General features: G+C 40.6%; 1 pseudogene; it reads right to left on the minus strand.

Annotated features, from left to right (window-relative positions):
• Positions 1-36,311: 36,311 nt before the first annotated feature.
• Positions 36,312-37,756, minus strand: LOC136481667 (1-aminocyclopropane-1-carboxylate oxidase-like; annotated as a pseudogene).
• Between the last annotated feature and the right edge of the window lie 34,333 nt (positions 37,757-72,089).

Raw genomic sequence — 72,089 nt, forward strand, 5'->3', positions numbered from 1 at the left:
GTTCTATCAAGAAGATGGGCTACCAGACACGTTTGAGATAGTCTTACCCAAAGTGATCGAAATGGAAGTAGACAACGAAACGGAGGATGACGAGGTTGATGGAGATGTGGTGCAAAATGCCTAGGACATAGAAATGCTTGACCGATTAAGGCTAGGCAATGATGACGAAGATAACATAGAACCTTCAGATAGTGTTGCCCATTTGGACAATTTTGACAGTGATGATGACACCTATGATCCTAATCATGAAGATTATTCCTAATACATGTAATACTACGTTTGCTTTAGTTTGTGTTTTCTTTATTTATTTTGAATCTATTTCTAATATATATACTAATAAGTCTTGTTCATTCTTTGTGATTGCAGGTGATGGCGAGCAGCCGTCCACGACGTGAGATGGCCTCCCTTTACGGGAGACCACGCCCTCCCATTTCAGACGAGGGGTCAGGGTTAGGGGTAGCATCCATAGGAGGTCAGAGGAGGAGGACCAGGGTCAGCAGGAGGCAGCGGACTCCTTCCCCGCCACCTTCAGATGAGGTGATGGAGGAGGAGCACGTGACGGCCACGCCCGAGGACGAGGTCGAGGACGAGGACGTCCGATAGATCGAGGACGAGGCGGCCAAGGACGAGGCGGCCGAGGACGAGGCCGCCGAGGGCGACAGTTCCGCTACCCCGACTGTCTACCAGCGAGGTCCCACGAGCCTCCCTCAGCCTTCGCTTCCTCGCAACCGGGCACTGATTCGCCCTATGGCAAAGAGGTAAGTAACTATAGATGTTATCACAACTACTTCATATGATAATGTTGGAAATCAAAAGAGGAACTGATAAATTTTCTTAATCACTTGTGCAGGGCCTGGTTGGTTTTGTCGGGTACTTCTGCACGCTCCCCCGTGAGCATCCTTGGTGTTTTGTGCAGGAAATGGTACCCCGGCCTTGTGAACGTGTCTGAGGACGTGCGGGAGCCGGCCTACACGTGGGACAGGTACCAGTTGGCCCCTGACGACAGGTACCGCAACAAGCAGAAGCGGGTACTGGCGGAGTTTTGGGTAAGTCTCTCTCGCACAACATTTTCATTGGGCAAGTCTTTTATTGAAATAATGAATGGATACATCGGTTTTGTATGCAGAGGTATTTCAAGCTGGAAGAAGGAGTTGAGGCCCGGGCGGATCAGGCGGCTGTCGCCGCCTGTAGGAAGTACGTCACCGACATGCACCACGAGGCGCGCGTGCAGGACCACAGAGACTACTACGCCATGGTGTTGAAGCAGTCCATCAGCAAGCCTGATGCAAGACAGGTGGAGCTATCCCAGGCCCAGTACCTTGAGGTAGATGAAAAACATTAATAATGATTCGTTTTGAGATTAAGTCGGTTTAATTTTATCTTTTTCTATGTCAAATAATCGATGACTTGTAGGTGATTCCCTGGTGGTGCCGATCCCACTCCGTGTGCTGGGAGATGATCGTGGACAGGTGGTTGTCCAACGACTTTGCTGAGAACCACGCGAGGCAGCGGGACCAGCGTCTGCTGAGGCAAGGTGCTACTCACCATCAAGGCAGCCGCAACCTCCTCGCCTACAAACAAGCATATGTAAGTGATTTCTTTTATCTTATTTGATGCTGAGTTCTACCTTATTTCTCACCATCTTGCCGTCTTACTCGCAGGAGGCTACACACCCGGGCGTGGAGGTCTCGGAGTTCTCTGCGTGGGCTATGTCCCACATGGGCAGGGCGTCTTTCTCTGTCTCCTTCGACCCGTCTGCCCCGCGCGAGGTGTACTCCGACCCGACCGTGCACACTAAGGTCCAAGAGTACACCTCAAAGGTGAGGGAGGTCCATGGGGAAGATTACGATGTGCGCACTGAGCCCATTGATGCAGAGACCATCATGAGGCTAGGAGGAGGCAAGAAGCATGGGCGGCTGTGGATTGCAGACGGTGCCATCGACTCCACCACTGTTCCCTCTCTCGACGTGCTCCGAGCATGGAGCACGAGCTCCAGCCAACCCATACGCCCACGGCCTACTCCGCCACTGCAGCGGGTCGACACTCTCGAGGTACGTCCTATTTTACTCATCGTACATTCATCTTTGCACACCTAAGTTACATTTGCATTACGGAAACATTGAAGTTTGTATTGCAGGCCGAGCTGCAGGCCCAGAAGCTCATGGTCAAGGCTCAGAGCGTACAGCTGCAGGCCTAGAGGGAAGCGTTCGTGGCCCAGGAGAGGAGGATGCAAGAAATGGAGGCCTTCATGCTGAGTGTCCAGCAAGGGGGTGTACCTTTGCCGTTGGCAGCTCCTCCACCGCCTACTCCTACAGCCACTCCTATAAGTATGAAAGTTCACTCTTACTAGATGCTTCCTTGACATACAACCATGGTTGACATACAAACTTACTAGATGCTTGACATAGAAACTTACTAGATGCTTGACATAGAAACTTACTACATGCTTGCACTAGCTATGACATACAACCATGCTTGACATTCTCAATTTACTAGATGCTTGACATAGAAACTTACTAGATGCTTGCACTAGCTATGACATACACCAATGCTTCACATAGAAACTTACTAGATGAATCTCACACATGCAACCTCTTATCCTTTTTGCAGCTTCCGTCGGCGGGTTCGAATAACCCCGCTCATGCGTCACCGAATGATGGAGCCTTTGCTTCACCATCGTGTCATAGGCCGCTTTTTTGAGGAGTTGTGCTTCGTCATGTGCTTGGACTTGAGCTTCACTTGTGGTTGTGACTTGTGCTTGGACTTGATGGACTGTGGTTGTGAATTTGTGACTTGTGGTTGTGATATTTGACTTGTGGTTGCGATATGTTGTTATTTGAGTTGTGGTTGTGATATAATGTGTGAAAATGGTTTCGTTGTGATATATATGTGATTATTGTGATGTTTGTGATATATATGTGACATGTGTTATATATTTGAACTGTTTGTGTCAGTGGAATGCAAAAAAACAAAAAAAATTGCAATTTCGGTTGATTTGCCGAGTGCAATGGTCATGGCACTCGGCAAAGCTGGGAAACTTTGCCGAGTGCCAGGACATTGCACCCGGCAAAGATTTTTTTTAAAAAAAAGCAAAAAATCTTTGCCGAGTGCCAAGCTGGGGAGGCACTCGGCAAAGAGCTTTTTAAAAAAAATTAAAAAATGGCTTTGCCGAGTGCGCGCCGCCGTGGCACTCGGCAAAGAGTTTTTGAAAAAAAAATAAAAAATGTCTTTGCCGAGTGCCCTAACTGTCGGCACTCGGCAAAGGCGCCGTCAACGGAGCAGCGTCGTTGACGACTGCTTTTCTTTGCCGAGTGTCGCCGTTGGCACTCGGAAAAGGCGTTGCCGAGTGCCCGACAAATGACCCTCGGCAAAGAGCCTCTTTGCCGTTAAATTTTTTTCCGAGGGCTCTTTGCCGAGGGCTTTTGGGCCTTTGTCGAGTGCCCTGGGCCCTCGGCAAAGAGGGTGCCTCTAGTAGTGTATAGAACTATTTTAAATTTTTTGTTTTGTTCATTTGTTTTTTTTTTAATTTGTATGTATGTCTAATTTTGAATGCATATATATATGGAGATCTTTTCATCTGCAATTCATAGAAAATATCTGCTTAATTTGATAATCTTATTTTTGTTAATTTGATTTTGATCATACGGTAATCAAGTGTTTCTTGGATTATAAACACCCGAATTTGTTTTATGTTCACAATCGAGTATTTAGGTGGCATTGCAGCACTCGGCTGGGGAAGAAGATAAGAGAGAGGGGGAGATTGGTGTCAGATCTGAGGGGCAAAAAAATTCATGTTGGTAGGCTCCAAAACACTCAGGTGCTGTGTAGACAGATAAAAGAAACAATTGTTTCCACTACTATAACAATTCAAACATACTAGTCCATCAACCCGTGCACTGGCACGAGTCAGAATCTTAGGAGTAAATGTTTGTATCAATATTTACTCTTAAGTATCATGATGACCTATGTAATCATTAGTTTTAAGCCTACACCATGTCACTTAGTGATAGAGTTCAATGTGAGGTTTACGGTGGGGAAGACGTTGGCAACTATGGTATATACTAACCTCCTCCTTTTCTCAAAATGATTGATTTTTTATTAACAAAATTTTTATGTAGTAATGGTCAAATTATCAATATAGATATGTCAAACATTTTAGATAATATATATATATATAAATAATATAATATATATATCTTAAGTATGTGTGTGTGTGTGATTTGCATGTTGGCATAATATGTATAAAATGAGCAATGGAGAAACATATTTGTGCTTTATGGTTATTTTTTTGATAAGCTATTAAATAACAGTAAGATATAGATAATTTAGATACAAATCTAAATATGTTAGTTTATATTATCTTTCATAATGGTATATTATAACATCATCTTCTAGAACGTAGAGTGCTTAAAATTAAATTACAAATATTTATATATTATAATATTTTAGTCAAAATGTGTACACTTATCTTGAATAAAAATTTCCAAATTTTATTATCTTGGAGTATTAATATAACTTAATTACTATGTCATTTACTAAGGGAATACTTTTTCACGCATGATAAGTTGTTAAATAAATAGTTATTCTAATGTATACACGTTTAGTTGGTCTATATGGTGGGACATAACATTATGCTTATTTCAAGCTTAACCGTTACAGAAGTATATAATTTAGAAATATATATAGCTACTTTGTAAATATTTTTTTGTGATAGCTTATATTAATAGTTATTATACATTGCTTGGGGTCTTTATTTTATCTTTATTATATGTACTAGTCCATCAACCCGTACTCTGGCATGGGCAAGAATTTTAAAAGATGTACTATTAATATATTTTATTTGATTATAAAAAATACTTGTATTAAATTGTATGTTTTGCTTTATTTATTTTCTATAAAATTAACATAATAGATACTTTGTAGTCTAATCTAATGATCATAAACTTACTAATTGCTTTTTTTTGCAAGGGACTGACTTGTATATTTTTCGTGCATATTCATACTTTTGCTTTGCATGCCACCTTGTATATTTTAATATGCAGTTAGTTTGTTTCTTTGCCATTAAGTATGGTGACCCTTATTGCATCACATATATTAAGTCATGAATCTGATTTTTAACTTTATTTTATTGACTGCTAAAGATTTTTTCCTCAAGTTAAAACTCTTGTGCTTATTGTATCTTTTACTAACTCTCATTTTGGATTGTTTTAAAATAACCATTTTAGGTCGTATAGTATACCCCTAAGTACTAAAATAGCATATGCAATCATTTAAAACATGCACCATGTCACCTAAGATAAAGTGATAGAGCTTGAAATGAGATTTCTGATGGGCGTAGCCGTGCTAACCTCGAGAGAATTTTAAATCTTATTAAGCCTTATAATGATTAAATTACTCTAGAGTAGTGTTAAAGTGCCAAAAAATATAGCCATCAGTAGCCTCCCACAATTCTTAAGATGATTGAATTTTCCTATCAAGGAATTATGTATACAATTATGGTTATACTATTAATATAGATGTGTCAAATATTTACTAAAAATATATAAATATGGATAATGTAACAACCTATATAAATTATGTCATGGTTACTAATATGGTTTTGGAAAAATGGTTAGCACCATTAGTATATGAGTTGTTAAGGAAATATGTTGTTGACGAAACATAACATATATATTTATCACTCATGCATGCTGACACAATATGTATGCTTACATTAATTAAATCTTAATATATTAATATTGATAGAAGTGGGCAATGTACAAACATCTACATGCTTTATGGTTATTTAAATAATTTTTCATAGAAGATATTGATTATCTTTTAGATGAAGATTGAGAGCATATGTAATTTTCTTAGTAATGAGATGAGAATTAGGTTACATAAATTATTTATTGCAATAGGAGTACGTGGGTAATATGATGCAAATTTAGGTCTACATTAGATATGTTTCTTAATGGCATATGTGGGTATTTTAAATATAGAGTCATGAGTTATTTTTTGGTGTTTTTATGTAATAGCAATGGTGGGTAATTATTTAGAAAAGAGAATAGATCCAATAGTTATTATTATCAATGGTGATTAGGTTATATCAGATTGATGGTTAAATGTTTTATATTTTTGTGAGAAATCTCTAGGCTCTATCTTTTATTTTTCCTATTATGTCTCATGAGGATTAAAGTGGAGGCTCCATTAAGGACCTCTGGTTAGCATTTCTAGTATTTATTGTTTTTGCAGCATGACATGCATTTAGTTTAAACCTAACCATAAGATATATGAACTCTTATTGCTTCCATTTCATGAATTATAGTTTAGCTTTCAACTTTTAACCAAGTTGTACAATTTTTCCACATGTAAGTAGAAACTCTAGTGTTTTTAATTTTTTATTCAAAATTTATTTTTCATAAAAAGAGTTTAGGTCTTAGTAATATTGTTTTCTGCATGTTAATTAAGTTGAAACTTAGATTGGACCCTAGCACCGAACTTGTTGAATTGTTATATCACAGAATTATATGTGTGTAGTATTATTTTGTACATCATAGAGTTGTAAAAATTAAATTTTCAAAACTGATATGACATAGTAATGTTTTAGTTAAAATATGTAAAGTTATTTAAAAATAACTTATGAAATTCATGATTAGGGAGTATTAATATAATTCAAAGGGAATAGTCGATGTTATGTTATTGCTATATGGTTTGTTAACTAAACATTTTCCATGCTTATAAGCTATTAAAATAAATATTCATCCTAATGTATATATGTCTACTTAGTATACATGGTCAGACATAGCACTATGGTTATTTAATTTCACAGTTGTAGAAGTTTGTAATTTAGAAATATATGTCTTGTATTTACATGGTCAAACATAGCATTGTGATTACTTAATTTCATATTTCTAGAAGTTTGAAATTTAGAAATATATGTCTCATACTTTATGAATATAATTTTTTTTTGTAATAGCATATATTATTATTTATATATAGATTTGAGAGAGGTGGGTAATTTAGATGCAACGTGAGGGGGTTATTATGAATTATGTTTCATAATGACAAAATGGGTAATTTAGATACAAATTTAGGGGGGGTTATTTTGAATTATTTTTCATAACGATAAGTGTGGGTAATTTATATACAAATTTAGGGGGTTATTTTGAATTATCTTTAGTAATGACAGAGGTGGGTAATTTATATGCACAATTAGGGGGTTACTTTAAGTATTTTTCATAATAGCAAAGGTGGGTAATTTTTTATAAATTACAATAGATCCAATGGCTATTATCGGAGATGATGATTAGAGTCTACCAAATTAAAGGCCAGATATTTCTGATTATTATGAGAATTTCTAGGATTTATCTTTTTTCATAACGCGTCTGGTGAGAGTTAACTTGGTGTCTCCGTTGGGACCTCTAATTAGTAATAGTAAGATAAGATGCTTTATTAACTGAGGAATTATTATGTAGGCATAATAGTAGATTGTATGTTTGCACAGGAGTTGCTTGCCAAAACGGATCAAACTGACTGAATGGCATGGATGCATAAAGATACATGTGACAAATTGTAATGTAAATCAGATCAGAATAATGTATTAAAAAGGCAGTAAAATGGATTCATAAATCTGAATGTATATAGAAGGCCAATCTAATATTTTATTTTATATTAACCAACTATGAAACGAACGTTTGTAATGCGGGTCAAGAATTTTTTCTGTATGGCCAAAGTTTTTCTTTTTCATCAAAAGGTTATTTAGTATAATGGTAAAGATGGGTAATTTGGTACAAAATAAAATAGATCCAGTGGTTACAAATGGCTAGAGTATCTTGATTTAATGGCCAAATATTTTTTTATTAATGTGAGATTTTCTAATATTTATCTTTTTTTAACTTGTCTAGTGATGATTAAATATTAATGAACCGTGAACTGTATTAATATATTAATCAAGTGAACGCGATTTGTTGGCCAATCTAATATGTTTACACTTTTTCTTTACAACAGAATAAATTTATTAATACATCGTGATGGGTCCTGATATTTTTATATTAATATTAATATATTAATCAAGTCAACGTGATACATAGGGCAATCTAATATTTTATATTAATCAATATGAAGCGAACGTTTGGAATGGGGCCCAAGATTTTTCTTGTACGGCAGACTTTTTCTTTTTCTTTAGAAAATATATTTTATTTAGTATAATGCACTACTGGATTCAGGAGATTTGCCGAGTGCCACTCGGCAAAGCCCCCAAAACACTCGGCAAACCGTTTGCCGAGTGTTACACTCGGTAAACGACACTCGACAACTGGTTTATCAGCAAACGTTGTTTTGCCGAGTGTTTTTCATCAGGCACTCGGCGAAGACTTTGCCGAGTGCCCCAAAAACAGTCGGCAAACATTTTTTGAAAAAAATAAAAAAAGCATCAGCGCTGGCCACCCCGCTCGCACCAGCGCTGGCCCGCCACCGCCGCCACCGAATCCAGCCTCCCCACGCCATGCCACCACCGGAAGGTGAGAGAAGAGAGGGTGCCGTCGGAGGAAGAAAGGGCGCCGCCGGAACCGGCCTCCCCACGCCGCTCTGCCACCGGATCCTGCCTCCCCGCGCCATGCCGCCATCGGATCCACCCTCCCCGTGCCACGTCGCCGTCGGATCCGGCCTCCCCACGCTGCAGTGCCACCGGGTCCGGCCTCCCTGCGCCATGCCGCCACCAGAGGGAGGAGAGAGGGCGCCGCCGTGCCGCGCCCGCAACGCCGGGCCACCCCTCCACCACCGTCTGAGGTGCACCGCCAGGCCCCTCCCTGGATCTCACCGTTGGGGGAGGGAGGGAGTGAAACGATCTAACAATGCCTAGAGGGGGGGGTGAATAGGCGTATCTAAAAATTTACTGCAAATGGTAAGTTCAAATCTGTCAGTCAATGTCGGAAGTCCCGGCGTTTGGGTCAGAACTCCCGACGTTGTCAGAAGTTCTGGCGCAAACGTCAGCAGTTCCGACGCCTACGTGAACTACAAAAGCAGTGCCAAATTTAACTTTACGGATAAATAATCTTACAACCTCACTTCCTAGTGGTTTGGTGAAGATGTTGGGTCACTCCCTTGACGCCGTAATGCCTCCAAACCATAGATCGAGTCCAAACCCTAAAATGGAAATTTGGGAGACAAAGAGACAAACACATACAAGCAATCTCTAGCAACCACAACAACAAGCACACGGGACACAAGGATTTATCCTGAGATTCGACAACCCCACTAAGGAGCTCCTACGTCCTCGTTGTTGAGGTGGCCACCAAGGTCGGAGTCTTTTCCACCTCCTTGCCTCTCTCAAAGCGACCACAAAGGTCACTTGAGCTTTCCACTAAGAAATCAAAGGGTAATACAAACTTCCCAAGGCTCTTCCACAAGATGGAAGCTCTTGGGCAACGCCTAGCCGGCTAGGGGCAAAGCTCCAAGAGTAATAGACGCAAAATCAACCGGCTTGACGAAGAAATCAAGTGCTCAAGCTTGCCAAAGTGATGCTCTCACTTAATCCACTCTCCTTTCACTCAAAACCCTAAGGGAATCGAAGATTAGAGCAAAGGGGGAAGGAGAGGGGTGCTTTAGTTGCTTGGGAGCTATTGAGCACGAAGTGGGTCAGCTGTTAATGAGTCCGTAATGGTTAGAAGTGAAGAGATGGGTATATATACTCCAAGTGAAAATCTAACTGTTCAGATCTACGTCGGAAGTTCCAACGTAGATCTCGGGACTTCCGACGTTAACAGAAAACACTGTTCACGAAGGGTCAGAATTCCATGCGTGTAGGTCAGTGTCGGAACTTCTGACATACGTCGGGACTTCCGACGATCGGAACTTCCGACGTACATCGGGAGTTCCAATGTGCACAGACAGTCGGCCAACAGAACCACCGATGCCGGGACTCCCGGCTTGGGTCGGGACTTCTGACTGTCGGGAGTTCCGACTCATGTCGGGACTTCCGACGTCGACAATCACCGCGCAGGATAAGTGACTAGGAGCCAGAACTTCTGGCAAGAGTCGTGACTTCCGACTGTCTGAAGTTTCGGCTTACGTCGGGACTTTCGACACCGATAGTCACAGAAAATTATTCTTTGTGCTCGTGAAGTGCTAGAGTGTCTCTCTTTTGATTTTATTTTTATACTTGAGCACTCTATCTTCCTCAGACCAACTAAGTTTGCATCCCTCTTTATAGTGCGGCGGATCCTAAACTCAAAAACAAAATAAAACCTTTGGAGAGCGTTTTGAGTTTGTCCGCCTTTACAACTTCAAGAATTGAGGGATACCATTTCATCTTTATCAACTCTTTGAATCTTTTATGGGACTAATAGCTACGACATATCTCATTAAGATCACATTAGTCCCTAATTTGGATGTCATCAATACACCAAAACCCACATAGGGGGTAAATGCACTTTCAGGGAGGGAGGGGGCGGCACCGGCCGCCGGATCTCGCCGGTGGGGAGGCCACGCCGGGGAAGTAGGGTGGGGCAGGGAAGAAGGGAGGGCCTGGATCCGACGTGGAAGAAGGGAGGAGGGGAGGGGATGGGCTGGATCCAGCGGGGAAGAAGAAGGGGAGGGAGGGGAGGGGCCGGCCGCCGGTGGGGAAGAAGAAGGGGAAGGAGGGGCCGCGTCGTGGAAGAAGGTAGGGGAGGGGGGAGCTAGATGAGGGGGCCGGGAGCAGAGGCGGCCGGAGGGGAAGTGGGCGGTCGGGAGAGGAGGGGAGGGAGGCGGCGCCGTCGGGAGGAGAGAGGGGGCGCTAGGGGCGAGAGGAGAGAGAGGAGAGAGAAGGGGTGGGGACAGGAGGGCGGGTGGGGTGCTGGATGCGGGGTTAAGTAGATATTTTTGTTGTTTGCCGAGTGTCCCACATGGGGCACTCGGCAAAGTGTTTTTTAATTTTTTTCTTCTCCTACTTTTTTTTGCCGAGTGTTTTAGATCTGAGCACTCGGCAAAGTTTTTTTTTAAATTTTTTTCTTCTCTTTTTTTTAGAAAAAAGATTTTATTTTTATTTACCGAGTGTATTTTTTAACACTCGGCAAACAACCTCTTTGCCGAGTGTTTTTGTTTTGACACTCGGCAAAACGCCCTGTTTCTCAAGTTTTTTTTGCCGAGTGTTTTTAGCGCGGCACTCGGCAAAAAACTTGTTTGCCGAGTGCCCGAGGGAATACACTCGGCAAACATAAAAACACTCGGCAAATTTGAGGATTTCGGAAGTGATGACAGAGATGGGTAATTTTGGTTAAAATAAAATAGATTCAATGGTTATGGATGACTAAGTCTTTGGATTTGATGGCCGTATGTTTCTGATTAATGTTAAATTTTCTAGCATTTATCTTTTTTTCTAGCGCGTCTGGTGAGGATCAACGTGGAGGCTCCGTTGGTGTCTCTAATTAGTAATAGTAAGATAAGGGCCCTGTTCGCTTGTCTTATAATCCATACTTTTCAACTTATTTTTTGGAGCCGCAACAGTGTTTTTCTCTCACAACAAATCAACCGGAACAGTGTTTTGGCTTGTTTTTTCAGCGAAGCGAACGGGGCCAAGATGCTTTGGAACAATAAATTTTAAGTATTTGAACAATAATCTCTACGTAGTATCAAATGGATTGACAACACGTAATAAAACATTTTATTTGTAAGTTGTAGCATCAAGAAAATGTAGTATCAAGAAAACTACAATTTTAGAACCTATAGATGTACAAAACAAGAATGCTATACAACACATGGGGTTTTTTGCTTGGTTGGCACATGGATTTTCTGTCCGTCCGATCCGTCTCGCGCGTTGCTGGGCGTTTGATGTCGCGACCTGGATGTCGCGCCCGGATGATGTGTTTTGTTTCTCTGACCTATGGACCGCGCTATAGTTTTGATTTTTGGGAGTCGCGCCTGATTCAGTGGCGTCCGTCCCCCACCTCCCCCCCACCCCCACCCCATTTCCATTCAGACTCTTCGGCTTCTTCGAGGCGACTCCAGGCGACGTGCCGCTCTCCTTGGGCGGCCGACCGACGAGCTTTCCCTCCCACTCTCCTAGTGACCTAGTCCCAGATCTGCCGCATCTTCCTTGTGGTGCTCTCGTTTCCCGTCGGCGGCGACCTCGCGGTGCTCTCGTTCCCCATCGACGGCGACCTCGCAGTGCTCTCGTTCCCCGTCGGCGGCGACTGATGATTTCTAGGATTTGGCCAGGTTTGTTGGCTTCTGCTCCCTTGTTTGCTAGTAAATCATTGTTGTTAGGGTTCGTTCTCGCATTAGTGATGTGTTTGGATGAGGGGATCGAGTTTATTCCTTATGAATCTATTTTTTCTGGCGTTCGTTCGATGTCTTCTTCATTTCATTGCCGGGATTTTGGTGCAGTGCGGATGTGGGCTCTATGTTCGTCGCCATGTTTGGTTTGGGTTTTTTGGCATGAGAACGAATGATCCGTGGCTCCACTTCGTGTTTTTTTGCCGTGGGGATTAGATACACGGTGACGAGATTTATGGTGATTTCATCCTAACTCTTAGGTTTTAGCCTGTAGTTGTGCGTCAGATCTGCTTCGCAAAGTACGTCTGCGCTTGCCCCCTCTCTGCTCGCTGGTTGGATCCCCACGAGGCCACGACCGTGATTTGAGGTCACGACCATGATTAGCTAGTTTCTCTGACCTGTGTTTCTCTTTTGTTCATGTGTGGGTGAGGTTCGAATGCGTCTAGGGTTTGTTCTGTTAGTCCTTGTTAATTAGGGTTTGGTTTGATGGATTGTTCTAGTATTTGATGGGGTATTTGATGGGGTATTTGTTTTGTTCATGTCGGAATGGGGATGTGTTGGATTGTCAAATTTGTTCTTTATATGGCAGTTGTGAAGGGATTACACAAGTCTAGGACTAGGAGTGGCATTGATATAAGGTGATATATGTGAAGCTAGTGGGTTTGCACTGCCATTCTGATAAACTCTCTTGGCTTTCAAGAGCATCCGATCTATTACTTGATGGTAGTAAAATGATTATTCCTCTTAATTTGTCTGCTCGTGCTGGTTGTAACTTGTCTTGTGTGTCATGGGCTGAGCTAGTGATGATCAGCCATGGTTGTTGGCCTTTTGTTCTCTACTTGCTTCCCGTCTAGTGCCTGCATTGCACGCATGGCCCCTTGTGCATGTAGTTCATTTTAGTCTTTTGATTTTAAAGGAACCACAACAGACAGTTCAGTTTGCTGAAATAATATAATTCTTAACAGATTATTTTGTTCAGCAATAGTTTTACTTTGTTCTTTTCATTTTGTCCCTAGTCCAAAGTGGCATGTTGCCTCTCTCTATCTAGTTCATTGCCAGAAATTAGCCATGTTTTGCTGCCACAAGCAGAATTTTTGTTTAAGTTTTGTTCATAAGTACATTAGGATGACAGTGGTTCAGTGAGTTAGAGAAAATTCATAGTAGTAGCTGACTGAGGTGAGTGTGATTTTTCATTCCCTGTGCAATGTTTCATTCTTGGTACAACAATCTTCATTTATAATTCATTGCATGCTTGCCTGTTGTGCTTGTTTTTTTATGGTTGTTAGTTCCTTCTATTAGTTTCCTTTTTTAGCTTTAGCTTCATGGATGCTCGGCCCATTAGCGTATGGGTAGCTGTAGCTTAGTTGCAGATCCATGTCTCATTGGTTATTACCTGCGACTTTCAGTTGAGTTATTAGTTTACTCTAGTTCTATTTTAGTTTTTTTTCAGTCTTAGTTTAGGTTTCAGGGTACCTAGTGATGACATCCATTGTCAAAGGATTAGAAAGTTCAGTTCAATTCTAGTAGAATTTATTTTCAGTTTTACTTTAGTTTCTGAGCAAGTTTTTTTCTTCAGTTTCAGTTTTTGAGCAACTAGAAAAAAAACTGAGCAAGTTTCAGTTTCAGTTTCAGGGTACTGAGCAAGTTTCAGTTTCAGTTTCAGTTTCAGTATCACAAATGTCTGTGGTTCAGTTTTTTTTCTTGTCACATGTACAATACTATGTTTTCCACAAGATATGTCTATGTAAGATTATCATCTATGCAAGCCACACATTCTTGTCTATTACTTGTCTATGTAAGATTATCATCTATGTAAGCCACACATTGTATCTGTTGTAGCTCCTTGATATAGCACTTGGTATACCACTGAACTATGTGATCCTAATTTTCTACTACATAGTTGTTGAAGTGCTCTGCAAACAAATTAAACATTTAGTTACATAATTGCAATCAACAATAATGTAAATTGCAATTGTAGTTCTGATCATATGCAATTGTAGTTCTGAGCATATGCAATATGGTGGTGTTGAACCATTTTCCTCCTCGATTTGTCTTTTTTCTACTAGTTGATCTAAATGGCTGCTGCTAAGACTGGAATATTGAAACTGAGCAAGTTTGCAGATAGTCTAAACCTGTAGTGTTAGCACAAAGCAGTGTAGAGCTAGTTCAGTTGTAATCCGTACTTATTTTATTTCTTTATTTGTTCTGTAAGCTTCCAATATGTTGATTGTAGCTTTAATATTTTCATCTTTGATCGTTTGAGTTTAGATGGACAAGCGCATGCGGAGCTCTTCATGTCCCCCTGTTATTCAATCGTCAGCTTCTCGCGTTGAAAGGGAACCTATTTTAGTAGAGTTGAAAGACGACGATGTCTGTGCTATCTGCTTGGGTGTCTTAGATATCAGAAAAGAGGACGATGACGAAGCTGCTTTAGAGGCTGCCATGGAGACACTGAGGGTGCTGCCTTGTATGCATGTCTTCCACAAGATATGCATTTTTGAGTGGCTTGGTAACGATAAGTCGTGCCCTCTGTGCCGATATAGGTATCCTAGTGTAAACGATGGTGATGATGTTGAGTTGTAGTTTGGTTAGTTGATATTATAAGTATTGTTTTTTTTTATGAATACCAGCTATTGCTGGCTTGTAATTATTATATTGAACTATGATATATAATATATTTGACTCTAGTTATTCCAGTGATCTTAGTTCATTTTTTGTCCTAAAATTCATGTCATTGAGTTGTTTGGAGTTTCAGGTTATTTTTTCAGGAAGGCTCTCAGTTATTTTTTTATTTGTTCTGTAAGCGTCCAATTACTTTTTGAGCCAGTTGTTTTGCTTCTTCTTTTATTGGCTGCATCTAGCAATGAGGTCATTAACCAATTTTTTTTTGTTATGTTATGTAGCCATGGATGATGATGAGTTTCTTTTTGATGCTGATTCTGGAAATGCTGAGAGTGAGGAAGACTTTGCTATGAACTGTGAAGAAGAAAACAACTCTAATTCTATGAATGTTGGCGAGGTACTAAGTTCACTTGATTTTGTTTTGTTTGTGCACTTGTGTATTACAATATGATACTTGTTTGGGACTTAAAGGCTTTGTTGTTGTTGTTGTTGTTGTCTTTTTAGGATGTAAATTCCTCGTATGATGATATTGATCCTGCTGTAGCAGTCCAGGCTTTGAAGCATATGAAAGGAGCATTTTCTGGAGTATGTTCTAAAACTTTTATGACTGAACTGTGCATATTTCTGTATCTCTTTGTACTATTACCTTCACTATGTCATAGTTATAGGAGTAGGACATCAGTGTGTCTCTCATTTGCACATATCAACCTTTTCTGTTCTTATCCTCCAGCAGTTAAGTTACTATTATGAGTCCATGCCACTATGTTTTTTATGAACTAACTATTGATGTTGTTTTTTCAGTTTGTTAAGTCTATTAAGAAGAAAGGGAAATCACGATGTTCTGAAGTCCAGAAGCGTGCTGGAAAGGTAAATTCAGTAGCATGTGCTTTTTTTTACACCATGTTTAGTGAACTGATGATTAGTTTCATAACTGGAAACTTAGTTTTTCAATGGTTTTTCAGAATCTTAGAGATGTTAAAGGCACCAGTAAAGGAAAATCAACTGCTGGTGAGAGCTCATCTGCTAAAGCAGGAAGCAGGTGCAATAACAAGTATTTTGGAGAGCAAATAAGAGAATTGGATGAGTGTAAGAAAAAGATCATCAGGGATCATGGATTTGGGATCTTGCTTGAGTATGATGGATGTTCAGTGCCTAGAAACTTTGTCTAATGGATTGCAGATCAAGTCGATGTCAACTGTTGTGATATACTTGTTGGAGGCAAAGTAGTCCCTTTTTCTGCAAAATCAGTTCACCTTTTCTTAGGGATTCCAATTGGTGGTGAAGACATCAGGCAACAGAAAGATGAGTCTGCAAAGGCCAATTTTCTTAAAGAAATCAATGAGACTTCTTTGCCTCTCATCAAGACCTTTGGCAACAAGTTAGTAGGCAACACTTTGTCTAATGATGACATCTTCCGATACTTCATGGTTGTTGCATTGTCAACTTTCCTATGCCCAAACTCAAGTACTCTTCCCAGCCCCAAGTATCTAGGTGCTTTGATTGATGTTTCGACTGTGAAAGATTGGGACTGGTCCAAGTTTGTATTTGAATGGTTATTTGCTTCGATATCATTATACAGAAAAAAGCAAAGAAGGACAATCGGTGGCTGCATATACTTCTTTGCGGTATGTCTTTTTTTCCATTGCTTGTTTTTAGTATTTCAGAAACGCTTGTGCATAAAAGTTGCAGTTAGTTGTATTCTGTTTCAGTTCAAAAAGTTCAGACGTGCAAGTTCAGATGACCATGCTAATTTTATTTACAGTTTCCAAGTACGTTTTTTCGGTGATGATAGATGTGTTATTGCTGCCAGTTTTATGTTCTAAAATCGATGCATATGTTGTGCTAGAACAGTTGGTTAATACCATTTTGTTAGCTGTCATGTAACTTAAATGTGTGCACAAGTTAGTTTGCCTTTCGGCGTTGTAAGCTTTTCAAGGTTTATTTAGGTCTGATTCCCCCAGCTTGTAGAAGATGATAGTGTAATATATTTGTGAAGATCTAGTTCTTTGACTTCTCTGAGTCCAGTAGATAACCTGGATGTGCAGTATATTAACTAAATTCAGATTTAGGACAGTGCTTAACTGGGAATAGGAACTTGTATTATGTGGTTTCAGTTGTTTGCCTTGTTTGCTTGTTAGCCGTGGGATGTGAAAATGTATCTGACACTATAGATCCTTCAGACTTTGTTTCTAAGCTTGTTGTTCACGTGTTGCCCTGAAGCAAAGTTGTGAGTCATTTCTTTGAATTTTTCTTTTTTAGCTGATAGTCAGTGCCTTTGTTGTAGAAATTGTTAGTTTGCGAGTTTTTTTACTAGAAATTTGACCACGAATAAATTTAAGCACTACAAATGACAGTTAATAAATTTGTCTAACCAATTTCACCTATCTAGCTAGTTTACCCCTGTTGCTCGCTGAACTTTTGGGTTTTCTTTAATAAAGGCCTGTAGTGGCTTCAAGCCTCTCCAATTTCTTAAAAAAAATCACCCTGTCTAGCTAGTTTGTAGAGAGACGTACATCTACTACTACTAGTAGGTGATTTGGCTGTAAACACTTTTGCACAATGAACTTTAGCATTGTTTTTCCATGGCTATGATTAGCATTGGATAGAGAGTATTTTTCTGAATGTGAGTACTTGTACTGCGAACATGTGGGTCTCATGATTAGCTCCTGTTGTTGTATTTTTGGATGTGAGTATTTTTTAGTACTTGTTAGGCTGTCACTTTGGAAGGTCCGTCAGTCTGTGAACCTGTGGGTCATCTATATGTAATGTATTTGCTGACCACTTTGTAATTTCTTGTAGGCTTACTATCTAGACTTCCTGAACTTCGGATCTCGTCACCAGCTTCCCCCAAATCTGCCAAGAATTCTGTGTTGGAAAGGTTCTATGATCAAAAAATATGCTTCATATGATTGTGTCTCTACTGATAAGTTTGGAAAGCGTCCGGTAAGTCTTGGTTTGAGGTTTTATAAGTGTTGTCATGTTTGGTTTGTTCTTGTTTAGATTACCGACTGACTAACTGTAATTTTTTGTGTAGGTCAAATCTATTGAGGAAACTTGTTATGCTAAATCTTTGTTACCGGTTGATGCTTGTGCTTCTTTTAGGGATTCTCTGTATACTGATTGTAGATTATTTGATGAACAAGTAGGTGCCTTGTTCAGTATGTTCATGAGTATTTCATTTAGTTTAATATTTATGTGGTTTAGTTCATTGCTATTTTAATATGCAAAATCCGCAATTTTTGCTATTTTAAATTACTATTAATTTGACATGACAGGACAATGAAGGTTTGTGTGGCATTTTCCAAGAACATCACACAGCACATGGTTTCAGGTGGCCTAATAAACTTGTCATCTCAATATTCTAGTACATGAAAAATCGTTATGGTCATGTAGTTGATGATGATCCACTGCCTGAGAATTATGCTGCCGGAATCCCTTCTCCAGCCAATGTTAGTCACAATGATGATGATGCAATGGGTCATGAATTTGAAGCCCCAATGCCTGCTGCTTCAACTCATACCATTGTGGAAGATGTTTTGGATACCACATTGCCTGCTGCTGGTGTATTTAATGTGGAAGTTGTTGATCCCACAATGGCTGCTGCTACTAAAAATAATGATGAAGAAGTTTCTGTGACTGAAACAGTTGATTCAGATAGTGCATACAATGTTTTTGGTAGTGACAATTGTGGTGTTTCTTAGGCAACTGTAATTATTTCTTCCAATAACTCATCAGCTCAAGGTACATAAAGTGTTTTTTGTAGCATTTTTCAGCATTGAGTTAACTTTGTATCTCTTGTTCACACTCTTATGAATATTTTTGAGGTGCAGATTCAGGTAGAAGGAAGAGGAAGAGGAAAAACTATGCATCACAAACTTCCACTCCTGATAGTGTAGCTTCTAGGACTCGATATGGACTATCTCAAGGTCTTGGAAAATCCCCTCTCAGTTGCAGAAAATATGATTATGTTGAAGTCAATGTTCCTACATCTTATTCATTTTCCTTTTGTTTCGTATTTTCTAAATTTATGGATCATGTGCATTCAAAATTTTCCTTTTGTTTTGAATTTCTTGTATGCCCGACATGCTTTTTACTATAAATGGACATTTGACAACACCAGTGCCCCATTGGATTATATGTATTTATTTGGTTTAAAAAATAGAACAAGTGCTAATCCAATGTACTACTTACAGCCATAACTAAACAAGTAGCTTAGAGTTATACTTCTCAACATTTCACTACTGCTGTGCATGAAACTATCTGAATCCTGTTGCATTGTTGTAGTATTTCTGTTGTCAGAAACTCTCTGAATATAGTTATACAGCTGCTATGTCTGAAACTCTTAATTTTTCAATCCTTTACAAGTTTGCTATTTGCTGTTGTTGCATTGCTGTAGTATTTCGTGTGTTTAATACCATGAAGGGTTCTTGCTACTGCATACTGTAGCAAAGTTGTAGCTGCACCAGTCTGTTTGATTGTATTTGTTGATCAGCAATCTGGTTTCTTGCTTGATTTCTTCCAGCGGTACACATGCAAGGTGCCTTTTTGGCTGATTTTTTTGCTTCAGCAAGTCATTGTTGCTTCTCATGTAAAGAGTTCAATTTTCACTTATATTCAAGCGATTGGCTAGAAGGAATTTCTGCAGATTGAAAAACATATTATTATTAGCAGTAAATAATATGTATTTGTGAATTTTAGGCAAGTGTACTGGATCATGCTGGAATTGGAGATACAAAGGATAATGCTGTACTTGTTGAAGAAGCCCAAATATTAGCTTCTAAAGCAAGAACCAAACGTCAGAAGCTTGAACTAAAAGTGAGTTTCTGTGTTTCGCTATTTTTTTCTGTGAGTGCACCTCACAAATTTTTATTTTCAGCTCTATTTTCGAACACCATAAGGCTATGTTTTGTCTTTTGTGTTCTACTGTGGATTAGTTGTTTATGTTAGTAAGTTACTAGCTTGGAGTGGATTATCTAGCTTTGCTTCACAGTTCTCATTGCTAACTAGGAGGCATGCAACAGCTTTGTATTGGCTACATCTGTGGTGAATTTGTATGAAGCATGATGACATTGATAATTTTTTATTTCTCCAATCAGTCGCTGTCCCTGAGTATTTACTTGTTATGAACTTATGGTGTTCGAAAGTGTCATTAATTGCCTTGGATCTTTTACCAAAAGCCCTAACCCATGGATAATTTAAATCGTGGAATTAATTGTCATTAAGTGTGGCAAAAGTATTTTTTGTTTTTTTGTTGGAGCTGACTAAATTGTCATTGTTCAGGTAGGTGAAAGAACTAGTGGAGCTGCTAGACCCTCGACTGATACGATTGAGAACACTCCAGGTTTGTCCTGCTCATGAAAAAATGTTTAACAAAATCTATGATACAAACAAGACACATGTTTGAGCATGGTCTCTGTGCAGGAGAAGCATCTAGTAGAAGGAATCCTATTGGTTCTCTAAATCAGAGTGATCAAGGTCTTTGTGCAGTGAAGAATGTCCAAAATGCTTCTAGTCCTAATTTGCATGTCTCAGACCCAAAAACTATCCCTTGCCATTCAAAAGAAACTCAACTGGCTGAAAATACAACTCCTGCTTTGGATCATACTGATTAGTACCTATTTCTAGATTGCACATTTATTAGTAGTAAATCGAAGATTTGAAATACTGCAATTATGGTATTTGACATGTGCAATATCTGTTCTTTGTCACCTGTAAGTTTGAACCTTCTTTACCAATTTAGTATTTGATAAAGCAGGGAAAGCACCTGTTCAGAAACCTTGTATGAAGAATAATGCTCCCTACTTTAATAGTCCTAGCATGCCATCTTTTAGAATGTTTGATGATGAGGATGATTTAGGAAATTATGTTGAAGATCCTAAACTGAGGCGTCTTGTCGGTCCAGTATCTGGTACAGCTTGTACTTCAGATGATAATCTTCAAAGAAAAGCCCGAGTGCTACCTTCTAAAGCTGCAACTACACATCAGAATGTCCAACTAAATGTGAGTTTTGTATTTTCTGGGGTTTTTTGTTTGAAGTCAATATGCTGGTGCTCTGTCATTGATTATGTCATAGAACAAAAAAAAAGAGTTTCTTGTAACTTGTCTTATTGTACTAACACTTGATTTACTTTCACTCTTTGATAGGTTCAATCCGAGAACAGCTTTTACTTCCAATTTTGCCCTGCATTAGAGGGTTGGACGTTTGTTGACCGGATGAGGTCTAATCCATTTGGTGGATACGGTAATGTGAGCAATCAGGAAACTGTTCAGACCAAAAGAAATGACAATGTTGAAACTGTAAGCTTGTTTATTAGATTGGATCAATTTTGTATTGTGACATATCTTGTGATCTCTTTTCTGTAACTAATATCGTAGTATTTCTTGATTAGGACCTTGTGCGAATGGAGTCTTTACCTTTTACTGAGACTCCTGAAGAATCAATTGCTCCTATTCCTCTAGCTGCAATCAGCCCTTCTGGAGTACACATTGACATTGTAAAATGGCATTTGTAGTTTTATCAATTTGGAACAATTTGTTAGTAGTTGGGGCTGCTCTCAGTCATGTAATAGCTAGTACAAGTGCTCTCAGTCATGTAGTATCGATACTCTAGTGTACCTTAGCGGTACTAGTGGTGTATATATTGACAATAAAGGCAATAGAAGCATTTCTATTGTCCCATTCTTTATACCTCTATTATGTCAATTTTAAATCAGACATAATAGAGGTGCCTATTATGTCAATTTTTAGTTTATGATTTTCGAACAACTTTATGTTTTTTTCTTGATTTTGCAGGCACCTACACCTCTTCCATCCCATCAAGGTGGGACTTCTGTTTCTGCAAAAAGTATGGGAAGCAATGGTTTATCAGACGACTCTGAGTCCTTTTCAAACCAAGGTCCTTGGTACTCTTCTAGTGCAAAGTTGGTTGTTCATCGTCCTAGGAGGACAGTGATCCCAAGCAAATACAAGTTGAGCCCTTATATGATGCCTCATTCGAAGATAACAGTCTCTAGACTTGAAACTAACATATATGAGGTTGTTTTGAAGATGGCAGAAACTGAACATTTGAAGTAAGTTTTCAATGTTTACAACGTCCTTACCGTTTTCACCACTCTTGAGTACACTTGAATCAAGTAATTATGAATTGTTTTCATTTGTCTCAGTCTTGCAGTAATCGATTATGGGCAAGTGGTTGTGAAATTAAGTGCACTTGCAAGTTCTCTTAAGCCTCAAGGAAAGGTCCATTACTTTGTAGTGAATGCTTTGTGCAGATTGTTATTCCATAGGAAACACCCTAAGAATTCTTACAAGCATTATTTCTTCTCTAAAGTTGGTGTAAGTGTCATTTGTTTCTCTTTTTTTTTCTCAATTACATGTGGTAACTATATCAAATAAAAAAATATTGACCAATCTGTTTTTGTAGGACTATTTTATTGGAAATCATGGCCCTAATGATAGCAAGGAGAAGGAGCTATATGATAATGCAGTGAAATGCTTTAAGGGTGCTAGTCGTGCAAGGTCATTAGCATACAGCCAATATGTGAGTAACACATCCTTTTAATTTTTTTAAGCTTTAGCACATATGTTGTGTGCATTGCAGTTGTGCTAATAATCCATTCTTTTTCATTTTGTGTTATTTTGTCAGCTTTATTTTCCAATTCTCTTCCATGATCGGTGGTATGTGGTTGTTGTGTATATCACTCGAAGATTGATTGTAATCTTGGATTCCTGTACTCTACATTTTGGAGCAAACTCACATTTCCACAAAGCTGTCCGTGATGAATTTGTAAGTGGCAGCAGCACATGGATTCACATCATTTTGTTTGAATGCAATGTGAAATTTTGTTCAAATAAGAAAATATATATATCTGCACTCTAATTATTTCCTCTACCTGCTTTTAGATACTAAACTTGACCACAGTCTGGAGTGAAGTTGTTCAAATTGACTTTGGGTTCCATGGATATGAAGTTATCTATGCAGATGTACCTCAGCAGACTGAGAAGTAGGTAGTGTACAATCTTTTTTATTTTTTTAGATCATATCATTTTGTGTGGTGCTTATAATATTCTGTCTTGTCTTTCTCATATCTTGTTTCAGCTTTAGCAATGAAAGTGGTATCTTTGCGATGAAGAATCTAGAGCTTTGGGAGGTAAATGTCTATTTGATGGACAAGTTTTCTGAAGCTGATATTGGGCATCTTCGTATCAAGTACGTCAATGACATGATTTTCAATGAATACAATAGTTCTGAAGATGGTCGATCTAAAGTGATGAAATATGATGCTGAGGTAGTACTAGTTGCAATGTCACTTTGTGTATTGTTCCATCATGTACTCAATTGATTTTTGTTTCTAATATTTTTTTCACAGGTCTACGAACAGTACTATAAGAGAGCATGACCTGCGTGTTGTGTTTGGATCTTGTGTTTAGGTTCCTGTCATGTAGTGTGTGGGTTCATGCTATGAGTGCATGGTACTTTGTAAAGAAGCAGCTACGTTGATAAGAATAGTTGGTGTTCAAATGGTTGTAATATTAATCTATAGTCAAGAGGCTAAATTAAAGTGGATGATAATATTTGGTGGTTGGATGGTTTGTTTGGATGCTTGAATGTTAACTGTTTTTTGAACCATTATTCTAAGTTTATGTCCTTCTTTGTTAGTTTGTCTTTTTTGTCCACTATGTGTCAGTGTAGTAACCTTTGATAGCGAAGACAAGGACAAGCTTGAGGGTTGTGGAGGTTCCTCTTATTCTTCTAAAGATGACGTCTGATCCGGTTTAGTGTGGTGCTTTCTCCGTTATTGTGTGCTCCAAATTGTCTCTTGCGACTTGTTTGTGCTAACACATCTTGAAATCTGTTAATTGTGATTGTGTCAACACACACCACCATGCTCGGCGCTTGTTCCCAGAGCGCTACTCATGGACTGGAGGAGAGATTGGGTTTGACACCTACTTCTCCATGGCCAGGGGCAATGCCACTGTCCCTACTATGGAGATGGACCAAGTGGTTCGACACCAACTAGTAAGTCCTTTGCTTGCTACTAATGGTAATTCAGTTTCAGATTTTGTATTGAATATTTTTCTAACAAACTTTGTTCTAGCTTATACATTCCTATTTCTTTTGACATCATAATTACTCGATAAAGTCATTTGATAGTTTAGCATGCTACCTTCAGCTAATTGAACCTCAAACTAGTAGTGATCATTCATTTTTAATCCTGCACTTTAATTAGTAATTTTGGATTAACACATAAACTGGGATGTACATCCAAATACCTAATTGGTGTAACATTTTTGGAAGCTTGTTATTATGATATTATCAGATCAAATTGGTTGCAAAGAAACTTGGTACTTTTGAGCTTTCTAGATCATTGTTTGAACTTGAGCGTTGACACATTGACCAAAAATGGCTTTCTTCATGAAAATGACAATTTCAGGCTATAGTAAGAATGTTTCCTGAGTTGTATTGTGCCTCTGACAAGTTGGTCTGATCTAGCTTTTGTTGTTTTGTTTTTCTTATTTTGCTCTGTTGGAGATTGTCTGAAAAGGATTACGAGTTTAGTGTATTTTCATTTTTCCTGTGTCATAAGCAGTGGGGCACACAGAGTGGATGCATTATTTCTTTTGTGTTGTTTACTCTGAAATATAAAAACAGGTGCCTTTTCTTGCAACGATTTCATCGACTTGCTTGTATGGCTTATATGTTGTTGCCATACTCACTGTTCTTTGAATGTAGGACCCTAACATCTCTGAGCGGTGTGACTGCTTATGGTTTTGATCTTGTCCGTGGAACCCAAACTCTTGGGCTTGTCACGAGTGCCGGTTTCCCTGCTGGAAAGTACCTCTTCATTGGTGTTGTGGATGGACGCAACATCTGGGCTGATGATCTTGCTACATCTCTCAGCACTCTCTAGTCTCTTGAGGCTGTTGTTGGGAAGGGTAATCATACTTTCACTGTTTATCTGTCGTTAGATTAGATTTGGTTACAGTTGGCAATATCTGATAATGCCTACCATTTGTTCAGACAAGCTTGTTGTATCAACTTCCTGCTCACTCATGCACACCGTTGTGGATCTTGTGAACAAGACTAAGCTTGACAGCGAGATTAAGTCTTGGCTTGCTTTTGCTGCCCAGAAGGTTGTTGAGGTTGATGCTCTTACGAAGGCATTGGCTGGTCAAAAGGATGAGGTATGGCAGTTTTGTTCTCATTCTCTGTTGTCTTAACTAGTCCTTGGTGTTTCTTTTTCCTGCATACAAACTTATACTGGCCTATTCATTTCTGCAAATGTCATCTATAGGCCTACTTTGCAGCAAATGCTGCTGCTCAGGCATTGAGGAAATCCTCTCCCCGTGTGACCAATGAAGAAGTCCAGAAGGCTGTGAGTACCTTGCCTGAGGCTTAAAAGCTTACACCTGCTAGTCCAATTTTAACGTGTGCCAACCTCTTTCTATATACTGTTACAAGTTATCCTGTATGGAAGTATGCAAATTAGTGTCTATTTTGGTATGTGCAATTTCTGATAAGTTCTACATTTTTCTAGGAATCTTGCCAACAACAATCTTGAGGCTGTCCCAGAGCGCTACTCATCGACTGGAGGACAGGTTGGCTCTTTGTTTTCTCAAATAAAGCTTTACCTTTAACTATTTTCTTCTGTTATATAATATTTCCCTATGAATTGTTGGTGGTTTGAGCGAATCATATTTGGTTGGTCAGTACCCTCCAAGTTAAGGTCTACTGTTCAAATGTCTAATTCTACGTGGTAATTATGTTTTGCTCAGCATTGTGCCTTGTCGTCAAGGACAAACGCTCTCAACTGTAGTGGTATGATACTGGGATCATTGCTGGCTGCTGCCATGGGTTGTGTTGTAGTACACTTGGTTGCTGCCATAGTATATTGTTACATCTTACATGGTGCAAGTATCACTTGACCTGTACGACATGAGATGCTGAGAAAGGACGAAGTTGATGCCACTTTGGGCAGCAGTTTGCATCCTAGCTCCCATTTGCAGAATTGTAGCGGTTTGTGTGAGTCTATGGTAACCTGCCCATAATCTTGCCCTGTTTTGAGGCTTTCGGTCCTTTGTTACATACCTGCCCATCCATGCACTAGTCACCTTGAATTCTGAATCTGAATACCACCTGGTGTTGTGTTCCTGCGATTTATGTTTTGTCTTTCTGTGGTTGTTGCAATCATTGATTTCTTTAGGTAAGGTTTTGCAAGTTAGGATACTTTGAACTGTGAAGTTGTTGCACTGGGACAATATCTGTGAAGTTGTTAGGATACTTTCACTTGTCTTTCTGTGGTTGTTTAGTTGTTAGTTATGATTTGTGCCAACACACACCTATTTTTTGTCCTTGTCCTTCCATAGAAAAAATTGTCTCTTGTGATTTGTGATAACACATCTTGAAATCTATTAATTGTGATTTGTGTCAACACACACCTCTTTTTTATCCTTGTCCTTCCATAGATAAAAATTGTCTCTTGTGATTTGTGCTAACACATCATGAAATCTGTAAGTTTGTATGGTGGGGTCTCGTGTGTTGGTTAGGCCCACTTGCTAACTTTTTTTTGGAGCTATTTTTGGTGTTGTCTGTAGATCTCGTTTTGCATGCAGTGCTTGTTCATCTGTCAATTTTAGATGAGGATGTTGTTATGCTTGTTCTTAGGGAATGGAATGGTTCGCCATAGCCCACAGAACAAGATTGTGATTCTTGCATCTTTTAACTATATGTTGCATATACTGTAGTAGTAGAATAGTAGCTCACATCTTTTAACTGTATGTTGTATATACTATACAAGAAAGCTGTGTTTAGTATCCATTTCTTGATTGCAGATCTATAAGTAGTAAATTGCAATCATCAATAATGTAAATTGCAAGTATTGGGCACCGCAATTGTAGTTCTGAGCATATGCAATATGCTGGTGTTGAACCATTTGCCTCCTCATTTTGTCTTTTTTCTGCTAGTTGATCTATATATTCTGCAAGTATGTCTGAATAAGTGATGGCTAAGTAAATCTGGAAAGTTTTCATCAAATTCTCATTTAAAATTTGTGTAATCTCTTATGGTGAGACTAATTCGCTAGTTACTCTGTTGGTTGCATGCAGGAGAATGTACTTGCTCCCATCTGAAAAAGAACCAAGCTGAAGAGATAGAGGTGACAGGCACTTCGGTTGTCGAACACAAGCTCACAACCATTAGCTAGTGCCGCTGCAAAATTACTTGAAGCCATCAAAATATTGATCTTGGTCAGTCCCTATGCTTCTTTTGTTTGCCTATATTTGTTGTTGCTCAGTTAATTTGTTGAGCCATTTTTTGTTACACCATTTGTAGGTGCTTACTACATCCAATCTATATATTTGTCCCTCAAATTTTGAAGCTAGGAAATAAAGCTTCACTTGTGTGTGTGGTTAATGGAGGAGAATGGATAATACTTTATCTATATTCATGACAAGAAGCCAACTCCCAATAGTGTATGATGTCATCAAGTTCAATTATTTGGCTTGGTTGTTACTATTCTTCTTGTTGGTTTCTAAATAAATATGAGCATCCTGTCAACTATCGACTGTGTTCGATATTCTGTAATTTCTAAGATAACATTCATAAGTGTTTTCTAATGAAGATTCTAATTGGGTGCGAACAGCGCATGGATTTTTTACTTCAGAACATAAATATGTCAGATATTTTTCTTGTCTGTTCTGCTTGAAGCTAAAACAACAACATTTTGGTGTGTTCGGTATATTAGTCTTTGTCTGTCCATCCATTTCTTCTGTTTGCCCATAATTTTTTTTCATTTTTTAAGATAAAGGAATCAAACTGGCTTCATCTCTTGTGTTTGCTTGTTCAGACCATGACAATGATAGGATACAAATCATCTTTAGTTGTTTTGTTGTGCTACAGTTGAAGGAAATTTGAAAATTTATGAATTGTCAATTATTGGCAACCCTCAAGGGCCAGTGTTTGTTTAGCTGGCAGCTTTGCTTTGTATACTGATTCATCACCCTTCATCCACCATGGGTGTTTGTTTCAACATAGTGCCACTAAATCATTCTCTGTTCTTTTATTACATTCATATCTAAATGCATTTTTCCTTTTTCCATTTCCAGGGTGGACTCTTTGTGTATGACATTTTCTAGGTGTTCTTCACTCCAGTTATGGTCAGTGTGGCTAAATCTTTTGATGCTCCGATAAAGGTCAGTGCTCTTTCCTACTGAATTTGGTCTTTGTTAATACCATTGTCAGTTAGTTCCATTTTCTCATCTTGATGCTTCAGCTGATCTAGCTTTGCTTGGTTATGTGCAGCTTCTGTTTCCAACTGCAGATGCTGCACGACCATTCTCCATGCTTGGCCTTGGTGACATTGTAATACCTGGTTAGTAATAAAAATTTCTCTCCTTGTGCTATGCTATATTCTACTTTGCTATGACGCAGACTTTAACCCTTATTGAACGGTAATATCAGCCTCTATAGGAGTGTCAAGTGCCAACTTTGTTCTACATGATTAGGTTATCTGTACAAAACTGCTATATATTGGAACATTGTTAGAATGTCATTTACTGATATGTTGTATCAATGGAGCTCTTGCTTTTGTTGATTCATGGGGATTGATCAGAATTTTAGATTTATGATATGGTTACTTTTGCTATCTATATATTCTTTGTAGCACTTGACAGAGAATCAATGTTGTAACTAGAATTGGTCCTGCTGGATTTAGATCATGCTCTGCACCATATTGCTACAACCATGCTCAGACACACTTTTAGGCCATCTCGTTGCATGTAGCCTTAAGTTATTGCCAATACAACCAATATCTGTGTCCATTCCTGGCCCCTGGAGGACCACACAATATGTATGAATAGAAACAAATTATAATTTCAATTGATTGAAGTTGCATACAAAAATGTGGTATTTGAATTTGAATTTAGGCAGTTTCAAAGACATTCAGAACATAATATGTATTTGTACTTATGCTTCCCCTTGTTTCTGTCATCCCTGTAATATTAATACTATAATTATTTTTGGGGCTTATTGCAGCCTGCTCTACTATGCCTTGTTCCTGGTGTTGTCGGTTTCGTCACTATTCCCTGTCTGTAGTATGCAGAGGTGAACAGGTCAGATTCTGAATACTTACTCAGGCACCTTATGGCCCTTTCATCTGTACATTTGGGTAACTGTACTTATCACTCTATCTGTACTACTTGGAGTTTCACAATTGCAATCACCGATAATATAAATTGCAGATATTGGGCACTGCAATTCTAGTTTTTAGCATATGTAATTTTAGATCTAGGCATAATTTAATTTAAGGTTTGTAACATCCTGCTCATTACATAAATTACATAAATATGTTGGCTACTTAAATTTTGCTTCTATCTGCTGATCATCGTGAATTGCTACATGTCTTTGATCACCGTGTCCTTAGTGTGGTGTGGCTTCGGGATCAGTGCTACCATTTGATGTTTCCTTCCTCTTCTTTCTTTTTGGCTTCACCGGGGAGCCTACAAAACATTATTAGTTCACATAAATAAGATTTTTTGCATTTGGATTCAAATTCTATTTGTATATCCTTAAATTTTATACCTGCACTGTCTGTGTCATTTGTTTTCTTCTTTTTCTTGTTTTCTGCTGCCACCAGTTTCTTCTTTATTTCTTCTATATGTGTCTTCATTCTGACAGGTTTAGGTGGCCTTCCCTTTCTCTAAATTCTTTCTAGATCATCTATTTCAGTCTGTGGATCTCTAGCTTGTGCTGCTATAGTTTGTCCTTCTTTATTTCCTTGCTGGTTATTTTGTGCTTCACCTGTTTGCTGAGCACATAGCATTCTATCTAAATTGATTTCCATCTTGTCGAATTCTGCCATAAGGTATTCCATGGCTTTTTCATTTTTTGATCCTTTTGAATTCAGTATTGTTGATCTCCTGGATAATATGTTCAATCTCAACAATGAGCTTGTTGCAACTGTTTCTTCTTCTTGTCTTTCAACATGTACCTTCATATCCTTTTTTCTCCACCTGTCTAAGAAGTATTTGTCTGGAATTGTGCTAATTTCCTTTTCAATGACTATTTTCAGGATATGAGAGCAGAGTATGCCATCTTTGCTGAATTTTGCACATATGCAGGTAAATTCTTCTTCGCCTTGTGTTAGTTCAGTGCTTACTGTATATCTCCTGAACCTATGAACCTCCTGAATCTGGTTACTTTTTTGCCACACCTCAAACGTTTTCCCATCTTCGGTTTCCCTGTAGTTCAGCCTTGATGTTGCCTTCAGTTGTAGCTGGAACTTTTTGAATATGTTTCTATTATATAGCTGTTGTGCCTGCTGCTCTATTCTATAGCTGAATATAAATTCCTTTGGCCTTTTCTGCTTGCTATAGCTGTCCTCTAGCCTTTCTGCTCGATTTATGGTATCAATAATCCAATTGTACTCTTTTAGAAAGCTGTTGATACTATAGGTTGGCCCAACATTGTCTTTGAACCTCGCATTTGTTGCCTCACTCCTGGATGTGGTCTGTACGAAAGGGAAAAAGTCATTTTTGTAGTAGACCAGGATAAACCTTTTCCTCATTTCCCACATCTTGAAAAAATAGTGATTCCCTAGAAGGTTTCTTTCCTCAATCATTCTCTTCCAAAGTCGCTCAAATTCTTCCACCGTTAGACTATTGTTCACTATATATCCAAAGTCTTCATATAGTCCTTCGTTTGCTGCAAAGACCTTGACATTCTTATTGTAGCATTTGGTCTTTATGTGGAACAAGCAATTTCTGTGCTTTGTGTTTATGAAGACTTGCTCTATTGCTGATTTCATCGCCATGTCTTGGTCTGTGATGATCGTTTGAGGGTGTTTTCCTCCCATTACTTCAAGGAAAGTTTGAAATACCCACTTAAAAGTGTCCACTATCTCATAATGTAGGAAAGCACATCCGAAAAGGCAACTTTGCCCATGTCCTGTGATTCCAACAAATGGTGCAAAAGGTAAGTTGTATCGGTTGGTCATATATGTCGTGTCAAAACTTACATATTCTCCATAATCTGCATAATATTTCATAGAAGAACGGTCTGTCCAGAACAAGTTTCTGACTCTCTTGTCCTCATCTAAATCAAACTTGTAAAAGAAAGATGGATCCTCAGTTTGTTTCTTTCTGAAATAATCCAGTACTTGTGTCATATCTGATCATTTAACTTCTCTGTTCAGCCTTGTCCTGTAGTTGCTGATATCTTTTTTTTCATCGGTAGAGCTGTAAGCCCCCCTCTAAGATACGATAGAATAGAAACCATCTTCCTAGTCGGGATATTGTTATCGTTCAGAGTCTTGACAAGTCCTTTTTCCATTTCTATCATATACTTGTGACCAGAAAATAGCTGATCCCTGTCTCCAGGGCATAGATCATGATTATGCTCCAAATCAAGAGTTTTAACCTTCCATACACCTCCTTCTTCTTTCACCATCATAACACAAGGACAATCTGACTTCTGCTGAACATTTGTTTTCCTTCTCCTTACTGGTTTCTTTCCAACATCCTTGTCTACTTTAGCTTCTTCTTGCTCTAAACACTTTGGTTCATTTTCTTTTCCTTGACGAGTGCATCTCATTGTCACTTTGACTACCTCATTATTTCTCTTCTTACTTTGAGTTCTTGTCGTATGTGTTATGGCAACTTGAAATCCAACTAGGAACACATAGAAGTTGAAGAAATGGTGAGCATCATCCCTACTCTTAAATTCCATCGATAGCTGTGGGGTGTACTTGCTGTTGATTGGTGCATTGTTGCCTTCAGATGCTGCAACCTGCTCATTTTTGATGAATTCTTCAATCTCTTCCTCCGTCAGTTCTTGGCTGCCATTTACATGTTCATTATCATCTATTACTGCTGATGTAATATCTAAACTTGTTGGTTCTACTGCTATGATCCTCAAGTTATTTTCTCCCATTGTTGGTTGGTCATCTTGATTTTCATGCTGCACCTGTAAATATATTAGCAGCAGTCTCAGTTTCTGAGTAATGTGATTTATAATACAAATATTTTTTTTCAGTGTGGACTGAAATAGTTGAAGAGATCATTTTTTATGTACCTCATCAATGTCTATGTTATTGAATACATCAATTTGCCAATGGTAATGTTGTATTTTAGATCTATCATCATCAGCTATGCTTGTCGTTGCTCCATCATCATCAGCGACGATTGTGATTTCTCCATCCTGTTTTTTGCAAAGATAAGTTTTACTTTGATGCCAGTACATATTTGTATTGCTTATAAATATAATCAAATTGGCTCAGCTCTCTGTATGTACCTCATATGACAGCCTTAACTCTGATATTGACCAGTCAGTTTGTGGTCCAAAGATTCCATCCAGATCTTCAAGTCTCATATTCTGTTTTATTTGTTTGATAATGAGAATGGTTACCATTTATAATATAACACAACTAGTCTGACAAGCATATATAATATAGTTTTACCTCATTCCTGTCATTTCCAAGTATCATCTTTGTTAATGATCCTTGCATCTCTTCATGTTGCTACACCGTTATAATGAAGCATTGAAATTAAAGTACTGTTATGCTGAAATTACATTGCACATATGTGTGTAATTTACATATGTCTGAATTGTAATTTTTGTGTACTGGTATTATAAAATTTTACCTATGTATTCCAGTCAGTCTGATTATCTTCCTGAGAGTTCCTGATCTATTCCATCATAAGTTCAGTGTAGTCTCCCTACATTGAAATATATTCTAGTTGAAAAACAACCTTTTTATGTTGGCATTTTTTTATTCTAAGCAATGATTTTGCTCACCTTTTTGTATCTGTAGGTATTTGAAAGGTCACTGGAATAATTTGTGCCTACAAATATTTGGTAAGGAGCTGACTGCACTTCCTTAATTGCTTCTTGTGACTTCACCGATGTTGGATAATCATCACATCTACTTGTTGTGACATACATATTATTCTGCTTCATAAAAAAAAGCAAGCAGCTGAGTACTTACATAGCTTTTCATTGCATCATTGAATTGTGTTTTTTACCTCAAGTAGTTGATCAAACTCGACTGGTGCTTGTATTAGTTGCATAAGGGAAGCAATTGAAACCTGCAAGAAAATGAAGAAGCCTTTAGTTCTCATTTATTTATTGTTTGTGTCAACTGTTTTGAATTAGGAGTAATTTTACATCATTGTTGCTTTCTTCTTGGTGAATCATTTCCTCATAATTGTGAATCTGATATTGTGCCTCTGACATTTCCTGCGGCCTTGTTCTTCTTTCTAGATTCATGTTCTGTTATAACATCCAGATTTTATATTTTGACAGTTAGAGGTTTCTCATCATTACATATTCCATGCATCTAACACACAGTAGGGCTATTGTAAGTAGTTAGAATCAGCTATAAATAGAAAGCATAGTTTGTAGTGTTATTCATGCTACCATCATTGGCTTGCATATTTGTTTTTGAACACAATAAATGTATAGCACTAAAGGAATTACTAACTAAACTTGCAGAAGCTGTGGCGGATGCTAACAAAGCAATTGAACTTGATCCTACGGTGCATAAAGCCTACTACCGGAAATGGTTAGTGGCACTCTTCTTTTTTCAATAAAAGTTATACATGAACACTCCCATAATTCCCTCGGCTACATTTTTGTCTATGTACTAAGTTATTTCTTGTTTACAGTGCTGCATGCATTAAGCTTGAAGAATACCAAACTGCAAAGGCTGCTCTTGAGTTGGCTTCTTCCTATGCATCAGGTGATTCAAGGTTTACTCGTCTATTGAAGGAATGTGAAGAGCGCATCGCTGGTGAGCAAAATAAACTTCAGCTAGTGTTAACAAGAAATAACAGTGTGCATGTGGAGACATAGGGGGTAAATTGGGAATGCAATGTGGCGCATGCTATTTTCTGATGATATTTGTCCACTTAGCTGCCTTGCCTGAGAAATGTTTGCAGCAGCCTCGTGTACTAGAGAATAATTATGTTTCAGTTCAATCATCTCATACTGTCTGTCCTGTTATTTGGTTTATGTGTCCAGAGGAATCTAGCCAGGCACCAGTAAAGAATATTGAGCCTCCTGTGGCTCCTACTGTTGAGGACAAGGAGGATGTCGCAAATATAGAGAATACACCGCCAGTGGTAGAACCCCCAAGCAAACCTAAATACAGGTAACTAGTGTAAATTCCTAGAACTCTTTGAACCACCTAGCTCAGACTGAATGCTATTTGCTATGTAATCAAACCACTTGACCTTTTCCCAGTACAGGTAGCTATTTTGTTTCTGTTACTACCTTGTTGGTGAGGCACTTATGGATTTGCTGGGCCATAGCCTTTACAGCCATAAGGGAAGTGTTTCTCTACAACCTCGTGAGGTTTGTAGCTTTTGCTGGAATCTAAAAATGTTGCTTTAGCGATGAGGAAACCTATTTTGTTTGGCTTCCTTTCATCCTTCAACCTAACATATCTAGATGAAGTAATTGGTGTGACAGGAAGATAATCTCTCTTCTTGCCTTGTCGTCAAATGTCAGATGCATTAGGTACATTAGTCTTCTGATTAGTGTGAACATAGGATTACAGGATCAGGGTAATATATCAGGCACCTGTGATTTGGGGTTTTGCATATATAAACCCATGTCTTCATCTAAAAAAATGAACCTGATCCAGATGGTACTTATTGTCTTGCAGTTATGAAGCAGATGGCATGGCTAAAGATTTCATGCCTCTCTATTCACTAAGAGGTAATCACTCTCCATTCTATGTTGATGTTGCTTTTCATACTTATTTTCTGTTACTAAGGTGTAAGTCAACCTATAGCTAGCACCTTGCCTTCAAGACAAGGGTCAGATACAGAATATAAATTTATTTATGATTTCTAGCTGCTGAGTCTCAATCAAAAGGTCAAGAGTGAAAAATTTAAATAACTTTAGAGAAACAAAACAAAAACACATATAAGCTTCACTTTACCTTTTTTCAACTGTATAAACACAGGCAATGGAGTTTCAAATCAAGATGTTGCTTTGTGTTATTTTTTAAAGAAGTATTTAGCAGGTCATGTGCTTAACTGTGGAGATTTGTGGTTAATATTATCCCCTGTGAATTTCAACCACCTGAATTTTTTGTGATTTAGCTAAAATGGTTAGCTAATAAGACATTGTAGTGTGTTTGGGCTGTTCTCACTCCCTTGGTTGCAACATCCAAAAATGCTTGTTTAATCAGTATAATTACATTAGCAGCAAATATCAGTTGCACTATTTGAAATATCCAATTTGTTTTTCGATATTCTGTATTTTTGTTTCCTGAGTTTCTTAATTTGTGAATCTGTAATTCTGATTCCTGAATTTAGTTGCAGCAAATACTAGCAATCTTAGATTACATCTTTACGAGGAAGTCGGTGTGCTTACCATGGCTGTTGAGGTTAGTGGTTCCCCTTCAATCTGTTGGTTGCTTGCCCCTTTCCTCTGGTCTGCTTGCCCCCACGCAGAGGAGATCTTCATCTTTGATCTGCCGGTTGTTTTCTCCTTTCCCCTGCTCTGCGTGGGGATCTGATCTGATCTGCACGCAGAGCAGTGCTCTGCTTGCCCCCACGACGAGATCTGATCTCCACGCAGGGCAGAGGCTTCCCCCTGTTTGCCCGGCTTGTTTCCCAAGTATATAGATTGCTGTTTTTGGACTTATGTGCTGGCATGTCTTTAGTGGGCCTCTCTGTCTTATTGGGCTCTGGGTTAAACTACTCTTTGCTGATATTGGACCTCTCTGTCTTCTTAGTTAGTGGGCCTCTCTGGCACGTCTTTATTGGGCGGAACGACAGTTGTGGACCTTGTTTGCCTAATGGAGTTTGTGTGTTGCATTCTCTTAAAACACACGTTTTTCTAGTGTTTCAATTCGTGTGTTTCTTAGGCATCTAACAACCATGTGCTAACTAGTCCAAAAACACATGGTTTTTCCTATGTTGAAATCTGTGTGTTTTATATACAACCAGCAACCATGTGTTGGCTTATGTTAAAACACACGTGTGTACAGTAGACAGACTCTATACAAAACCATGGTTTAGAAAAAAAAATCTAGAGTGGGGTTTATAAGGTGGCAGCTACGACTAGACAAAAGATTCTCTTAGGAGTATAGGCCCCCGCGTCACTCCCAGACGACTCGGGTGACGACCCGCCGCGCTGCCGCCAAGGGCCCCATGCCAGAGCATCCTCCGTTCTGCCCCCGCCTGAGCCAGCCCCGAGAAACCCGGGAGGAGGTAAGGATGGCGGCGGCAGGGATCCTCAGTGACTCGAGCTGCGCAGATCTAGGTACAGCTGGTAGGCGGTGCCATGCCGGCCTCGGCCTCAGACGCCACTGCTGTCTGCTGGGCCGTCGTTACTGGAGGAGTGCACCTGCCCTCGACTACCTACTTATCATACAAGCATTAACTTGACTATGAATAATTTTTTAGCCTCGCAAGTTGAGATCATGTCGCTGCGCGTGCTGAAAGGGTCACTTGGTCGCCGTCGTCGTCGCCATGGCTGCGAACCTGGGCGCCATGGCCTGGAACTTCTGCTTGACGTACACCAGCATGTAGTCGCCGAACTCGAAGCTCGGGTAGTCGTTGTCGCCGGCGCCCGCGGCGGGGACCGCCGGCGCGATGGTGGCGAGGCGCGCCGGGTTGTAGAAGGAGGCGATGGAGCGGCGCGGTTGCTGTCGCGGGTGGCCAGGATGCGGTGCCACGCGCTCTTGTACCGTCCATTGCACAGCACCTGTCGTCAATGCAACCACCATGCATCACGGCAGAGGATAAGCAATTAAATTCCTTCTCGGTAGTCACAAGTAACATGTCAACAACCAAACTAACAAATAAAGCTAAGGTTTTGACATTCTAAGTTTCATAAGGAATTGGTGGATCTTGAGTCTAGACGAATCAGAGAAGGCCACCACATGAAATCCTAACATGATTGTTTTGACTGATACGCAGTAGTATTATTTTGATGGATCATTAGCAGTCATTAAGCAAGCACTTAGGCTCCACAATTAAGCTGCTCGCTACTGATCAAGTGTAATCTAATCAAGTCCACCATCCCATGCATTCAACGGCATGTATTTTTATATGTAAGGGAATATAAAATAGTGGAAGAAGAATATGCATGATCACCGCGCGCATACCTCGATCTGGTCGCCGGTGTTGATGACGATGGCGTTCTCGATGGGCTGGACGTCGACCCATCTGCCGTCGGGGAGCGGCGCCTGCAGGCCGCCGAAGCGGTCGTCCTGGAACAGCAGGATGAGGCCACCGGCGTCGGTGTGCGCGCGCAGGCCGTCCACGAGGTCCGGCCGCGGGCACGGCGGGTAGTGGCTGACCTTGGTGCCGTAGAACGGCTCGAACTCGCCGTCGTTGGTGAAGGCCTTCCTGATGTGCCCCTCCTCCAGCCCCAGCAGCTCCTCCATCACCCCAGCATCTTCTCCGCCAGCTTCCTCAGCTCCTTGCGGTACTCCATCATCGTCTCCCTGTTTGCATGCATCGATCGAACACAAAAGGTTAATTAAGCTGGATGATGAGCTGAAAAAGACAGAAACAAGAATGATGTGTGGCACTCACTTGAAGGCGGGAGGGTTGCTGGGTTGGAAGGCCATGGCAGGTCGTCCTGGAGGGTGAAGTTGTCCTCCCATTCCATGTCCTCGATCTTTCTCACAGGGACGCCCTCGCTCTCCTTGTCCACGAGCTCGGCCAGCGCCATCACCGCGGGGTTGGAGTCCCTGAACGCCTCGTCCCGCAGCTTGTAGCAGTCGCTGCACACCTTCTTGACCCGCTCCAGCAGCTCGTCGGGGATGCCAGTGTTCACCAGCTGGAAGAACCCGACGTGCTCGAACCCGGCAGCGATGGCCGCCATGGTCTCTGCCCTCTCGGGGCCGTCCAGCTTGGAGAAGTCAATCACCAGGATCGCCATCGCCGCAAGCGCTACTTAATAAAGTGCTATTGCTAGCTCCTCTGGAGAATTGGCAATGGCTACTAGAAAACAGACCTTTCGTCCCGCCTCTATTTTTGCCTTTAGTCCCGGTATTTTTATGTTCGGGACTAAAGGGACTATTAGTCCTGGTTGTATCCTCAAACAAGGATACAAAGTTCTTGCCCCAAGTGTGTGGCAACGGCAGGCAACAATTAGTCCCGGTTATAGCTCAGAGCCAGGACTAAAGGTTATCCTTTAGTCCCGGCTGGACCCTCCAACCGGGAATAAATCTTTACTCCCGGCTTGAGGCTCCAGCCAGGACTAAAGGATGATGACCTTTAGTCCCGGCTCTGGGCTATAACCGGGATAAAATCTTTCTTGATAAAATAATTTAGTCGCGCTGGACAAAAAAAATGGGCCAGCCAGGCATTGAACCCACGACCTCATAGCCAAGGTTCAAACCGCAGTGCATTAGCTAGCCATCTGAACTAAGTCACTTTCTCGACAAGAAAGCACCCAAATATTTATTTAATAAGAGAAAAGACCCTTTAATTGATTATATTCTTTTGTTAACTATACTTTGAATTTTCTGGTCCATGTGCTTTCTAGTGCCTGATTGATCTCATAATTTTCATCAGGGTTTCAAATGCCCAGTGTGAAGCCACCACCAAGTTCGAGATTTTTCTGAATTGGTTTGGTAATTTTTTCACTTTAATTGAATTTCCACGCGACTGCACCGATTAATTATACGTTGAACTGAGTCCACCCCCGAAAAGATCCAGAATGGTGCCAAACTTTGCCAAATGGTCTCTTGTGCCCTAGGAGACAAATATTTGTGGAGGTTGATGCAAAATTATATTGTTTTCAATATGTAATTCACCGTATTTCGTCTCACGCGGCACAAAGAAAAATGTAATAATAAAAATAATTATCAGAAAAATCTAATATCTTGTGTGGGGCCATATTTTGGGTGTAAATGACTGCCAAAAAAATTTCAAGCCATTTCGACATAGGCGGAGTCGACGTGCTTCACAGAGGTATATAGAACCTTTCGTCGAACCCTATCTATACACCTAGGTTCTTTGGGACTCTGAAGTCCATTTGCTTTCTAGTGCCGGATTGGTCTCAAACTTTTTCTCAAGACTACAAATGCCCTGTGTGTAGCCACCATCAAGTTTGAGATTTTTCTGAGGTGGTTTGGTACTTTTTTAACTTTAATTGAATTTCCGCCCGAACTCACCGATTAATTATACAATGATTAATGAAGAACCTAAAGATTTACGTTACAATTACGTGAAAACTAATTTCCTGTCGAAAACCAATAAATTTAATAATTTCAATTAAAGTCTACATTTTGCATTAACAAAAATAGTGAGTATTAGTTGCATTATGTTCAACATTTATAATAAAAAACACAATAGTTTAGGTCACATATTTTTTTGTGCAGTAAATGAAAATAAAGTTTATTACTTTTTCTAAAAAAATTATGCCTAGTATTGAATTTACTGCGTAAATAATAAGACTTAAACATTTAAATACAAAACATATATAAAATAAATTGATCTGCTTAAAAGTTGGCGGGAAATGAAAATGTAGCCCACCTTTAGTCCCGGCTCCTGCCACCAGCTGGGACTAAAGGTGGGCTGCATTTGGTGGCCCGCCAATAAATCCTTTAGTCCCGACTCCTTCCAACAGCCGGGACTAAAGGTCCCCCCTTTAGTCCCGGCTGGTGGCAGGAGCCGGGACTAAAGGTGCTTTAGTCCCGGGCGATGCATGGAGCCGGGACTAAAGGTCCCTCTCCTATATACCGCCGCCTCCCTTCTCTCTTCCTCTTCATCGATCGTCTTCGTCTTCAGCGCGTCCCCAGAGCTCCGCCGCCGCCGATTCGCCTCCCCGGCCACCCCCGACGCCGCCTGCTTCCTCACCAGAGGGCACCCCGAGGCTCGCCCACCTCGCCGGAGTAGCCCCGACGCCGCGCCCCTCACCGAGGAGCCCCCGGCCACCCCCGACGCCGTGCGCGCGCCACGCCGCCGCCGATTTTGCCTTCCTGGCCACCCCCGACGCCGCCTTCCTCACAGGAGGGCACCCCGACGCCCGCCCACCTCGCCGGAGTAGCCCCGACGCCGCGCCCCTCAAGGAGGAGCCCCTGGCTGCCCTCGACGCCGCGCGCGCGCCACGCCGCCACCGATTTCGCTTTCCCGGGCCACCGCGCCTTCTTCCTCACCGGAGGGCATCCCGACGCCCACCCACACCTCGCCGGAGTAGCCCCGACGACGCCGCGCCCGGCCAGGAGCCCCTGTGCCTCGATCCAGCGCCGCTGTCCACCACCGCCTGTCGCCAACACTCCATTAATTCTAAACCGCCGGTATATATATATTATATTTATTATATTTATGAATTATATTGACGAAATGTGTATTAATGTATATATGTATGAAATTATATATGTATGAAATGTGTGTGTGTGTGTGTGTGTATATATATATATATATATCAATTAATGTATATATGTATGAAATTATGTATGTATGAAATGTGTATATATATATCAATTAATGTATATATGTATGAAATTAATGTGTGTATATATATATATATCAATTAATGTATACATGTATAATTTTTCCTTAGGAAAAAAATCAATTGTGTTATATTCTGATACCATGTGGCCTATACCCTAAACCCTAAACCACCCTAAACCCTAAACCCTAAACCACCCTAAACCCTCCCCGGCCACCGACGCTGGCCGGCTGCCCCACGCAGGCACCACCGTCCCGAAATGTGTATGAAATGTCTATGAAACCCTAATTGCATAATTATTGTTTTATAATTGTTTAGGCTCTCTATGGCCGACCCGAGAGACGATGACCTGGAGGCGGAAATGATGGATATTATCAACGTCGGCACTGAACATTGTGCCGATGTTGATAATGACCAGCAGGAAAACGACGGGAGTCAATACTTGAATCTCGATCATATTGTTGAGTAAGTTGTTCATGAAGATAATTCCGGTGAGGTATATATTTCTCAATATCTAGCTCTCATTTATTTATTATGCATACATGTAGCCCACTGGATCGACCTTCGTTTTATAATACTTTTTGTGTTTCTATGCGTACATAGCCGTCTGGATCGACGACGACGACGGGGAACACAAAGAATGTTCGAGGGGCCAAAAAGCCGTTGGAAGGCCGCTACATCATCTCAGAATTCAACGTGGCTACAGGCGAACCACTAGGACAATATGCACAGAAATTCATGTACCACTGTGGGTACCTTGTAAGGGACACACTCTCGATCAATGCCCGTGAATGGAAAAAAAATAACAATGCTCCTCATATTAGTTATGTCTATGATAAGGACAAGGAGCTGATTTGGTAAGATGTTCTTGCACATTTCACGCTCCAAACAGATGATTATCATGAAGACATCACCCACGAAAGGTTGACGGAGCGAGTTAGGCACTGGACAATGAAGAAGATGGCCACCCAATTCCAATCTTGGAAGAACCAGCTGTACAAATCATACGTCAAGAAGAACAAGACTCCAAATTGGAACGATAAGGGCCCAATCGCGAAGGCAAGGCCCTACTAGGAGGTATTTGTACAGTACAAGACATCAGAAGAGGGTGCGGAATGGGCGAGAAGGAACCAAGAGAATTCCAGACAAAAGCAATACCACCATAACATGGGATCAGGTGGCTACGCGACTTCCGTTCCCAAGTGGCAAAAAATGGAAGCAGACCTTATTGCCAAGGGGGTCGTACCTGAATCAGCACCGTGGCCTGAACGCACAAAGCGTTGGTTTTTAGGTCATGGGGGAGGATTGGACCCAGTCACCGGGAAGCTCGTCCATGGCACAAAACTCGAAAGAGCAACAGAAAGGTTGATTCAAATTCTAAAAGCTAGAGATGGTGGACTATTCTGGCCCAACAGAGAGAAAGATGAACTAACATATTCCATCAGGACTGCTGAGCATTGTGGACAAACTAGAGGCAAAGGGGTCGTTCCGTGGGTGCAAGGTTTCCCTGAATGGATCGATTCATACAGAAGCCGCCAGAGACGGAAGGATGAGGAGGCAGAGAGGATCCGCATCTTGCAGCAATATGTTATTGAGTCACAGGAAGCGGTGCTTGAATCACAAAGGCGAGAAAAAGAAATGCAAGCGAAAATGCAAGAGGAAGTCGCAAGGCAAGTGCAAATACAATTGAGTGCCCACGGGATTACAACAGCTCCGGGAATCAACATTAGCTCCGATCAGTTGAGAAGCAGTTGTGCTTCTTTGGAGCTGCCTGATGCCATAAAAGATGTAGAGCTGCGCTTCCCCGTGGATGACATCACTGAACCTTTTACATCATGTGAGCTGCACATTCCAAAAGATAATGGCACAGTGAAGGTGGCTATTGGTGTTGTAAACCCTATCGACCGTACCAAGACACCAAGAATCCATGGGGCAGTAGTACCAGCTGGATATGCTACCGTCTCGGTGGATAAAGCTATTGAAGGTTTTAGCGATGTGCCTCTTGACATTCATGGAGGTGATGGGGAGAAGACCGTGGGAGAAGCAGAGAAGTCATTCATTGCATGGTGCAAGCGCTACATCAATATTCCCGGGAAGCCGTTGCCGCACAATAGGTATGGATGAAAGTGAACGAAACAATTTTTTTTATTAATTTTATATTGCCTCTTAAATAACAATTGACTCATTGTCTTCTGTACGCACACAGCAGGGCCTCCCCCAACCTAAGTCCAATAGTACAATCACCAGACCAGCATAGTGCTCCGGGCGGCGGTTACGATGGGGTAGAAGACACGGCTGCATCCCCACCATCTCCAAGACGGTCTCCACCGCCACCGCCACCGCCTCCAAGGCGTTCCCCAACGCCGCCTCGAAGGTCTCCAACGCCTGTTCCCCCACCTTCTCCAAGACGGTCTCCACCGCCGCCGCCACCGCCTCCAAGGTGTTCCCCAACGCCGCCTCGAAGGTCTCCAACGCCTGTTCCCCCACCTCCTCCCATGAACCAGGGAAGACGACTGCAAACAAATAAGCCATCTGCCCCGCCGGCGAAGATGACCAAGAAGGCCCCCGTGAAACCAAGGCCAATTCCACAGAAATTGCCTGGTGAAATGAGTAAAGAGGAGTTAGATGATGCGGTTAAAAAAACCGTCGAAGCATTCTTCTCCGGCACAGGGAAGAGGAAGCAGCAGGAGCAGAAGCACTTCCACCTACCTCCAGCTAAACTAAGGCGGATGATGGAAGCTGAGCAGAAAATGAGGCGGCAAGCTCGTAAGCCCTCGCCACCATCAGACTTTGACCGCACTCTTAGCAAGATAATCAAGAAAGCTGCTAAAGCAGGGAAAACTGTTGCATAACTCAGAGAACAAGAATTGCAATCAGTCCCTCCTCTAGTTATTGCTAATGAATATGGTTCAAACATAGATATGCTGGATATGATGGAAATACCTGATGATAAAGAAGTGGATATGGCGGAACTTGCTAACTTTTATGCTATGAGAGGTATCGACCTTGGCGATTTCCTCTTTGAAAGTGCGCCGGTAGCGGATGAATGGCAGAAATATGAGCATGGCAGGAGTCTATGGAATCCTAAGACCATCAATGAACTGGGTACACAATTGTTCAAGCTAAACACCTTGTACCTCGACGCGTGTCACCGAAAAGAGTTCTATATTTCTGTCAGAATCAAAGACGACCATTGGTTCTGTGGCGATGACGTTATGTACATTGACTTAGCTGAATTACACCAACTAGTCCACCGGAACTCTCTCGACAAGACTCTCATCAGCTGCTATTGTCTGTAAGTGATTCTTTCTACTAATTAATAATAAGTCGCTACGTACGTACATGTCTGTGTTTATTATCCTCACTCTATATATATGATGCAGGTTTGAGATGGGAGAGTGCAAAAAGAGAGGGTGTACTGATATTGGTTTCATTGATCCACATATCGTATTCAAAAATCCTAAACCCCAACCAACATGGAAAGCAGAAACAGAGGCCAATATCAAGATGTTCTTAGAGAAGCAATGTGACAAGAAATGTATACTCTTCCCCTACAACTTCAGGTAAGTGTTCATAATGTCGATGATCGTGTATCCATATATATATATGTTCACTGTACCTGTTAGCTAATTAATGAGTGTTAATGGACATGGCTGTGAACACTGGATATTGATGGAACTCGATCTGGAGAAAGGTTTCTAGGCATCTGGGACTCGATGAGAAAAGAGCAAAAAGAGTTCCAAGAGATGATAGATATTATTCAGAGGTAATTGCAGTCTCACTAGCAAAACTATTCTAGTCTCTCTGCATGCAAATTAATGGTCCAAATATTTTTTATGTTATTTGATAGTTGTTGGGAAAAGGTCTGTCAGGAACACCATATGAAACGCAAAGTGCCACTGAAAGTAGTGATATACAAAGTAAGTACTATATAAATACCTTAGTTCAATTTCCCTATGCTCGGATGATGACGAATCTTTTTCTCGTAAAGTGGGTTCTGCTGCAGCCCCAGGGGACCAATCTCTGTGGATACTATGTTTGCGAGTTCATGAGAGTGTGCTCAAAAAGAACTAGTCTAGAGGAAAAAAGGGTAAGTGTACATATATATATATATATTCTTCATACATATATATATATATATACAAATTAATGGTCCAAATATTTTTTATGTTATTTGATAGTTGTTGGGAAAAGGTCTGTCAGGAACACCATATGAAACGCAAAGTGCCACTGAAAGTAGTGATATACAAAGTAAGTACTATATACCTACCTTAGTTCAATTTCCCTATGCTCGGATGATGACGAATCTTTTTCTCGTAAAGTGGGTTCTGCTGCAGCCCCAGGGGACCAATCTCTGTGGATACTATGTTTGCGAGTTTATGAGAGTGCATATCTCAAATTGAAGACTCATTGGTTGAAGGAAAAAACCCTGGACACACACCATCTCAAAGCAATCCAAGAGACAATAGGTGGATTTCTGAATGATTAGGTCTTAACTCCCGGCGGTGAGTTTTACTATGACCCAAATATGTGATGATGAAAGCCAAATTTCATATTGATTCAAAGAACATGTGATGATGAAATGTACAATTAATGCAAACTTTACATGTGACGATGAAATGTAATATTATGTTTTAGTTTACTTTTACTTGTGTTGCTTGCGTGCATTGATCGAGCGAAAACTTTACAGTACGCGCGCGTATACGTATATTACTTTACAGCGAATAATGCGTATTCGAAAACCAAATTAAAACAAAAAAGAATCATCAATTGAAATAAGCAGGAAAAGAAAAAAAAGACCCTTTAGTCCCGGTTAGTAATACCAACCGGGAATAAAGGGGCCAGCCCAGGCGCTGGCGTGGCTACCTTTTTAGTCCCGGTTGGTATCACCAACCGGGACTAAAGGTCCACTTCTATTCCCGGCTACTAACCCTTTATTCCCGAACTCCTATTCTCGGCTGCGTAACCGGGAATAAAGGGGGTTGGCAGCCGGGAATAGAAGCCCTTTTTTTACTAGTGCGAGAGCTCGCGAAGGCCGAAGACGATGAAGAAGAAGAAGAACTACAAGGAGAAGAAGTGGTGTGGATGTTGGATGGTGCAGGAGGGTGTGTGTGTGTAGCCCTGGCCCTTTTATAGCAGAACAAGTTAGGTGTCAAATGATTGTTTATTGCGAGAGCTCCACCGGTGCAATCAATCAGGGGAGTGATTTGCATTGGGAGTTCGAATTGGTTTTATATTTGTGTCGATGGCGATTTCGCGTTATTGGGGAATAAAGAATGTTTATAGGGTCAATGCAGGGGGGCAGGAAGAGAACATTCAGCGCGTGCAGCTACACGGCAGCTATACGTCCGGTAGCTTCAACTTCAACGATAGGGAGGGCTAACTAGCAGCTCGAGGTTGTAGGACGCGGTTAGCTCGTGCAAACTAACTTGTTGGCTTGTTTATCGCAGCTAGTCCATTTTCCAAGCTTTGTAGCTATATATAGTATGAGATTTGTATCCGATGATATGAACTACCCGATTCATCACATGGGACCTCGTCTAAAGATCCATATGATAAGCTACCCGGCTATTTGAAGCAGAGAAATTTTATAGGACTATTCACTACTATGCAACGATTTTAGAAGACAACACATTTTATTTAGAGAGGTGTGACTAAAAGTTTCTATGTCTTCAAAAGTACCTAGTCAATTTCAGAGATGGTCGATTTATTTTAGGACACAGTCCTAACTGCCTCTATCAACTGATTAATAAGAGGACTGCATCTAAAAGTAGAGTATATTTTTAGAGACGGACCTCTTAAAAGATTTACCTATGTCAATAAGACTAAGGCCTACAACTAGCCAACTAAGCAAATCCTAGCTTTTAAGTACCACACGAGATTCTTCGGTTGTACCTCTTCTCCCTCCCTCCTCTTCTCCCTCTCTCCTTTGCCCTGGTTCGGTCCCGCTCTCCTACTTTACCCAAGCCGGCTGATCTAGATCCAACGGTAGCTAGTCATCACCTGGGGTGTCCACCGTGTCGAGACACCATTGAGGCTTCAGGAATTGGAGAACTCCATGGCGATGGGTTCAAAAGCTAAGGTAGAGGTGGGTTCAGGAGCCGAAGTGACCTACCCCTTCCTGTAATGCTCCAACTCCTCTCCGATCCGCCCATGCGTGGCTCCTCGCTCTCCCCGCAATAATACTTGGCTCCCTCACCCTAGCCTGTGACGCCGAGCTCAGGAGCGGATTCGGTAGCAGGCAGTGAGACACGATGCCATTGGACTTGACAACAAGCTTTTTTTGCGTGGTTTTCTCTATTTTACAGAGACAGGCACTATGCCCGCAACGACCATTGTTTAGAAGTGGATGCTGCAAGCGCCTCCGAAAATATGTTTTGCCCATATTTATCTCTGTTAATTTATTTTTCTTCTAGTGATTATTCCTATTATTAAGAGGTGGTACATAGTACATGCAAACGGCGCCTTAATGTACTTGTAATACATGTATTATTTGGTTATAGTTGTTATTTGGTTAGTTGCATATAGAAACCGCCGGCGGGCTGGGCTTGGTCACCCAAACAACGGTGGTGCTCTGTTTCAGGGGGTGGCACGTCTTGCATGCCCCATGTGACGGCAGCTACCACGATCGAAATGCAACCACCACAGAATAGTTTATCTAACCTTGCTAATAGCCAGTATATATAGTTATATTTTATCGCTACCTTATCTCCTTACCGCCCCGGCCTCATGGAGCCGTGGGACGGACTTTGGGAGGGCGAGGGAGTTGACCTTAGCTTGTTGCATTGCATAGCAGACAGGTTTGGCTTCCAAGTCCTCCTGCCTTGCAGTTGCATGCCTAGCTAGGCGCAGACACGGACGTCGGCGACTAGCTCCTGCATGCTCCGTCATTCCTTGGCCGTGTGTGCTGGGATCACTGCCTTTTGGCTGTTGCACGCATCTAGGCACGGGTGTCGATCGTGTCCTGTGTTTTCACGTCAACTTTACCGTGCGTGTCGATCGTGTTATCTATCCCTGCCGCCTGATGTGTAGCTCATGACACTTCATCACATCGACACACTTGGGCTCGTTTCGGTTTTGTCCAGAAATGATCCTAGAACGATTCTCGACAGAATGATTGGCTAATTTGTATGGCCTAGCATCAGCCGGACTGATTCCTTGGCTCATTCTTCGACAACGAACGAACCCTGAATTTGTGATATTAGTCCATCAACCTGTGCTCTCGCATGGGCTAGAATCTTATAAGAGATATTAGTTTATTGTCTAATGTCCCTAGATGATTCAAAGTACTTGCATTAAATTATATTTTTTTCTCTTTGTTCATTTTCTAACACAATAGGCACATCAGATACTTTGTTGTGTCTATTTAATTGTGGTAAACTTATCAATTACTGATCTATACGTTTTTCATCTATTTATTGCTACATAAGGAATTTGGGTCGTAGATTGCACTCTTAAGTACAATGATGGCCTAAATAGTCACTTCAAACCTACACAACATTCCTTAAGATCAGTTTAATTAGAGCTTGGTGAGAGATCTAGGATGGGTAGTTGTGCTAAACTCAAGAGGATATTAATGTTTAAGCATTCTAATGACTTTTTGCACCTAAGAAATCTCAAGAACAGGAAGATATAGCCACGTGTAGTCTACAATATCCTCCCTACATTGTCAAGACGTTTGAATTTTATTGCCAAAGAGTTATTTATGCTGTAATGATTATACTGTTAATAAAGATATGTAAAATGTTTTAGGTAAAGTGTATAAATTATGTAAGTAATAATTTATACATTATATGTCATGGTTATTAATAATAATAATTTTAAATAATTTGTTAGTATCATTAGTGTAGGAAGTCTTTTTACATGATTGCTAAAATATAACATATATATTTATGTATCACGTATGCACAAGTATATGATGTGCATGTACTTTCATCAAATTTTATTGTATTGCCATTTAATTTTTTTGCAATACAATATATTGATAAGTTTGATGTATATTTAATAATGTCACAAGAGGTAATTTAGATTAAGGGGTCGCATATATTATGTATCTAATAGCTTAAGTGTTAATTTAAATAAACATTCTTGGGTTACCTTACATTGATTTACACATTCATAGAGGTGGGTAATTATTTAGAAAATAGCAAGATCCTATGGTTATTATTATCGATGTTGATCTACACAATTGGATACCGAATGCTTCTTTTTTTGTGAGAATTTCTAGACATTATGCTTTTTCTAGTGGGCTCCTTAAGGATTAACATGGAAGCTCCGTTAGAGACGTCTATTTATAATTTATAGGATTTGTATTTATTTCATAGCGTGATACTTATTTGGTAGAAACCTAAGATTATGTTATATGTTCTACTATTCCATACCTTTCTGTGCCATGACGAATCTATATTTTAAATTCAACTTTTAGTCCATATATATTGCAATAATTCTTTCTATCCACATGTTAAGTTGTATTTCTAGTGCTTATTTTATACTTTATTCACAATTTTCATCTTTCATATTTATAATTGAAAACGATTATAGGTCCTAGGTTACCATCTCGGTTCTTATTGTATACATAGTCGTTTCACCTTGCACCGTGGCACTATCATAATTTTATTTGCAGTAGCATTGTTTTATAAAATATAGAGTGCTTAAAACTAAATTACCAATATTGATAACACATTATATTTTCACCAAAATTTATAAAGCTATTTAAAACAACAACTTGTGGAATTTATTATATGTCATAGAGTGTTAATATAATATAACTTAAAGTTAATTATCAGTGTCTTTGCTACATTGTTTATTAAGGGAACATTTCTACACACCTTTTTTATATATAGTTTTTACACACTTGATAAACTATTAAAATAAAATAAATATTTATCCTAATGTGTAAATGTTTACGTGGTCGACATGGTGAACATATAATCATGCTTTCTTTTAATTTAACAATTGTAGAAATGTCTAATTAGAATATATATCGCATACTTTATGGATATTAAATTATTTTTCTTGATAGCTTATTTTTAGTATTTATATGTAGATTTGAGACATATTTTTGTATTTTTATTTATTTTTAGGATGGCTGATGTGGGTAATTTAGAGACAAATTAAGTGTGATAATTTATATTTTACTTTATAATTGTGTATATGGGTAGTTTGAATGCAAACATATGGGCTACTTTGCATTTTCTTTCCTAATGCCACATGTGGATAATTTATAAAAAAATATTAGACAGTTATTTTAAATTATCTTTTGTAATGACAGAGGTGTAGTTGAGATGCAAAGTTAGGGAGTTGTTTTGAATTATGTTTCATAATGGAGGAAGTGGGTAATTTAAATGAAAATTTAGTTGATTATATTTAAATTATTTTTCATAATGACAGAGCTGGGTATTTTAGAAGCAAAATTAGAGAGTTTATGCATTCTTCATAATGGTAGGTGTGGATATTTTTAAAACAAATAGATCCAATGTTTATTATCGACGATGATGATTGGAGTCCAAGTGAAAGGCCATATGTTTCTGATTATTGTGAGGATTTCTAAAATTTATCATTTTCTAAAACGTCTGGTAAGAATTAACGTGGAGACATATTTTATATGGTTATGTACTATTTTTGTAAATTTCACTTGATTTACTTATGTTCCTATACTAACAAAATACTTTAGTGACATGTAAGGATGAAAACGGAAAGGAAATATCCCGAACTGAACCGCATCGTTTTCTACATTTGACCCGAGCGAATTCGTATTTTCGGACAAAATACGAAATACTAAATTTGAATTCGAAATACGGAATACTAAATTCAAAATCGGATTGAATTCGGTTTAGGCTTTGTTCGACCGATTTCTACTTTTCTACATTTTATTCGGAGTCTTCCGTATTCTAAATTCGGTTCGAACCGAATTTGGTCCAGCCGGGTCTTCCGTCTCTCTCTTTTTCCTCTCTGCTCCGCTCAGCCGAGCAGTGCTGCAGCGGCCCTGCTCGCTCAACCGCTGCTCCCTTCTCCATCCTCCTCCACCCTCGCCGGGCATATCCATCTCTTCTTCGCGCCGTGATGCCTCTCCCGCGCCTCGTTTTCGGCAGCGCCGCCGCCTACTGCCTCTGGCCGCCGGAGCAGCTGCGGCTGCAGCCGCCGGCACCCACGGCCAGGCCACTCGGGCGGCCTGCGGGCCAAGCTGCGCCTCCCTTGTAGGAGACCCAGGCACCGGGAAAGCCTCAGCGCCGCCCCTCGATGCCGACGCGGCCGCTGGCTGGCCGGAATCGGCACGGCCATCGCCTCCTCTGTTTCTGCCGGCCGACGAGCAGAGTACACGGTGAGCCGCCTCCCTGTTCCTCCTTCACCGCACCGGGGCCACCCTCGCACATGACTGGGACCGCTGTTGCCCTTGCGCCGGTCCGCCTCCACCACCGCGCCCCGCAGCGCCGCTACAGCTAGCCAGGGAAGGGTCTAGATGCGAAATCCTTGAATTATGTAGACGTTCATGTTCAGTTAATTGCTTGTTCTAGACTTGTTATGTATTTGGTCGTGCACTTGTTTAATGCTATGCACTTGAACTAGATCATGCACTTGTTAGTTGTGAATTTGTTATGTATTTGGTCGTGCACTTGTTTAATGCTATGCACTGTGGGTCGGAATTTCGTATTGAATTTTCGCATACCGACCGTGTTCGACATAATTCCGCTTGAATTGGTTCGTTTCCGAAATTCTAGATATTCCATAAGTTCATGTTCGTTTTCGTGTCCGGCTTGTCCGCTTTCACTTTCGCTTTCGTATTTCAAATGTAAAAGTAGAAAACGGTTGAGGAGTTTTTCGGCCGAGTTCGACCGTTTTCATCCTTAGTGACATGTTTATGAATTGTACATTGATATCATTAAATAACATATTGGCAATGCAATTTAAATATGATTTCCTCATCGGTTGGAAAGTATTACAGAATCTGTTTTTAAAGTAATAAACTCTACTTTTACGTGCTAACAAAATATAGGAATATATGGAGATTAGCGTTCTTTGCTCTTCCTTCTGATGCACCTTTTTTCAAATAGGTCTTTTCAGATAGATCGTCTCGTATTATCATCAATTTCCCTCCTTATAAACATGGGGCATATTTGTTCTTTACTTAAATTTGCATATGTGTATGACCAAAACTGCAGAGTAGAGATTGGCACGGATGCATCGCAGTATGAGTGAGCAAGAGTAGCATACCTGCAGCTCAGTAGTGACATGCCAACAGTGTAGACTGAGATGTCGCCGTAAGCCCGCGCGTGCAGCAAGAGCAGCATGCATGTAGCTCCATCCATGCTTTGACGAAGGATGCCGGGTTTAGCTGCGGGATGTCCAGCACCAGCTCGTCCAGAACATAATAATCCGGCTTGCCATATATTCTATACCTCGGTCACTGGTTTATATATGAAACATGTACGTCCAAGCTCGATCAGATAGGAGATTGATTAGGCAATCGAAAGAACAACTACTACTCCAAATTAAAGAGCTCACCTAGGCTATCGATCACAGGGCCGGGGCTGCCAAAAACGGCAAGCCGTGGCTGGGAGGGAAGCCCAAGAATGATCAACGTGACTGGAAGGGAAGCCTTGCGTAGCATAGTGCAGGATTGGAAGGTTGATCCCTGATTGATCGAAGCTGCGTGACTATGGCCGGCGGCTGCGACGGCAGGGCTTGGAAGATAAGGATGGGATGACAATATAATTTATGTTTTCCTTTTCAATTAAATCTACTGTATTATGCGTGATTTTGATAATGGCATGTGGGTAATTTTGTACAAAAAGCTGAATAGATCTAATGGCTATTAAAACGAACGTGCGCTATTTTTTTTTGAAAATACGAACATGTGTTATTTTCATAATGGCAGATGGGTAATTTTGTAGAAAAACTAAATAGATCTAATGGCTATTAAAACTAACGGCAATCAAATTGATGGCCAGATCTTTCTAATTATTGTGAGAATTTCTTTAATTTATCTCTTTTTTCTAGCACGTCCGGTGAGAATTAACTGAGCCTCCAATTAGTAAAAGTAAGATCGTTAGTAACCCGGGGTTGTTTACGTGACACCCGATAATCTCGAATGTATGTTTTTTTCCGGGTGGCAACATCGGTTCATTTATTAGTATACGTTTAAGCCTTCCAACAACTTCAGATGTGCAGCTAACCTTTGATCCAACTTCATTCATGTATACTAGTAGTTGATAAATTGGTTATACATTGTTGACGACTCAGCCCTTCGTATGTACACACAAGTACAGTTGTAACTCCAGTACAAATTTAATTTACCTAATAATGTAAGGCCAGGTGTTAGATGTGTATACAAAATGTACTTTTTACCTCGTATATCCACCATCTACGCGTCTTATCACACATTTCAACGCAGGCTTGATTATTCCTGGGCCTTGTCGGCATGCAGTTGTACGTTAACTTTCCAGTTATCCTGGAGCCTAGATAGCTGACACATTGACACCTTCACTGCTCAAGGTCAATTAGCTCAATCACGTTTGCTAGAGCCGTCTAATGATGACTGAACCGAGGGTACATATTTGTATCATGGGTACAGCATGCAGAGATCGGGTATATATATTCCTCCATTTTACAAACAAGTATATGTTTTCTGTATGAGCTATATATGATATATCAAGTTTTTTTAGTGTGATGTCTTATTAGTTTGGTGATCAATATGTGTGTAAAAGACTAAAGGTGTATTTGACGGAGCTCCTAGAGCAGTTTCTAGCGTGAATCCAAGCGATCTGCCAAATAGTTTTTTACTCAGAATGGATTCTATGTTGATTCTGTGATGTAATTGTCTAAATAAACCAGGAGGCACGGGTGGTGGCGATCCTGTCCTGTGTTTTCACGTCAACTTTACCGTGCGCGTTATCTATATATCCCTGCCGCCTGATGTGTAGCTCATGACACATCATCACATCGACACACTTTGCAATGTCAATTTTATTTATTGTTAATAATAACTGGGGTTGTTAACGTGTCACTGACACCCAATCTCGATTGTCTTTTTCCCGGTGGCAACATATCTATCGGTTCACTTATTAGTACATTTAAGCCTTCCAACTTCAGATGTGTGCAGCTAAGAGCGAGTACAATAATTAACTTATAGCCAAGCAAATGCTGACGTGGAGGAGAGGAGGCACGGAAACATATGCAGGTGGTGGGCCATACATTATTTGAATATGAGAATGATTAGGAAAGAGAAGGTGGGACATGGATAGAATTAATAAAATAAGAGACTAATATTGTATAGCTTGCTCTTATTACAAGTTGGCTAATAGCCAAGCACTTGGCTTTATTATTAATGGACTTGCTCTAATTAATCTTTGATCCAACTTCATGTGTACTAGCTAGTACTAGTTGATAAATTGGTTATATACTGTTGAGGACTCAGCCCTTCGTATGTACACACTCCAGTACAAAATTTACTTAATGTAAGGCCAGGTGTTAGATGTGTATAGAAAATGTACTTTTTACCTCGTATACTGCCACCATCTACGCATCTTATCACACATTTCAACGGCTTCATTACTCCTTGGCCTTGTCGGCATGCAGTTGTACGCATCCATCTGTTTTTACGTTAACTTTCCAGTTATCCTGGAGCCTAGATAGCTGACACATTGACACCTGCACTACTCAAGGTCAATTAGCTCAATCACGTTTGCTAGAAGCCGTCTAATGTGATGACTGAACCGAGGGTTCATATTTGTATGATGGGTTTCCTCCATTTACAGACAAGTAATGTTTCCTGTATCAGCTATGAGATATCAAGTTTTTGAGTTTGATGTCTTATTAGTTTGGTGATCAATGTGTGTAAGGGACTAACGGTCTGTTTGGCAGAGTTCCTAGAGTGGTTTCTAGGGTGAATCAAGAGATCTGCCAATTTTTTTTTACTCAGAATTGATTCTATGTTGATTATGGGATGTGATTATCTAAAATAAACTAGAAGACTGGAAGCTGAAGAAACTAGATTATCTTTGATTCACTCCACACATAAAATCATTATATAGAAAGAATTTTTCATAGATAATCACTTTTCCAGTTGTGAATGGTACTACTTTTTTGTGTTGGTGACATACTCTTCGACAGTGAGCCATCTGTGATGACTTCATTAACTTCAAAATCTGCTGACTAAGGGCGAGTGTATACGCATTAATGTGAGCTTCTCCTTTTGTATTATGATAAAAAAACTTGACAATTGGGCCTAGCTAGTCAAAATCTTCTCCTCATTTAATTTCCCAAAAAAACATGTTGAAGTTTCAATGATTGCAATTGAAAGAATCGGTCCACAAAAGAATTATTATCCAAGTAAGATATCGACAATTAGATCAAATTAGTATGTCTTTAACAGAAATTTGGGGCCGACCTATGTACACTTAGCAATTAAGGGTCTACTATTGGTGTATATAGTAGCATTTATAATATTATATGTGATCACACCTAGCGAATAAAAGGTCCTTACTGATGAGTAGATTGTCCAATGTACGCTATAACGTGCGAGTGACAGTGATCAATAATGCTTGAAGTTTGAAGCCTTCAACCCATGCATTGCCGACTTCAGCAATTGAGTTGACTTGCTTTGGTTAATCAATTGCGTTTTACAGTCTGCAGATTTGTTTAGTTATGTGCCCCTACCATTTGGTAGCTACAACTGAAATTCCTGTGCCCTGGCAATTTGGAAAACAAAATTTATTGCCATTGCCTGATCTTTTCCACTTGATTTATTTCAACATGGTTATTCATGAATTGTTTTCTGTAAAATAATGTAACCCAATCGGCCTCTAGTCCAGCCCACCAAAATACCAAAAACCAGGGCATTTTCATTTCTATACATATATATACTAGTATATTTTGGGTTCTGAACCCTCAGATTTCGTACGAATTTATCAACTCTACCATTCCAAATTCAGCCATCTGGCCCGTCTAATGTTCCTGTCCGGCCGGGATCTGGGAGGCACTACTTAATTAGTACTGATTTCATGTTGACTTTGATAATTTCCATGATGAGAATCATACTCTTTCACTACGCAGATTCTCTAACCAACCATAGCACGTCATGCCCCTGATAGCAACGTGGTGCCCTGCAAATGCCCAGTGCTCACAGATCCTCCATTTGGCTGTTCATCCTTGTCGTTCTTGCTTTGATTTTCTTTCCGTTGCATTCTTAGTGTCATCATCTACCGGTTTTATTTTCTCTCAGGATTATACAATAGAAAAAAAAGTTAAAACTCTTCACAGTTCAACTCTGTTATTTAATTTTACTCGATGGGGATATGTACTGTTCAACTCGCTAATGACATCACCGTCTTAAATATTTCTATGATTTAATTTAATTTCTTTTATCTTTTTATATGTGGTCTAGTATTCTTATATTCTATTTACCATTCTACGCAATTGATTCTGATTTTGTAAACAGGTAAAGCTCTAAGAATAACACAAAAAGAATCATTTCTCATTGGTTCTCATGCAAACTTTCCTCCTGATTTTGTGTGCAACGAGCTCAAGTAAACTCAAATTTTCATCATGACGCACGTTACATATGTCGTAGATGCTACAGATGAAAGCAACCGTGTGCCTTGTCTGCTAATTAAGCAGTGTAGAAGCTCAGCCATAATCCACATCATATTTCTTCTTGTCTATCCTTCCTAGACGACTGTCCCTTTCAGCTACTCGGTGATTCAAAGACAAAGACATCTATCTCTTGGGGCCATGTCAAAAGGTCGGTAACACAAGTTGCGCAATGCTTGCTAATGAACTGGTACTGTTCCATGATCCAATGCCGTGTGAATCACTACAACAGAATCGATTTTTAGGGGTGGCTCGTAACCATTTGTAGGGGCGGTTTGGTCAGCCGCCCCTACCGAACCGTCTCTACAAATCATGCATTTGTAGGGGCGGTTCCCAGGCCGCCCCTACAAATCGATTTGTAGGGGCGGCTCGTGTTACCAGCCGTCCCTACAAATCGATTTGTAGGAGCGGCTGGAAACACCAGCCGCCCCTACAAACATGTATTTGTAGGGGCGGTTCAATCTAGAACCGCCCCTACAGTACGTTTTCCCGCAAAAAATCAAATTTACAATTCAAAATCGCGTTGCCAAACCTCCCGCGACCAACGTTCCGAACCGCGTTCGCGTTGCCGAACGCTCCGCGACCAACGTTCCGAACCGCGTTCGCGTTGCTGAACGCCCCGTGATCAACGTTCCGAACCGCGTTCGCGTTGCCGAATGCCCCACGACCGCGACTACAAGCACAAGAGTATTCTATAAACTATAATTACAAGTCCAATTCATAAGAATATATACAACCCATCATTAAATATACAAATTCCATACACATTCTTATCAACGTCCTAGAGCTAGCCTTTTAGTCTCACGAAGGTGTTGGTACTGAGGATTTGTACCTAACTCAGACTCTCGGTCATGGTAGGCGCCTCTGACGTATACAATCTGGTCCAATATCAAGTTGCAAAGGTCGCCGACGAGCTCTAAGAGTTGGTCATCCTTGTATGGGTCTCTTTTCATTCCTTTCTCTTCTCTCCACTACAAGAGAACAAGTTTTGGTTTAGTATTTGATACCATGTACGAAGTTTTTATACTACGGGTGAAGAGGTTCAAACTTACCCTTAAGGGGTGTATCCTGTAGGCACCGGTGTTACTCATCATAGAACATATATAGTATCCACAATGTACACTCCCAGACCTCTGCTTGGGGCACTGTGTGTTTTGCATATGAAAATGTTAAGTAATGCTTTTGACAGCCATGTAACGGAGTACTAAAGAAGTAAGTTACACTTACCGCACATAGTGTTTTTATAGCCAGCTTTTCCTTCCTTGCTGGATCATGCCTTCCATGATGATTAGTGACATAGAACCTAAATGCCATGTTCGAATTATTTTAGCAAATACAACTTGTTAGTATCCAAAAGTGAATGTTACAAGTATGTATACAAACATATAAGCTAATGAGGATTGTCGATATGTATACGTCTTAAGAATCGATATGAAGTCTTTGTATGTCACCGTGTCCCTATCTAATAAATCAAAGACCCATGCCATGCTCCTCCCAACATCGACGGCTATACAAATCCAGTGGTTGCTGCATGGATTTAATCATAGAACTAGATGAGCTCTTTTGCATCGAATAAAATATATCGAACAAAGCTTTAAGTATAGAGTTGAACTTACTCGAAGTTGTATGGTAGCCATATAGTAGAGTGTTGTTGGAGATTTTTGAAAGCCATGGCAATGTATGCCACAACCTTAAGGGACTCTTTCCTCAGTTTCGCCGTACGGATGCGCTCTTTCTCCCGAAGAGTCTTTGCAGCAGCTAGCTCTTTGGCATCCAGTGTCCACCGTTTAGGGTAATTAAAATTTGTTTGGGCTATAGCTTGAGGGTCTACATATCTGGCTTTCACACTTGGAATTTGTTTGATAATGTGCACTTGCATTCTACAAATCACGGCGTGGGTTAGTTACAACAAAATTCAAAGATTACATTCATATCATATTGGGAGGACAAGGACTTATAGACACCACGTGCAAATTAGATTCATCTCCATTTCTCCCAGGTGAAAGCATGTGTGCATGTCATTGAAGTCAAAGATAATTTTCCCGGCTGGGCTTCCAAATGTGCCAGTGGGGAAGCATGCTTGTATGATATCTATGCTCGTTGGGAGAACACGCAAGTACCAATCATGGAACCTTCTCATTCTAAGTGGTAGGCGCTGGATGTCCCGGTTTGGTAGGAAGGGCTTGCCTCTTTCATATGTTTTCGGGCAATCCTTTGACCATTCGATGGCATCAACATTTGGATACTGCTTTGCAATTTGGTGGAGTTTGCTAGTGACGGCCTCCTCAGAACCCCATGATGGGACTTTTTTAACTTGGTTCTCAGGCTTGAACTGATCATGGGAATACCACTTGGACACCGACGAGACGTCTTTGATCGGAACATAAACTGGCCTTATGTTGATTGGAATCTTCTTTCGGAGTTCCCATTCAGGCACGTCCTCATCTTCTTGTGCATCACCTTCTTCAGGAGGCACTCATTGTTCATGTATCAGTTGTGCTTGTTGAGAAGACTGTGGCATCTCATCATGCACTTGCTCGGTACGAGCTAGAGAAGGTTGTGGCATCTCATCAGGCACATGCTCGCTAGGAGGCGGGGAAGAATGTGGCATCTTAGGAATGTGGGGGTCATGAGACGGTGAAAATATCTCCCCGACCTCAATAACTCGCTCCAAATTTGGGAGAGGGGGAGGCGGCGAAGAAGCAGTCAATATAATGTTTCGTTTGTGCCAGAGGATGAACTGCCCCATAACGTCTCTGAGTAACACCAGCCCCTCCGGAGTTGCGTAGTCTATCCTCCACTGCATGAACTCGGGCTTCACTGTATGCACCTCGATCCTAGTGTAGTCTGGCGGTATCTTATTATTGTGGTGTAAGCCATCGGGAGGATGTGCCACACCTGTTGCCACCTCCATCACAGTGTTCTGTCGGCCGCTGAGAAACACCAAGGTGCAACTAGTTGGTTCCCGTATGCGATCGACTGGGGTTGTGGCTACAATGGAACCTTGGCTACTAGGAACTTTCGAAGGGCTGCCAACTAATGCCAGTTCTCCTAGCGGCGTCACTAATATCCATGGCTCCGTAGACAGTCCTTGCTCCTCCAGCGCCTTCGCAACTAGAGCCTTCACTTGGAGCTCAAGACTAGTCTCCCGGTCTCGGCCATGTTTCTTGTACATGTGCCTGTCCTCTTCGAATCCTTGCTTCTAGGTCATCCTTTTCCCTAGGCCCCTGGTGCGGCCTGTGTTCTCTTTGTTTCCCAAGCCAAGGCTAAGCTCGTCCCTCTCTCTAGAAGGATTGAATGAGCCCTTCTCCTTGTCTTAAGCATATTTCAGTATCCTTGATACCACCTCTTGGGTCTCCAGCTTATCAAACTTAAGATTACTACCGGATGATTCTGTACTCCTCGCATATACCAGTTCCTTGAGCGTACCTTCAAATTCGTCACATCGATATTCCTAGCAACTGTGGCCTCTTCGTCCATCTTCCTAAACTGTTCTTCCTTGGCCTAGTAGCCACCAGGGCCTAGATGATGGTGGTGTTTGTTCCTCTTCACCAGCTCGGTGTTACGGGAACTGAGCTCCAATGCCTCAGGTGAAGTCTTCTGAGCCATGAGCTCCTCCCATTGACTAGGAGTTATTTTGCCGAACTCATTGAAGGGAGTTAACCCCTTTTGGATATACTTCGTGTTGAGCTCCGACCTCCAACGTCGGAATGACTCTCCCATCATCTTGATAGCATTTTTTTTACCAATTCATGCTTACCCTCCGGAAATCTAAAATTGAGCTTCAGCTGCCTATCCCATAGTGCATTCTTTGTGTTCTCTAGTACCACTTTCTAGTTAGGGATTGCTGGGTTCAATTTATCTCTTACTAGGGCCCCGATCACATTACAGAATCGTCCTCTTAATTCCTTCGGCTCAAGGATCTCCCCTACTAGCCCGACCTCCGTTATCACATAGCATGTCTTATCTGAATATAGATTTCCTTTTCTATCCCCTCGTTTCCTCTTAGGCTTGGTAGTTGTGGTTGTGTCTTGAGGTTGTGGAGCAGAGGCATCGTGATCCGTCTCTATGGCTGTTGCCTCTGCTCTCCTTTCCTCTACTCCGTCTTGTCCAGCGAGATGTCGTGGACATCGACGTCGTCTTTTCTGAGTTTCAGGAGGGACCTATATATACGACAGGTCAAAGTGTTAGCAGAGGTAACACAGCCAAAGCTTTAGCAAAATTTATAAGCTAAGGCTTTTTCCCTACCTCCTCGTTCGGGTCAAAATCCTTGTCCAAATCTTCCTCCGTTGGCCTCCTTCTGGCTTCACGTGGGAAAGGATCCTTGAGACTTTCATATCCCTCTTCTGAGTCATCATCATCATCATCATTCTCTTCTTCTTCGCCTTCAGCAGCCTCTCCTGCTCTTCCTTCTGCTCCCCCTTCCTTCTCGCCACACTGCTCCTGAGTAAGCATCACTTCTAGATCCTTTTGTAACTCGTTATCGAACTGCTCCTGAGTTAGCTGGTCCTCTAGTGCTTGCTCCTCATTTGTTGGGTGCTCATCATGCTCGGGGCATCGGGCTGCACTATCTGGTGTTCGCGACATTATTTCGCGCTTTGTTCTAATAGATGCAAGAAAGTGTGCTTTAGGTACGCGAGAAGGTATAAGAAATAAAAAGGGCTATAAACCAAAGTAGTCCTATAAAACAACAATATATCAAAAAAAGAGTAGTAGCAGTGGTAGAGGCCTCAGAAACATGTCAATCATCATCTGATCTTGAACTTGGAGCATCAAGGCATCATAACAGAGAAGAGAGGAGAAGGTGATGTAGGGGCGACTACTAATGATGCCAAGTTCCTCACAAGTTCTTGATCATCAGCTCATATTCCATATAATGTATGGACTTGGACAATTTCATCATTAGCAAAACAAAAGAGAGGAGAGGAGAGGGGAGATTTGGCAAAAAAAACCAACAGCTGCTTAGCAAACATAGTGCAGCAGCTGATGGCAAAAGACAGGACAACAAGTCCTGGGCGAGTCCTGGGAGATTTGGCAAAAAAAAGCAACAGCAGCCAACAGTTAGTAGCTAGAAGTAGCCACTTAGGAGTAGTAAGTAGAAAGTAGTTGAGTAGAGTAAGTGTAGCAGTAGAGTGCTAGTAGTAGAGTAAGAGCAGCAGCCACTTAGGAGTAGTAGTAGGAGCATCACTGAAAGAAGAGCAGCAGTAGGAGTAGCAAGTACAGGGAGGAGGAGTAATAGGAGTAGTAAGAGGAGGAGTAGGAGGAGGAGTAGTAGGAGGAGTGGTAGGAGGAGTAGTAGTAGTAGTAGTAGCAGCAGCAGCAGCAGCAGCCACTACACACCAGCAGTATATAAGCAAAAAAACAGAGAAGGAGTAGTAGTAGGAGCAGGAGGAGTACTAGTAGGAGTAGTGGTAGGAGGAGGAGTAGTAGTAGTAGTAGCAACAGCCACTACACACCAGCAATATATAAGCAAAAAAATAGAGAAGGAGTGGTAGTAGTAGAGTAAGAGCAGCAGCCACTTAGGAGTAGCAAGTAGTAGTAGTAAGTAGAAAGTAGTAGAGTAGAGTAAGTGTAGCAGTAGAGTGGTAGTAGTAGAGTAAGAGCAGCAGCCACTTAGGAGTAGTAGTAGGAGCATCACTGAAAGAAGAGTAGCAGTAGGAGTAGCAAGTACAGGGAGGAGGGTTAATAGGAGTAGTAAGAGGAGTAGTAGGAGTAGTAAGAGGAGGAGTAGGAGGAGGAGTAGTAGTAGGAGTAGTGGTAGGAGGAGTAGTAGTAGTAGTAGTAGCAACAACCACTACACACCAGCAGTATATAAGCAAAAAAATAGAGAAGGAGTAGTAGTAGGAGCAGGAGAAGTACTAGTAGGAGTAGTGGTAGGAGTAGTAGTAGTAGTAGTAGTTAAGTAGTAGTAGTAGTAGCAACAACCACTACACACCAGCAGTATATAAGCAAAAAAACAGAGAAGGAGTGGTAGTAGTAGAGTAAGAGCAGCAGCCACTTAGGAGTAGCAAGTAGTAGTAGTAAGTAGAAAGTAGTAGAGTAGGGTAACTGTAGCAGTAGAGTGGTAGTAGTAGAGTAAGAGCAGCAGCCACTTAGGAGTAGTAGTAGGAGCATCACTGAAAGAAGAGCAGTAGTAGGAGTAGCAAGTATAGGGAGGAGGAGTAATAGGAGTAGTAAGAGGAGGAGTAGTAGGAGTAGTAAGAGGAGGAGTAGTAGTAGGAGGAGGAGGAGTAGTCGTAGGAGTAGTGGTAGGAGTAGTAGTAGTAGTAGTAGTAGTAGTAGCAGCAGCCACTACACACCAGCAGTATATAAGCAAAAAAACAGAGAAGGAGTAGTAGTAGGAGTAGGAGGAGTACTAGTAGGAGTAGTGGTAGGAGTAGTAGTAGTAGTAGCAGCCACCACTACAAATCAGCAGTATATAAGCAAAAAAACAGAGAATGAGTGGTAGTAGTAGAGTAAGAGCAGCAGCCACTTAGGAGTAGCAAGTAGTAGTAGTAAGTAGAAAGTAGTAGAGTAGAGTAAGTGTAGCAGTAGAGTGGTAGTAGTAGAGTAAGAGCAGCAACCACTTAGGAGTAGCAATTAGTAAGAGGAGTAGTAGGAGTAGTAAGAGGAGTAGTAGTAGGAGTAGTAAGAGGAGTAGTAGTAGGAGTAGTAAGAGGAGGAGGAGGAGGAGGAGTAGGAGTAGTGGTAGTAGTAGTAGTAGTAGTAGTAGCAGCAGCAGCAGCAGTAGCCACTACACACCAGCAGTATATAACCAATAAAACATTTAGTGGGAACAATCAATAAGTAAACCTAGTCCAAATATATGTGAATAGGTATCTGGAGTTTGCATCTAGTAGTTTATTTAGTCTCAGGACTGAAAACATTCAACGTGTGCCAATTGTAAAACATCACATGCTTCTAGTTAATCTTGTCCAATAAAGTCAAGAAGTGCACAGCTAAAAAACAGGTGCCAGTAAAGCTTCACGACCACTGATAGAGAAACATAGGTGCCAACTCAAGTTCACTAGTAGAAGTACCAAGTTTCCTCCCAATTTCCATATATTATTTGATAACCAACATATTTGTTTATTTATATTTGCTCTCAAATCAGCGGGTTGCTGCATGAGGTAGCCTTCCAACGCTTGTTGGTGATCTCAGATCCTAGATGAACGTGACAGTCCTCCTTAGCAAATTATAGGGTTTTTAGATCAAAGATTAAATGCCTAGAAAGACAACAATATAATCGAGTACCAGGTTACTGAAGTTTTAGAACAGTACACAAATATTAAAAGTAACACAGGTTATATGCTCATAGGTTTAACTAACTGATCAGCAAGTAATCAGTTCAACAGTAGAGATAAAAATACTAGGCAGGTAATAAGACAATGCTGAAAATAATCAACACTACCCTTCACTGTCATGTTGTCTCACTACACCGCATTGTATCATCGAGCAATTTAATCCGCCCACGCAATTGCAATCACACCCAAGTAACACAGTACTAGCAGATTGCACAAATGTAAATATCTGAACTAAAAACCGAGAGGGGCAACGGGTAACTCACATCACGTAGATTGCACCAACTCGAGAAGCAGAGGTACACCGCGCAGCAGGGAGCCTAGGAACCAGGCCATAGTTGACAGCACCAGAACAAAGCAGTACGGCACCACACAGGCGCACGTATAGCAATGGCACGCCGCCGGTCAGAACCAGCAGCACCACCACTACCAGTACCAAGTCGCCGCTGACCACCGGTGGAGGTGCGCGGAGGCCGCCCACCGGTCGAGGTGCGTGGATGCCGCCTACCGGTGGAAACCCTAGGGAGGCACGCGGGTGCGGGGAGGAGCAGGTGCGCGCGGAAACCCTAGGGCGGGGAGGAGCAGGCGGGAGGGGGCGTGGGTGCGGGGACCGGTCGAGGTGCGCGGAGGCCGCCCGCCGGTGGAAACCCTAGGGAGGCGCACGGGTGCGGGAGGAGCAGGCGCGCGCGGAAACCCTAGGGCGGGGAGGAGCAGGCGGGAGGGGCGTAGGTGCGGGTGCGTGGAGGCCGCCCGCCGGTGGAAACCCTAGGGAGGCGCGTGGGTGCGGGGAGGAGCAGGGGCGCGCGGAAACCCTAGGGCAGGGAGGAGTAGGCGGGAGGGGGCGCAGGTGCGGGGAGGGGGCGCAGGTGTGGGGAGGAGCAGGCGCGTGGGTGCGGGGAGGGGGTGCGGGTCTGGGAGGTGGCGTCGGTGGAAACCCTGACGGCGTCGGAGGAGAAGACCAACAACAGCAGGCGCGCGGTGTCGGAGGAGAAGAGGCGGCGTCCCTTTCTTTTATAGTCGGGGAGATTTTGTAGGGGCGGTTCCTGATCCAGCCGCCCCTACAAATGCATTTGTAGGGGCAGTTTCTGATCCAGCCGCCCCTACAAATGCATTTCTAGGGGCGGTTCCTAATCCAACCGCCCCTACAAATATTTTTTTAAAATAATTAATTCTATATTATAAAAACAATTGCGTATATATAAAACAATTGTGACCAAAATAAAAGTACTATAAAAACAATTATGTATATGCACAAATATAATATTTTGTATTATTCTATATATGAAGAAATATATATATATAAACAATTGTAGTCAAAACAATATAGAAAACAAAAAAACAAAAATTAAAAATTTGAATTTTAAAACTTCGACTACAATTTTATGATATTGTATGAAATAAAATGAAAATGTTGTAAACATAAAAGTTGTATAACTCATCAACATATACAACTTTTATTTTGGTCATCTTATCATGTGACTTTGTTTGAATGATTCAAATTTTGAAATTCAAACAATTTCAACTTAAAACAATATTTTGAAAGAGTAAATGATTTTAGATGAAAAACTCATGAATACCAAAGTTGTAGAACTCATCAATATGTACAACTTTTATTTTGATCATATTTTCATTTGACCAAATTTGAACAGTTAAAATTTTGAATTTCACTAAATGGCAACTTTAAACAAGATTTTGAAACCTTAAATGATTTCAACAACAAAAGTCATGAACATAAAAGTTGTTGAACTCCTCACTATCTACAACTTATATTTTGGTCACTTCTTCATGTGACAAAGTATTAGTAAACATTGTTCATAAATTCACATATGACTCATAGTTTCATGAACTATACGAGAAACATGTTGATTTGTGAACAATGTTTACTATCACTTTGTCAGATGAAGAAATGATCAAAATAAAAGTTATAGATCTTGATGAGTTATACAACTTTGGTATTCATCATTTTTTCAGCTAAAATCATTTAATGGTTGAAAATCTCGTTCGAACTTGTCATTTTTTTTAAATTTGAAGTGCTCAAACTTTGACAAATGAAATTTTGTAGTAATAGAGTGGATGTTCAAATAGAGTCATCTGGATGTTGCAAAGGGTAGTCTCACACACATGCATAAAATGTAGTCTCACACACATACAAAAATATGTAGTCTTATACACGTACATAAATATATAGTCTCACACGCATGCATAAATGAAGTCTTACAAACACACATTTACACAAACACTCCATGTTCAACAACTAGCTAGCCCGCTGTAATGACTTTCCCTTTGACACCTTTTCATTCCCATGGCATTATGTCTTTGGAGAGGTTCTTTTCCACAACACTGATCTTCTTAGGAAAGTCTGTGAATAACGGCATCTCATCGTAGTTATTGTAAGCTTCAACATCGTCCACGCCATCAACTCCAATAATGTGTTGTTTCCAAGAGGCAACCACGTGCTTTGTCTTCTTCTTCGGGATGAGGTTACTTTGTGGGTCAGACATATAGAAAACTTGTGCGACACGTGAAGCGAGCACCCAAGGGTCATCTTGGTAGCCTAGATTCTCGAGGTCCAGGACTCTGAATCCAATCTTGTTCAGTTGGTGTTGTTTGATCCAGCGGCATCGAAATAGGGCCACCGTTATATCCCTTCCATAGTCAAGTTCCCATATCTCTTCAATGATGCCAAAGTATTGGATCTTTCGCCTAATCCATCGAGAGCCTCTATTCAAACACCGTTGTTTTGGTTCACATATTTACTATCCTTTGCGTGGGTATAGTAAGTATACCCATTGATGTCATAAGCATTCCAAGATGTCACTTGTCTTGATGGCCCCTCCGCCAACCTACTGATGGTAATAGAGTCTATGGTTTCTCCAGGCGGTATGTTTTGGTCCTTCAACCATGTAGTTAGTCGTTGCTTGTGTTGTTTCATGACCCAATCATCCGAACGGCCATTTCTCTCCGCCATAATGATAGCCAAGTGTTCATCAATGTACGGTTGCATCAGTTGTGTACTCTGCAAGACACTGTAATCATGGTCGATGAACACTTTTCTACCACTGCTGCCCTTCCTAGCCAGCTTACCCTTGTGACGAGAATCGGGTTTACCAATTCCTTTCTGTACTTTTAGGTACTCTTGACAGCACTCAACGACTTCTTTAGTACTATAACCCTCTATCATGGAGACCTCTAGGTATGCTCGATTATGCACGTATCAACTTAGAACCGACATGAACCGCTCGTAGGACCACATTTCATGCAAGTAGCAAGGGCCTAGCGCCTGTATTTGATGAACCATGTGAATCATGAGATGTGGCATTATATCAAAAAAAGCAGGAGATAAACACATCTCTAGTTGGTTTTGTGTCTCCACCACAAATTCATGTAGGTCACTCAGCTCTTGCTTGCCAATCGTCTTCTGTGAGATCTTCGAAAAGAAGTAGCACATGTGGGTGATGGCCATTTTCAAGAACTATGGCTTTATAGCCCTGATTGCAATAGGTAGAAACACTGTCAGCGTCACATGGCAATCGTGAGCCTTGCAGTGTGTTATTGACAAGTCCTTCATCGACACTAGCTTCTTCACATTTGCTGAAAACCCAGTCGGGACTTTGATCCCCCTCAGGAAAGTGCATATAGCTCTCTTCTCGTCTGGTGTTAGGTTGAAGCACACCGTGGGCAGAGTATATTTTCCATTAGCCTCAGGTACCGGGTGAAGCTGTGGCATCACATTTAGCTGCGCCATGTCTTTCCGTGCTTTCAGACCATCCTTTGACTTGCCTGTGTCCATCAAGGTAGCAATGAGACTCTCAAAGACATTTTTTTGCACGTGCATAGCATCAATGGCATGGGGGACCTCCAAGTCTGGCCAATAAGGCAGATACTGAAAGAAGATCGATTGTTTCTTGAAAGGTACACCTTCAATAGGAGGTGTGCTTCTATCTCTGTTCATCCCATGCAGATTCTTCTTTCCATAGACGACGCGTATGTTTTTCACCATTCTGTACACGTGTTCTCCGTTATGACGTCTCTCCGAAGGGGGTTCAATCTCTAGGGCATTGTCATAAAATCTAAAGAATAATTTGCTACGGTACTTGTGACTTGTCTTTAAGAAGCATCGGTTCCTCAGGTAAACTATCTTCTTGGATGCATCCAGGTACACCCATGTAGTACCATCCAAGCAAACCAAGCATCCCATCTTCCCTTTGATCTGTCTAGACAAAGCAAACAGCGCGGGGTAATCATTGGTAGTAACAAATATTATTGCTCTACATATGAAGTCCTCCTTTCAGAACGCATCATACATTTGCTGCCCATGCCTCCATAGCCTCTCCATTTCTTGCATCAAAGGCTCGAGGAACATGTCTATATCAATGCCTGGTTGTTTAGGGCCAGAAATAAGAATAGTGAGGAGAAGGTACTTTCTCTTCTGACACAACCATGTTGGGATGTTGTACATGGTCAAGATCACTGGCCATGTGCTGTGGTCGCTCATCCTCTCATTGAAGGGATTCATTCCATCGGTGCTCAAGCCAAACCATACATTTCTTGGGTCATCGCTGAATTCTTTGTGCTTCTCATCAAACCTTTGCCACTGACTACAATCAGCCGGGTGTGCAATCTTATCATCATCCACCTTGCGCTCATCATCCCACTATGTCATGAGTGCGGCTTCTTTAGGGTTTAGAAAGATACGTCTCAAGCGGTCGGTCACTGGCAGGTACCACATTACCAAGGCATTAATTCTTCTCTGCTTTGCATCATTGCCTAATGGAGTGTCCTCGGGGGGCTGAGATTCTTGTACCACCTTTTTTGTACCCTTCTTATTTCTCTTTTTCCCCATGGAGGGTTCGTCCCCACCGTAAAGGTCATTGTTCTTGTACTGGCTGGCCCTACATCGGGGACATTTATCCAGTGACTTGAACGTTTTGCCACGAAAAAGTATACAGTGGTTGGGGCATGCATGGATTTTTTCAACCCCCATTGTCAATGGACTTGTAACCTTCTTCGCTTGGTATGTGTTGGCGGGAACTGAGTTTGGTTGTGGCAGCACCCATGACAGGAGATGCAATAGATCATTGAAACTACAGTCTGACTAGCCGTACTTAGCCTTCAGGATGAGTGGCTCAAGCACAAAACGTAGCAATATCCAATGTGTCGGACAGCCCTTTTCAACACCATACACAGTCTCCTTCGATGCTTTTGTCACCCTTTCTAAATTTTCTAGACCTTTCGGGCTATTTAGTAAAATCTCTGATCCAAGGGCTCGAATCATGTCCTCTAAATCATCTTTATCCTCGACACGTGCTCCACCATCATTATTGGCACCACCTTCGTCATTACCATCCCAGCCACCAGCATCACCACCTTGTTCATTGCCAAACTCGAAATCCATTCGTTCATCAAGCTCTGCTGAATATTGGGACAGGGATTCTATAGTTTCGTCGTCGTATTCCTCCTCATCCTCGTCGTTAACAATAACCGTTTCACCATGATGAATCCACATTGTGTAGTCCTCAACAAATCCTCACATAATCAAATGTGATCTGATGATAGTCACATCTGTCCATGCCATACGGTTCTTGCAATCTTTACAGGGGCAAATAATTGTATCTTTATTCTCTTTCAATGTCGTTGCATGCTTCTTTGTAGCTTCAATAAATTTATCCACCTCTTCACGAAAACCTGCCTTGAACCTTAACGAACCATACATCCAAGAGTTCATGTTCCATCTTTTACAACAACAACAAAACAAACATTAAAGGACTACTTATTCAGATATATATAAAAATGAATCAAATTAATAATTACTTGAGAATAATTGTATATACTTCAGATATATATGAATATAAATCTAATATAATTACATGAAGCATACAAACACACCGTGATAGAGGAAAATTAATTAATGGCCTATTTATCCATAAATAATTAAAATACATATTTATTAATTACAATAAACAATTTCAAAGACAACAATTAGCAACAATTATACTTTATCCAATATCTTTCATACAAACCCTAGTCCAATTTCATCAAACATAAATTTACAAAAACAAAATTAATAAAAAAACAAAACCCTAGATCTAGATCCACATGCACATGAAATATCCATAAAACTAACTAATTGTTCACTAAAATCAAAAAACATGGGTATGATCTTGTTCCCATCCCTAATTTAACGTAGTACATTTAAAACTTGGGTCTAATTTGCTTCATAAGTAGCTCAAGCACCATAGAAGAGAGAGAAAAACAAAACTCTAATTACTCACTAACCAACCATTAAAACTACAAAAAAAAGTGTGGAATAGCATTTTCTTACCTTCTACAACCTCTCCACCAAAGGATTTGAGACCAAAACCTTTCCCCTTAGTAGAGCAATTTTTGGGAGGTGCCCAAGGCCTCTCCACCTTTGTATCACGGGTTGGAGTGAGTGACCCGAGGAGAAAGAAGGTGCTGCAGCTGTTTTATATGTGGGTCATTTGTAGGGGCGGCTGGTGATTGAGCCGCCCCTACAAATCGTAGCTATGTATATGGGGGCATTTGTAGGGGCGGCTCAATCACCAGCCGCCCCTACAAATAGCAACGCCAGGGGCGGCTGGTGATTGAGCCGCCCCTACAAATTAGACCCTATTTGTAGGGGCGGCTCGTATTACCAGCCGCCTCTGTTATTCCATTTGTAGGGACGGCTGGTGTCTGGGCACCCGAGCATGACACTGTAGGGGCGGCTCCATCACCAGCCGCCCCTACAAAAAAAAACGAACCGTTGCTAAAAATCATTTTTACGTAGTGAATGTGTGCAGTGTGGCAGTCGGCGTCCTGATTGCTCGTTCTGTGAACAAAGATTAGGTAGATTGTCGACAGCTACTTCGAACAAAACAATAGATTATATCAGGGGAGAACGTCGCGTCCTCCTTTTGCTTATTATTTAGAGTAGTTGTTGTGTATGGTACATAGAGAGTAGCTACCACTACGCCAGATTCCCTCTGTAGGAATGGGAGCATTTTTACTGTAGGGATGGCTGGGGTTGGGGGCGCCTCTACAGTGGGCGTCCTCCGGCCCTAGCAGCCCGGCTGGAAACTTGAGCCGCCCCTACAGTTGGGGCTGATATGTAGGGGGCGGCTCAATCACCAGCCGCCCCTACAATGCCCATTTGTCGTTTTTCAAAATTTCAAATTTGAAAGGTTCAAATTTTATCAAATGACAAGATGACTAAAATAAAAGTTGTAGATATTAATGAGTTGAACAACTTTGGTACTCATCACTTTTTATGTTGAAATCATTTTGGGTCTCAAATTTTGGTTCGAACTTATTATTTTTTAAAATTTCAAATTTGAAAGGTTCAAATTTAGTCAAATGACAAGATAACCAAAATAAAAGTTGTAGATCTTGATGAGTTGAACAACTTTTATATTCATCACTTTTACATCTGAAATCATTTAGGGTTTGAAAATTTGGTTTGAACTTGTCAAATTTTAAATTTTAAATTTTAAAATGTGTAAAACATTGTCACATCCAAGTTTGATCAAACTTAAATGTTGAAGTATGATTTTAGAATTTTTTAGAAAAAAAACCATCACATTTGGAGTTAGTATGAGGGAGAACAACTAGTTACAAAGTTTACCCACAGATTAAAAAGAGAAATCACACTGTTCTAGATGATCCTTACATGATCATAATGAACAGTGTGATTTCTTTTTTTAATCTATGGGTCAACTTTGTAACTAGTTTTTCTTCCTCATACTAACTCCAAATCTGATGATTTTTTTTCCTAAAATTTTCTAAAATCATTCTCTATCAATTTATTTTGTTGGTTTTGTCAATATATACATATGAAAAGTTTGAGCAATTTAAATTTTGAATTTCAAAAAAATGCAACTTCAGACAAGATTTTGGTACCCCAAATGATATCAGCTGAAAAAGTGATAAATACCAAAGTTGAATAACTTATCAAGATCTACAACTTTTATATTGGTCATTTCTTCATATGACAAAGTGGTAATGACATTGTTCACAAATGTGACACATCTCTAGTAAAGTTTTATAAACTATATGAGACATGTGTAAGATTAGTGAACAATGTGTGCTAAAAATTTGTCAAATGAAGAAATAACCAAAATAAAAGTTGCAGATATTCATGAGTTGAACAACTTTGGTATTCATCACTTTTTATGTTGAAATCAATTTGGGTCTCAAATTTTGGTTCGAACTTGTCGTTTTTCAAAATTTCAAATTTGAAAGGTTCAAATTTTGTCAAATGACAAGATGACTAAAATAAAAGTTGTAGATATTAATGAGTTGGACAACTTTGGTATTCATCACTTTTTATGTTGAGATCATTTTGGGTCTCAAATTTTGGTTCGAACTTGTAATTTTTTAAAATTTCAAATTTGAAAGGTTCAAATTTTGTCAAATGACAAGATGATCAAAATAAAAGTTGTAGATCTTGATGAGTTGAACAACTTTTGTATTCATCACTTTTACATCTGAAATCATTTAGAGTTTGAAAATTTGGTTTGAACTTGTCAAATTTCAAATTTCAAATTTTAAAATGTGTAAAACATTGTCACATCCAAGTTTGATCAAACTTAAATGCTGAAGCATGATTTTAGAAATTTTTAGGAAAAAAACCATCACATTTGGAGTTAGCATGAGGGAGAACAACTAGTTACAAAATTTACCCACAGATTAAAAAGAGAAATCACACTGTTCTAGATGATCCTTACATGATCATAGTGAACAGTGTGATTTCTTTTTTTAATCTGTGGGTCAACTTTGTAACTAGTTTTTCTTCCTCATACTAACTCCAAATCTGATGATTGTTTTTCCTAAAATTTTCTAAAATCATTCTCTATCAATTTATTTTATTGGTTTTGTCAATATATACATATGAAAAGTTTGAGCAATTTAAATTTTGAATTTCAAAAAAATGCAACTTCAGATAA

The sequence above is a fragment of the Miscanthus floridulus genome, chromosome 9 (assembly GCF_019320115.1).
Source record: "Miscanthus floridulus cultivar M001 chromosome 9, ASM1932011v1, whole genome shotgun sequence".
NCBI lineage: Eukaryota > Viridiplantae > Streptophyta > Magnoliopsida > Poales > Poaceae > Miscanthus > Miscanthus floridulus.